Below are 72,089 nucleotides of genomic sequence, written 5' to 3' on the forward strand. Positions count from 1 at the left end.
CTACGGTCGCAGGTTCGAATCCTGCCTCGGGCATGGATGTGTGTGATGTACTTAGGTTAGTTAGGTTTAACTAGTTCTAAGTTCTAGGGGACTAATGACCTCAGCAGTTGAGTCCCATAGTGCTCAGAGCCATTTTGCAACACCGCCTACGCGTCAATAGGATAGAACAAGAAACTTTTAACAGCCAAGGCAACCCCGAATGTCAAATACAGGGAAAACATTATAGTACGGCTCCAAAATATCGGGTCAGCTGGACCCGAGCCTCAATAAGCCTATACCAAAGCACCTTAATTACAGTTATCAATACCAGCGACAGAGAACTCGCCGCACTGCAAGGTAGAATGGCGCGGACGATATACAAATTTCAGGTGAGCCAACGACCAACCGTCTCCTGCACTCTAGTGACATTAGTTAAGTTAAAACCGTGCGAAACAGGAGAACACAGCAAATTACAGTAATTAAGTAATATACAAATAGCAGATTACAGTCACCTCAGGACCCCTAAGTAGAATATAATAAACAAAATGCTGACATCTTAGCACCAAGTATTGACGTCAGTGGACACAATCTTGCAGTACTACATTCACTGCAAGTGCGTCTGAAAGTTAAAAAACTTCGTGCGAACAACAGGTCCATAAATCTAATACAGATCAATGACTTGTGTGTTTTCGGACCAAATTAAACAATCGTCACTTGAAACTTCCAAGCGCAGTTAGATACAGCCACAAAATATTTTAACTCTAAACCGTAATCTACAAACGCCTTCAAAGACAATATTCAATACGACTTATTCAGATACTGGAAATGACTGTTGCTGTGCACGAGTTAACATTTCACTCATCTAGGTTAATGAGTGCTGCTCTGATATGAAGAGGTTGGCACAAGAGAGGAATTCGTGGCGGGCCGCATCAAACCAATCAGATATCCTGAGACACGCTTATATGCTAGTAGTGCTCATTAACTAGCATATAAGCGTGTCTCAGGATATATGACCACACACAGCCAAACAGTAAAGGTACACTCACTCGTCATCTCAGAGTAGCACTTACAACCTACGTCCGCAATTATTTGCTGTATTTATTCCAATCTCTGTCTCCCTCTACAGTTTTTACCCTCTATAGCTCCCTCTAGTACCATGGGCCTATAATCCCGTCCCTTCTCCTTGTCAGTGTTTTTCACATCTTCCTCTCCTCTCCGACCCTGTGCAGAACTTCCTAATTCCTTATCTTATCAGTCCACCTAACTTTCAACATTCGCCTGTAGCACCACATCTCAAATACTTCGATTCTCTTCTGTGCCGGTTTCCCCACGGTCCATGTTTCACTACCATACAATGGTGTACTCCAAACGTTCATTCGCAGAAACTTCTTCCTCAGATTAAGGCCTATTTTTGATACAAGAAGACTTCTCTTGGCCGAAAATGCCTTCTTGCCATTGCTAGTCTGCTTTTGATGTCCTCGTTGCTTCGTCCGTCATTGGTTATTTTGCTGCCCAGGAAGCAGAATTCCTTAATTTCACGTACTTCGCGTCCATCAATCCTAATGCTAAGTTTCTCTCCGTTCTCATTTCAGCTAATTCTCATTATTGTCGTCTTTCTTCGATTTACTCTCAATACATATTCTGTACTCATTAGATTGTTCACTCCATTCAACATACCATGTAATTCTTCTTCACTTTCACTCAGGATAGCAATGCCATCAGCGAATCGAATCATTGATATCCTTCCACCATGGATTTTAATTGCACTTCTAAAGTTTTCTTTTTTTCCATCGTTGCTTCTTCGATGTACAGATTGAACAGTAGGGAGGAAAAACTGCATCCCTGTCTTAAACTGTTTTTAATCCGAGCACTTCGTTCTTGATCGTCCACTCTTATTATTCCTTCTTGGCTCTTGTACAAGTTGTATATTACCCGTCTCTCCCTATAGCTTACCGCTATTTTTCTCAGAAATTTATTATAGAATTCAATTAGTCTTTCTCCTCTCTCATTACTTCTCCCAAGCCCATATTCTCCTGTAACCTTTTCTTCTACTCCTCCCCTACAACTGCATTCCAATCCCCCACGACTATTGGATTTTCGTCTCTCTTTATGTACTGTGTCACCCTTTCAATATCCTCATATACTTTCTCTATCTCTTTATCTTCAGTTCGCGACATGTTCTGACAAAAAACACCCTATCACTGAACTGTTCACTATAACACACTCCCTTGCCTACCTTCCAATTCATAACGAAGCCTACAAACTTTATATCATTTTCTTCTGCTGTTGATATCACACTATACTCATCTTACCAGAAATTCTTCTTCACTGACTCCTAACTATATCTAGACTGAGCCTTTTCCAATTTCCTTTTCAGATTTTCTAGGTTCCCTACCACATTCAAGCTTCTGACATTCCACACCCCGACTCGTAGAACGTTATCCTACTTGACACTTATGCATTTCCATAAGTGAGCTTGCAAATCCACGAGTGCAGTAGCGAGTAGCAAAGACTGGCTCCAGTTTCTGTCTGTACTAATACAACGAGGCCTGCCTCTACCCCGTGCCGACCAAACATCGGCTATCGCAGCCAGTACTCATCAGCCCACATTACTCCAACAGCTAACAGCCAAAGTGTGACTGGCTGGCACCTCCCCACTCCACACTCTTACACTCCTAAAAGCCTATCTGGCATCAGCTGGTCACCAGAGAACTTCATAGCTTGTAACCTCAGGTCTGTCGATAACCAAGAAACCATCGATATACCATGTGCACTGCACAGTGATTATCCGAAATACAGAGAGGGAAACGACGGTGGGGGACCTTAATTTAATCAGGATGAGCCACAACTCCATCGACAAACTCTCAGAAGTGGTTCAGGCATATCTTCTGAGTATTTTAGCAAACGAGACTCCTGATCCCAAGCAGCTCGTCGCACACTGATAGTGTGATTATGGTTTATTACAACAGCTGTCATTGTTTCTATGAAAAATACCTTCACAACAGTGAAAGAAGGGTATAGAATGTTCCTCACCTAAATACACAATATGATACACAGGGTAACGCAACAACCCTCGGGTGCAGAAGTTTTGTAATGTCACAGTCTCTATTTCATTGCACTCAGTGAACCCGTTTACAGGGTGCACGTCAGGCAACTCTTCATCAGTATATCAATGCACAGCGGGGCTGTGTTTCACTCTTAGCACCCAATTAAAACTACCAGGAGACGAAACCGTGAAGCAGTACTGAATGCAAATGAGGCCAACGAGTTAAAAGGCATTACTGTTGTCAACAGCAATAGGTTATCAGTGCTGGTAGAAGGCGAGATAATGATCTTATCTCAAGCTCAGTGATACCGATTTCCAGTGTCAGGTTACACACTTGGGCGACTTAAGTTCAAGAATGCCCCCCCTCCCTCCCCCCTCCCCAAGGAACCACTGGTAATTGATCAAGGTCATACAGGGGAACCCCCACCTCTCCACCTGCTCCTCCCCAACCCTTTCCCCTAGACCAATGAGATTCATCTTTTATAACTAGGACACTCCAATGGGCGGTTTCACTCTGCAGCTACACACCATAGGGAGAGAATCACTATGTATCTATTTTTAATAATAAATTATAATTACTTTAAATCACATCAGTCGAGATCTATTTGTTGATAATAAATTAATATTATGTGACTTTTACCATTCGAGGCACCAGTAGAAACAACACCCATGCAAATATCTAAGTACGCTAATTTTTCCTTGATTTTACTTATTTTCACATCTCCCATTTTCCACAATTTTTTTAAAATAACGTTAGGTTCGTCCCATTGCTCTCGATGTCATCTGAACATTGCGTTGCATCACTTCACGTCAAGGCGATGTCACGTAAATGTCGTATCGATGTCACGATGCTCTCAGCCTACCACAGTGCATCAGCATGTGGCCAAAAGTATCGCAGTTACTAAGCCATTGTTTCTTCACTAGTGTGTGTGTGTGTGTGTGTGTGTGTGTGTGTGTGTGTATGTTTGTGACGTCATAGTGTACGACTGTGTTAGAAACGAACTCACAGGTAGGAATAATAATGCCATATCAATTTCGACAAGCACTGCAGTTTTATCAATTTCGAACCAAAAACACTGTATGTATAAGAAATACCACAATGCTATGGCGTTAGATAAGCACCTGTTAAGCCACCGCTACGTTACTGAATTGCGTGACGTCATAGTTGATGTGTTAAAACTAACGAATTGTTGGAAATAAAGTCGTCGCATTAAATTCATGGTATCGTACAGTACAAAAATTCTGAGATTTACTCATTTCCAGCCTAAGATACTGTATGTATAAGGATTACTGCAGTCATCAAAATAAGCACCTAGGGAGAGCTGTCCAATATCTGCCACCACCCCAGCGGAAAGTATGTCGCCCATACGGTAGATAGCCCCTCCACCACTGACGCGTCGAGTGCTGCGACCGCGAACACCATGCTTGCAACGACCGAGAAATTTGCAGTATTTTAGATGTAATCTAGTCCGACCTGATTGCTTGCACAGAAGAGACTGCTGCTACGTCAAGCGAAGAGGCTCCCAGCCACGATAATAATGGTAAACAGGTTCCAGCGCACCAGTGGAAAGAAGTTCGCTACATCGCAGATAAATGTATCCCCTCCTTTCTTCCTCTCTCTGGATCAATCACAATTAATTTCCCAACCAGCCTGCTTTCAAAACTCCGGCGTTTCCACGTGGAATGAAGATGCTTTGGATGAAAGGGTTACACTTGAGCTGAGCCTTGCTCTCGTGATACTTTCCCCAAGGCCAGGACAGGTGCAAGTTGTGTGTTTCATTCCGAAAGAGGAATACGAACTATTTTTCTCTCGTAAAAGATCAGGGTGACATAACACACTGGCACATTACGCATGTTGCTTTGTCAATATGACTCTGGCCACTTTAGTGGACGCTCTCTACCAACTGGCTGAAAATTTCTTTATTGGCAGTTCGTCATATTTTGGTACGTGATAGATATTTACGAAACTACGATCATTAGTTGTAGTGACAGACGCATCCTTAATATATCACAGAAACATCGTAATTGCACATTAGATGTTGTAAGAGGTTAAGAATCTTCACGTTGAAGATATCATTCCTCGCTTTCTGATTCTTTCTGTAAAAACTCTCAGAGTCTGAATTTGGATTCTGAACGCATGTCATCCGTTTCTCGTACTGTTTTCAGACCCTGAGTTTGATCCCTACATTTGGCTGGTCTTCGACGTCATTTCGTGACATCCTCCGTTTCCATTCTACTTCAAATAATTTTTACTTCAGTCCGATGTCTGAACATTTAAAGATTCCGCTATGTTACAGCCATCTGACACCCAACGACGAATACCATCGTGTCGCGAGATAAAATGTTTTATCCACTCTACCTTACATGCCCAATGTCCAATCATACCTACGCCCAGTCAAACTGACTGTTAGAGTTTTATGACAATGACTTGTGTATAATAATAATGAATTTCTCCTTCTTTTATTAACTTGAATTTATTACATTTTGTTATCCAATGTGAGATCATCCATTCAATTTGCGTTCCATTTCCATTTTACTTATATTTACCACAGGTTTGGCGCCCAGTGTGGAACTATTTGCATTCCATACGATTCCTTTTCCCAAGTACTAAAATTATTTGAATTTGTAGACAATAGTGTGCCTTTTCACAATACCTGCACATAACCGTTTCTGTAAATTTACTTTTATTATTGTTGTCACTTCAGTTACGACAAAATATGGGCAGCAATACCAGTTTTCATGATGCCTGATGAGGACTGAAACCGTCAACATACACTGTTTTTCAGCTCATGGTATTATATAAAAAAGGCCCCATGTAGTGTTTATTCGTTTTAAAATTTTTTCCTTTGAAATCTTTCTTCAACTCGTAATACGAGCTTTCAGTTTCCGATTCTATCAACATCGAGATACAGCTCTAAGGGGGACGTCATATTTCTTCGTGGTCGCCCCATAAAAAAAATATAAATATTCCGTCTATTTTTCACGAAACATTTATGAATTCCTCCTGAAGATTTTTTTTTTATTATCTTGTTTCTGGTTCTGCTAACGTAGCAAAATTATTTTGAAAGGTTTCTGAGATATAAATGGAAATCTCTGTAAGTAGTTATTCAGTTGCGCAGGTGTCAAATATTTTAATCCAGGCTATAATGTTGACTATTTATGTGTATAATACTCTGGAATCATAAATCTTCTCTCCTGTTTACCATCCTTCCACAGCTGTTAGTTACGTCATCTGTCATTTTGTACTGGATTATTTCGTTAATTTTCCCTGTCTGTAGGCTATAAGGAGACTTGTCTCTTCAGTCAAGAGTTGTAGTAGACTGAACTTTTCAATTCTGTCTCTTTTACTGTTTTCAGGTGTCATTTTTTACTGTGACATCTTCCTGCAATACTTGACGACACAACGTTTGGTTTCGACACTTGAATTTTTTTCAATTATTATTTAGTTTTCATCGTTTTGCAACAAATATGTGTCTCTGTGCTTATCTGCCTGACATTGATCAGTATTTGAACAGCTACTGTTGACATATTTGTGTCATTGTAATTCAAAATCAACATAGATCAAAAGTTTTACAGGTGGTCTCTCAGTATGGTGTTGTAATAATTACAATCATTGCGGCATTCGAACCATTTGCATGGCAGCAAGGTTCAGTTATGCATGTGACTGTTCTATTTTTTGCTTTCCATGGAGGCCGAGCGGTTGTAGGCGCTTCAGTCCGAAACCGCCCGACTGCTACGGTCGCAGTCTGAATCCTGCCTCGGACATGGATGTGTGTGATGTCCTTAGGTTAGTTAGGTTTAAGTAGTTCTAAGTTTTAGGGGACTGATGACCTGAGATGTTAAGTCCCATAGTGCTCAGAGCCATTTTTTTTGTTCTGTTTTTTAGCGACAGAAACCGTTACATCATTATGTGAACGAATATCATCGACAACGCACAGTTTAGCACGTGGCCAGCTCGAAAGCTCGTAGTGAATATTTCAGCTGCTCAGTGGTGGAGTGGTGCTGCTCACAGTACTCGCCAAGCGTTTACTGCGTTGGCGTAGCTTTGCAAAGAAGAATGGCGTTCATTTCCTATAGAACTCACCCGACACCGTTATTGAAGGTCACCACGCTACTGTAGGGGCTATATTGCTGCAAAGGAATCTCGCACTTCGAACGAAAAGAAATGAGAAGTTCTCGAACTGTTGCAGATATATCGATTGAATTCTGTGCCGTATTTTGTTACATACTGCACAATGACGTAAGTCAAATGCTAATTCTACATCTACATCTATATGGGTACTCTGCAAATCACATTTAAGTGCCTGGCAGAGGGTTGTGGAATAGTCTTGTTTATACGGAAATTTTAGGAGTAGATCTGCGTCTGTTTCTTTCAAATCTATAGCTTGAAGTTCAGTGCTGTCATTATTTGTTTCCTTTTTTTTTGGGAAAGGGGGGTGGGGGGAAGGGTGCAGATAACACAACTCTTCCAAACGTAGTAAAGGCTCCATTATCATAAAAACTTACGAAAGGGTCCCATTTCTTTTTAATGTGATCCACGCTACGTACCTCCTAAAACTGCAACCCAGCAATAAAATATTGTATAGTCTTGGGCGATCGACTGTTTATTAGACTAGATAGGACACATGAATAACTGAGTATGAGCCTGTGTGTCACTGCAGATCCGATTGAAAGGCTACATCACTTTAAGTCGTGAGGTTAACAGCAGTCAAACCAAGCGGATTTCCACTGAAATGAATGCGAAGTTATGTCTGAGTTTCCTATGATGCAAAAGATATTCTTCCCAAGGACTAATTTTGAAAGGCTCAAACACTGGGAGTTTTTATGACGAAATGACTGAAAAAATTCGGCAGAAAAGTGTAGAATTGAAGAAGAACAATAATTAAAGAGAAATAATACGAAGGCCGTTTTTTTTTTTCCTCAACCTCCAATAGCTTACAAGGGAACCTCCCCATCGCACCCCCCTCAGATTTAGTTATAAATTGACACAGTGGATAGGCCTTGAAAAACTGAACACAGATCAATCGAGAAAACAGGAAGAAGTTGTGTGGAACTATGAAAAAATAAGCAAAATATACAAACTGAGTAGTCCAAGTGTAAGATATGCAACACAAGGACTATGTACGCTGAAGAGCGCCGTGGTCCCGTGGTTAGAGTGAGTAACTGCGGCACGAGAGGTCCTTGGTTCGAGTCCCTCCCTTGAGTAAAAATTTTACTTACTTTATTTTCGCAAAGTTACGATCTGACCGTTCATTCATTGACGTCTCTGTTCACTGTAATAAGTTTAGTGTCTGTGTTTTGCGACCGCACCGCAAATCCGTGCGATTAGTAGACGAAAGGACGTGCCTCTCCCGCTAACTGTGACTTACGAAGCGTAATTCGGTTTCTGCAAGAGAATAGTGAAGCAGAAAATCATCGGGGAATGAGCCGAATGTACAGAGATAACTTCATGACTGATGGTGTTAAGTGTGAATGGTGCCGAAAGTTTAAAGATGGCCGAAATGACGTGCATGATGAAGGGCACCAAGGATGGAAGTCTGTCGTTAGAGCCGACCTTGTTGAACGAGTTGACAGAATGATCAGAGAAAATCGTAGGTTCACCATAACTGCTCTGTCAATGGAAATTCCAGAAGTTTCAAGATCTGTCGTACACTCTATCGTTACCGAACATTTAGGCTACAAAAAACTTTGTGCTCGCTGGGTTCCAAAAATGTTGATGGTCGCCCACAAAAGTTACCGAATGGCGTCAGCTTTCAATTTCATTGACCGTTATCACGATGAAGGAGATAACTATTTGAAGTCAATTGTTACTGGAGATTTAACTTGTAGCGAATAGGACATACCGGAAACAAAACGACAATCACAACAATGAATGCACTCAAATTCACCAAACAAACCAAAAAAATTCAAACCAACATTCATCAGCAGAAAGGTTATGGCTACCATGTTTTAGAGCTTGTTGCTTGTGTGTTGCTTGTAGAGTTTATGTAGTCCGGAACCACTATAAATGCAGCTGCTTATTGTGAAACTTTGTGATGTTTACAAAGACCCATTCAAAACAAACGAAGAGGAATGCTGACTTCAGGTATTGTGTTGATCGATGACAACGCTCGTCCACACACTGCTGGCACAACCCAACAGCTCCTTCAACAATTTCAGTGGGACATTTTCGATCATCCGCCGTACAGTCCTGACCTGGCACCCAGCGACTTTCAGCTTTTCCCTGAACTGAAGACGGGGCTAGGAGGGCAGCAGTTGCAAACCAACGAAGATCTTCAAAACAACGTCAATGCTCATTTGAAGTTATTGGCGGCAACATTTTTCGAAGAGGGTATTGCAAAGCTTGTCCACAACAACGGTAAATGTTTCAACCTTTTCTACGATTATGTTGAAAAGTAACAAGTGTACTATAATTGTTTTCTATAAACTTCTCTTTTATTTATAGCCTACCAGAGGTTGAAAAGTAAACGGCCCTCGTAAATAATGCAGTGGTGCTCAAAACGTAAGTATGAAAGCCGCTTTCGCATGCACTGCCAAGTAAAGAGATCGATGAAAGTTGGTCCGTACACAGAAAGAACTGCTAAGCTATAGCGGTGAAGATATGCGTAATGTGGTGGAGAAGAATGGAATTTTTTCTCAAAGACTATAATCACACTGAAGCCACAGCAATTTATGATTGTCCCCTGGTCATTACGAACGGCGAAACACGATTCTCTACAGCGCATATGATCACCAATGAGGGCAATGCATGGTCTACAAACTGGTCACAAAGTTCCTCCGACTTACGTCCCGACGAGAACTTGTGGGATGCATTGGGGAACGTATTGCAGTATGTAGACATGGACAAATGACTGTCCAGCAGTTGTCAACCACATTGGTAGAGAAATGAAACGCCCTACCATAAGCCCTTATCCCCTTTGTGGTCAGCATGGGAGCACGTTGCAGAGCATGCACTGCCATGCTACGTGATCACACACGCTATTAAGAACCATGACCAGCTTTCTGTAACGGCCGGGATGTTCTGATAATGCTAAACTTCAAGGATTATTTCTACCCATGCCCACATATAAAGTGTTACGTGGCTGGAAAAAGTTTTCCTTCTGGTGCAGGGACTATCGCAGCCTCAGATGTAACTATTCTTCTGGACATGTCAACTACTAAACTATCTAAATTGATGAACTGCCTAAATTGACTTACGACAATTTTTCAGCTTTCCCATGCATTGAGGTACATCAAGCCGACAACTATTTTCTAAATATCTACGTTATAACAGGCCCCTCTTCATTTCTTCTTCTTCTTCTTCTTCTTTTTAATTTCTCGTTTTACCCTGATAACTGCTTGTTACGGTTCCCACGATTTCCTCAATCTTCCAGATATCGACTTCGAGTGATTTGTATTTCTACATTGTTACTGATTATCTTACAGGATACTTTCTCACTACCTCGAGTTATTTCCTTCTAGCTTACCTTTTACACTGCATATGTTCTTTTCTGATATCAACAAATGGTTCAACTGGCTCTAAGCACTATGGGACTTAACATCTGAGGTCATCGGTCCCCTAGACGTATAACTACTTAAACCTAACTAACCTAAGGACATCACACACATCCATGCCCGAGGCAGCGCTCGGCCACAGCGGCCGGCTGATATCAACTTTTCTATTTCTTTACCTCCTGACACTTCTAGAATATGTGTTTCTTGCATATTGTTTACCATCCACTCCATATTATAGTGTTTGTACCGCAACATTTTTAGAAGCCTTTAATCTCGTATGTAGGAGATTTTTCAGACATCTGCTAATTTTTCCGTAAACCCATCTAAATCGTTATCTGTACCACATCTAAGACATCTGTAGTATTTGACTTCCTCTGTTATTTTACTATTAACTACAATTCTAAGTCTTAGTTGGGATTTCACATTTAAAAGCCATGGTTTTTGTCGACTTCTGCGTGGAAGTATTCAGTTTACAATCGTAAAACATTTTATAAGATGAAATCAGTGTAAGTTACTAAACATAACGAAGTATTTTGGTACTGCCAGATCACTCAGCTGTACCTAATTGTTTACTATAAAATTCCATTAACTGTGATGCAACAAATACCTTGTCTAAACCCTTTTTCGTGTGTCATTTACCCCATTTCACGTGTTCTTCACTTTGGCTACATTTCAATGTCGCCGATCCTGTCACAGGAATCGAAAGATAGTATGTTAAAAATACGTACAATGCTGTTTTTAAACCATGCCTGTCAGCTCACATAAATTATAAGCAAAATTCCATCATCTACTTTTTTTGGGAGAGAATAAATAAACTGCTTAATAAAATAGAAAACGCCGAGATCTAGGGAAGGAATGGATAAATATTAAAATTTAAATAGAGCAGGAAGATTCAGAGACTCTACGACGTCGACGTCAAATAAAGAACAAAAATTAATAGAACTACTGGAACGATGCTATGGATTTATAACTAGACAGAAGAAGAGAAAAGAAATGTGGTTATATGTAATGGTTGGAGAACAGGACGGCTGAAAATAGAAATATAAAATACTAGCTAAAGAAAGTAAAGATATATCTCGGAAAACTAATCAAGAAAGCTGGGATTGATCCATTTCGGAACTGTAAAACGATGTCCATGGTAGACAGAAATTTGCTTATAAAACGAAGAACTTGAACAAAAATATGAAATAGAACAGAGGAGAAAAGACACAATGAATGGACTACTGTAAGTAACTTTGGAGAACAGAAGACGATCTAAATAAAAATCTGAACGAAAGTGATATGTGGCGTGGACTGGGCGGTTTTTTAGGTTAGAAGGCCTCGGGAAAGTACGGGGTGGGCTGCAATCTCAAAGGGTGCATGGCAAATACAGGACGTGCTTGGATCAAGGAACAGTCAGAATTGTAGTTGTAAATTGTTGTAGTTGTGCTGGGAAAGTCCCTGAGCTTCAAGCGCTAATAGAAAGCACAGAAGCTGAAATCGTTATAGGTACAGAAAGCTGGCTAAAGCCTGAAATAAGTTCTGCAGAAATTTTTACGAAGTCTCAGACGGTGTTCAGGAAAGATAGATTAGGCAGAATTGGTGGTGGAGTGTTTGTGTCTGTCAGTAGTGGTTTATCTTGTAGTGAAGTCGAAGTAGATACTCCGTGCGAATTGGTATGGGTGGAGGTTATACTTAACAGCCGAACTAAGTTCATAATTGGCTCCTTCTACCGGCCCCCAGACTCCGATGATGTAGTTGCGGAACAGTTCATAGAAAATTTGAGTCTCGTAACAAATAAATACCCCACTCATACGGTTATAGTTGGTGGGGACTTCAACCTTCCCTCGATATGTTGGCAAAAATACTTGTTAAAAACCAATGGTAGGCAGAAAACATCTTCCGAGATTGTCCTAAATGCTTTCTCCGAAAATTATTTCGAGCAGTTAGTCCACGAACCCACGCGAATTGTAAATGGTTGCGAAAACACACTTGACCTCTTAGCCACAAACAATCCAGAGCTGATAGAGACCATCATGACTGACGCAGGGATTAGTGATCACAAGGTCGTTGTAGCTAGGCACAATACCGTTTCTTCCAAATCCACCAGAAACAAACGCAAAATAATTTTATTTAAAAAAGCAGATAAAGTGTCACTAGAAGCCTTCCTAAGAGACAATCTCCATTCCTTCCGAACTGACCATGCAAATGTAGATGAGATGTGGCTCAAATTCAAAGACATAGTAGCAACAGCAATTGAGAGATTCATACCTCATAAATTGGTAAGAGATGGAACTGATCCCCCGTGGTACACAAAACAGGTCCGAACTCTGTTGCAGAGGCAACGGAAAAAGCATGCGAAGTTCAGAAGAACGCGAAATCCCGAAGATTGGCTAAAATTTACAGACGCACGAAATTTGGCACGGACTTCAATGCGAGATGCCTTTAATAGGTTCCACAACGAATCATTGTCTCGAAATTTGGTAGAAAATCCGAAGAAATTCTGGTCGTATGTAAAGTACACAAGCGGCAAGACGCAGTCAATACCTTCGCTGCGCAGTGCCGATGGTACTGTTACCGACAACTGTAGATACCTTAGGGGTTGCGAAGCAACTCAAATCGCTTGATACGGGCAAGTCTTCAGGTCCAGATTGTATACCGATTAGGTTCCTTTCAGATCACGCTGATACAATAGCTCCCTACTTAGCACTCATATACAACCGCTCGCTCGCCGATAGATCTGTACCGACAGATTGGAAAATTGCGCAGGTCGCACCAGTCTTTAAGAAGGGTAGTTGGAGTAATCCATCTAACGACAGACCTATATCATTGACGTCGGTTTGCAGTAGGGTTTTGGAGTATATACTGTATCCAAACATTATGAATCACCTCGAAGGGAACGATCTATTGATACGTAATGAGCATGGTTTCAGAAAACATCGTTCTTGTGCAACGCAGCTAGCTCTTTATTCGCACGAAGTAAGGGCCGCCATCGACTGGGGCTCTCAAGTTGATTCCGTATTTCTAGATTTCCAGAAACCTTTTGACACCGTTCCTCACAAGCGACTTCTAATCAAGCTGCGGGCCTATGGAGTATCGTCTCAGTCGTGCGACTGGATTCGTGATTTCCTGTCAGGAAGGTCGCAGTTCGTAGTAATAGACGGCAAATCATCGAGTAAAACTGAAGTGATATCAGGTGTTCCCCAGGGAAGCGTCCTGGGACCTCTGCTGTTCCTGATCTATATAAATGACCTGGGTGACAATCTGAGCAGTTCTCTTAGGTTGTCCGCAGATGATGCTGCAATTTACCGTCTAGTAAGGTCATCCGAAGACCAGTATCAGTTGCAAAGCGATTTAGAATAAATTGCTGTATGGTGTGGCAGGTGGCAGTTGACGCTAAATAACGACAAGTGTGAGGTTATCCACATGAGTTCCAAACGAAATCCGTTGGAATTCGATTACTCGATAAATAGTACAATTCTCAAGGCTGTCAATTCATTTAAGTACCTGGGTGTTAAAATTACGAACAACTTCAGTTGGAAAGACCACATAGATAATATTGTGGGGAAGGCGAGCCAAAGGTTGCGTTTCATTGGCAGGGCACTTAGAAGATGCAACAAGTCCACTAAAGAGACAGCTTACACTACACTCGTTCGTCCTCTGTTAGCTTATTGCTGCGCGGTGTGGGATCCTTACCAGGTGGGATTGACGGAGGACATCGATAGGGTGCAAAAAAGGGCAGCTCGTTTTGTATTATCACGTAGTAGGGGAGAGAGTGTGGCAGATATGATACGCGAATTGGGATGGAAGTCATTACAGCAAAGACGTTTTTCGCCGCGGCGAGATCTATTTACGAAATTTCAGTCACCAACTTTCTCTTCCGAATGCGAAAATATTTTGTTGAGCCCAACCTACACAGGTAGGAATGATCATCAAAATAAAATAAGAGAAATCAGAGCTCGAACAGAAAGTTTTAGGTGTTCGTTTTTCCCGCGCGCTGTTCGGGAGTGGAATGGTAGAGAGATAGTATGATTGTGGTTCGACGAACTCTCTGCCAAGCACTTAAATGTGAATTGCAGAGTAGTCATGTAGATGTAGAAAAAGAGGAATGACAATAGTAGTACAATAGAAATGAAGGACTTTAAAGATGCAGTGTGTAAAATAAAAAATAGAAAAACAGCGATCGGCGATGGTATTAACAGAGAACCGGTTAAATATGTCCCTCCCACACTGAAACCCACATTTCTCAACTTTATTAACAGATGCTGAACAAATAAGAGTATTCCAGAAGTGTGGAATTTAACTACAATAATACTTAAACACAAGAAAGGAGACCTATACGGCAGCTCTATGGTAAATGAGGGTAAGAAATACATTCTAAAATAGTTACAGAGACAGTAGCAGCAGTATATTCTTGAAAGTATTCTGATAGTAGAGCAAACGGGTCCTTGGAAAGGTAGATCATCCACAGACAAAACGTTTGCTACTAGACAAGTCAGTGTGAAACTTACAGAGTTCAAGAGAGAGACATTTATCATTCACAGACTATTTGAACACTTTCGATAAAGTGATTAGAGGTGAGCTATGATAGATATTGAACAAAAGAGGAATGACTTTGAAGATAATAAATTCACCAGGGATCAGAAATCGCCATTGGAGCAAATGGAAATCTAAGACCGCTTCATATTTAGGAGTAAGACAAGGATGAAGTCTGTCTATGATTCTTTTTAATATTTACTATGACGATATACTGAGGCAATGCATAATTAAACTGAGTTTTTATACTTACGACTTCAACGAAAAGTATTGTTTTATGTCACTACACTTTTTTGATGACCAAATTGTGATTGTTGATGCTGAGAAACTCACTAAAGAGTTGATCATAAACGGGCGCATGCTGAAAAGTAATGCCTCAGAATTGATTATGCGAAAACTCTTAAGGCTTTTTAAATAAAATAAGCTTTATTAACATTCCACATCTTTATTCTTCATCTGTACATATTTATTTCTCAACTCAGTCACCCTAGTGACGAACACTTTTCTCCCAACGACAGACAACTTTGTTGACCCTGTAACTGTAGAATGTTCGAAATTGTTGACGGAGTCCAAACCTCACGTCTTCCTGCACCGCTTCATCACTATCAATGTGAAGTCCTCGATGTTCTCTAAGTTTTAGGAACAGATGAAAATCGGATGGGGCCAAGTCAGGACTGTATGGAACACTATCGATAACGTCTGATTGTCGCACATGTCGTAACGCTCGTGCCTGGTCTGGCATCATCATGCTGAATGAGAGGTTTCTCCATGTGTGGACGAACTCGTAGAAACCGAAACTCGATTACAGCACTCTGTTACTCACATGCCGACATTGTTACGTTACACAAAGCCATGATACGCGCCACGGTTCGGAGCCCTTTAGCGGCAGATGGCTGCTAATACAGCGTGACAATTATTGAACTATATGAAATAAAATCCTCATAACTTCTGAATGGTTTGCGTTGGACGTTCAAACTGCACGATTGGCCGCGGGGCATGATGGGAATTAGTCTGTGAAGATGGTTTAGCGACGAAGCCCACTCTCATTTAGATGGATCCGTCAATAAGCCAAATTGGCGCATTTGGGGGACTGAGAATCCGTATTTTGCTATCAAGAAGTCTATTCACCCTCAACGGGTGACTCTGTGGTATGCAATGTTCAGTCACCATACAACCACCGCGATAGTTCTTGATGGCACGGTAAGTACCGAGCGATATGTGAAGATTTTGGAAGATGATTTCATCTCCATTATCCAAACTGATCCTGGTTTTGACAATGTGTGGTTCATGCAAGACGGAGCTCGGCCCCATCGAAGCAAGAGGGTGTTTGATGTCCTGGAGGAGCACTTTGGGGACAGCATTCTGGCTCTCGGGTACCCAGTGGCCACTAGCATGAGCCTAGATTGGCCGTCATATTCTCCGGATCTGAACACATGCGACTCCTTTTTGTGGGACTATAGTAAAGACAAGGTGTACAGCAATAACTCAAAAGCATTTCTGAGCTGAAAACAGCAATTCAGGAGGTCGTCGACAGCATCGATGTTCCTACACTTCAGCGGGTCAGGCAGAATTTCGCTATTCGTCTGAGCCACATCATTGCCATTGATGTCACAAGCTAAATCCGAATGTCTGTAGTGACGTTTACATGTTGAGTTAAGTATGTGCACGACGTAGTTTGCAACTAACTTACGTTGTTTTTCTCATGTAGTTCAATAATTGTCACCCTGTATGTAGACATGAAGAATAAGGATAAGCCAATTCCTAACAAAATAATATTAACTCATCAGAAAATAGAAACAAGGAAGATTTAATTACGAAACTTCCTGGCAGATTAAAACTGTGTGCCGGACCGAGACAAACTCGGGACCTTTGCCTATCGCGGGCAAGCGCTCTACCGACTGAGCTACCGAAGCACGACTCACGCTCCGTCCTCACAGCTTTAATTCCGCCAGTAAAGCTGTGAGAACGGGGCGTGAGTCGTGCTTGGGTAGCTCAGTCGGTAGAGAGCGCTTGCCCGCGAAAGGCAAAGGTCCCGAGTTCGAGTCTCGGTCCCACAGACCGTTTTAATCTGCCAGGAAGTTTCATATCAGCGCACACTCCGCTGTAGAGTGAAAATTTCATTCAAGATTTAATTACATTAACGAAATAATCTGTAGAAAGGAAACTCTACTTGTATTCTGCAAAACAATGTCAGTACCAACCATGACATATGAAAATGAGTCGTGGACCGTAACAAAAAGAAATGAACAAACATTACAAGCATTGGAGATATGATTCCTGGGAAAAGTAACTGGGTACACAATATCTGGCAGGAGGGATGCGAGCATCATAGAAGCCAGGAAGTGAAATTCTTAAACGAGCAGAGTAAGGAATACAGAAACACCTAAACGCACCACGTCACAAGAATGGAAGACTACAGAGTATCAAAATTAATGACGAATTATTACCCAGTGAGACCGACGGAAAGGTGGAGAGTCAATGGTTTGAAACAAGTGGGCGTAACAAGAAAAGGCCTAATACATGAAGAATGTAGAAGAATATTCGTCCTGTGGACCTAGTGCAGCTACAAGAATTACACACAGCTTCAATAAATACAGCAGCTACAATTTTACTACAATCACTGCTTTACCTAAGATAACGCTAGCTGTGTGTAAAATTACTTAAAGAAATGCGGCAGACGCTCATTATTAATTTAATACAGCTTTGCTTATGCATATTAGTACAGCTTCATATATATATATATATATATATATATATATATATATATATATATATATATATTGGACATGAGTTGAAGATCAGTGAGAATTACAATAGAAACATCTGTAGTTGCATTTCATCCACCAGTATAAGGAACGGACCACTTAGTGGCCTTGTGATTGCCCGTTTCGCAGGAATCCTTCTTAGCTTTCTTAATAGTTTACATCCCTCCGCTTTCCTTGGGCATTAATTAAGAGAAACATGCTTTCACTACATTCTCCATAAATGAGAATATGAATGTAAGGAGTGCGTTGATTACGGCTACAAAGAGAACATCTCTAGAAGTTTTCTTTTCTTAAAGAAAACAACTTTTTTCTTAATTTGCTCTTTCTGCATGTTCAACCTAACTTCACATAAATATATAACATAACTTTACACTTTTTTTCAATTTAACTAAAAATAAACTTCCGTGGCCTAAGCAATGAAAACAAACTTACTAAACCAAATGTTTCTAAAGTTTAAGGAACTTCTACCGAGGCCCTACGGTTCTGTCATTGCAGTGTGAACAACAGCAGTTCTGAAGACACCGGAATTTCTCTATAATATAATGCTGCTTTGAATTCACAGAAGTTGCGAAAAATTAACGAAATACGAAATTTCGTCTCATTCTTCGTCTTTCCAGTGTCTTTCTTAACCACTGCACCATCCACCTATGCAGCATTTTGCTAGGACTGGAGAGATAGCACTCAGTATTATTTTCTCCTAAACCAGCCTGACGATAATACTTGTCTGCTACAGCAGTTTTGACTGAGGAAGATGGTTCTTCACATCCTCAGTAATTCATAAACACAGGAACGCTACGAGCTACCGATTCTGAGAAATGTAGTGTGATTTTTCAATCTAATTATTAGGTAGTTGCCGCTGTCTTATAAACTAATAAAAGAAGTATCACCTATCAAGAACTGTAAGAAGTATTTCCGCTTTGGAATTTTTTTTACTTGGCTTCAAGTGATAGAAATGGTTATGTGCTTAGTAACTAAGTCATTCTCCCTTGATTGAACTCACAAATTTTGCAAGCCAGTACCAGAAATTTTCTGCTTAGGCAAATTTTGCTCTGAAACACTTTGGGTTCACACTTCTATAATACCACAAGTGTTTGTGAAGATGAGTTAGTAAAGAGTATTTCATCCTCTTTCCCAAAACACATCACGTAACTTAATTATGGTATACTGCCAAAACAGTACTAGGGAGTGCTGAAAAAGTCCTAATTCCTTATCTGAGAAATCTTAAAACCTTTTAAATCAAACAAACGTTATTAACATTCTACATCTTTATTCTTGAGGTCTATATATCTGCAGCCCTCTGCAGCCAGAGGCCTCCGAATTCTATGTAACATAGAGATGTGTACCTTAACTATGTTGGTGCGTGAGAAACAGCGTGCTGTAATCGATATCCGAATTCGAAGAGTTCGTTCACATATGGAGCACCCTCTGCTTCAGCATGACAATGCCAGACTACACAGGAATGTTGCAACCTCTGCAACAATCCGTCATCCCCCACACTGTACCGACTTGGTCTCACCCGAGTTTCATCAGTTTCCGAAACTTAAAGAACACTTTTAAGGACTTCAGTTTGTTAGTGATGTAGTGGTGGAAGCAGAGGTGAGGTTGTGGCCGCGTTAACAAAGTCAAACATTCTGCAGTGACTCAAAATATGTGTTCTTCGCTAGGGTGACTATGTTGAGAAATAGCCGGCCGGGGTGGCCGAGAGGTTCTAGGAACTACAGTCTGGAACCGCGTGACCACTACGGTCGCAGGTTCGAATCCTGCCTCAGGCATGGATGTGTGTGGTGTGCTTAGGTTAGTTAAGTAGTTCTAAGTCCTAGGGGACTGATGACCTTAGAAGTTAAGTCCCATAGTGCTCAGAGCCATTTGAGCCATTTTGTTGAGAAATAAATATGTAGACATGAAGAATAAAGATGCAGAATGTTAATAACTTTTGTTTTATTCAAAAAGGTTTAAGAGTCTTCGTGCTAAAAATTCGGAGGCATAGCTTTTCAGTACGCTATCGTATTAATATGCGACGACAACACTGCTCAGTCTGAATTTTTTTCTGGTGTCTATGTGTCTAATTTTCAACTGTTATATTGCTGTTGAAATGTTGGTCAGGAAACCGAAAAGGAATTAGTAAACCTCCTACGATGCAATAACTTCGTTTAAGTTATTCACTGAGTTATGGCATCCCTGCTTATCAGCAACTAAACTTCGGTTTTGGTTACATGAGGAAACACAATATGTATCTGAAATTAAGGAAAAATATTCACGGTATGCCATAAGCGTTTAGGGCTGTAAGGAAAGGACTGTGTAATTTTTTCCACACTAGTACATTAAAAATAGCGAAAACTGTCCAGATTCTCAACGTAGATGATAACTCCCCCCATGATATAAATCTGCCAATAATTAATGCGCACTCGATCTACTCCTGACGATAACGACAGAACAAATCATCGGATACTCGAGTTTACGTACAAATCTTATATGGCACGAAAATCGTGAAACATACATCGTGGAGAATGAGATTTTCACTCTGGAGCGGAGTGTGCGTTGATATGAAAATTCCTGGCAGATTAAAACTGTATGCCGGACCGAGACTCGAACTCGGGACCGTTGCCTTTCGCGGGCAAGTGCTGTACCAACTGAGCTCCCCAAGCACGACTCACGACCCGTCCTCACAGCTCACAGCTGCCAGGAAGTTTCATACATCGTGGAGTTTTGTGAGTCGTATTATTCCACATTTTGTAAATTGAGCCAAAACTCTAACACAAAAATAAACATTCTGTCTGAGTTTAAATTATTAACTACTTAAGAGATATGAATCTTAGAGGGAGAGTTAAAAACTGAAAACATGGAACGGACAGTTTTGTAAACAAGTTGCTGCGAAAAACTTTATCTAGTAAGTAAGGATTACAACTTCCTGGACTCTGCAATAACAATTGTGTTGCACCTTGTATTTGACATTATATTTCTTATGTGAGTCTCTAGTCGGCCGAGGTGGCCGAGCGCTTCTAGGCACTACAGTGTGGAACTGCGCGACCGCTACGGTCGCAGGTTCGAATCCTGCCTCGGGTATGGATGTGTGTGCTGTCCTTACGTTAGTTAGGTTTAAGTAGTTCTCAGAAGCCATTTCTATTTATTTTTTATTTTGTTAGTCTCCAAACACTGCGTCACTAAAAGAAGGAATGAAAGTTTAACTGTAACGTCCTTTTACTAGACGCTGACGTTAAAGGTAGAAATTTCACTGCTTGAAAGACATTCTGTTAGACGTGTAACCGGTTAGTTCAGTAAGAACTAGAGTTCGAGAAATAAAACAGAAATCACTACAAAAAAGTGAAACTTGCAGAAGTTAGCAACTGAAGAATGCTTAAATGCTATGCTGTTGCTTCCAACATATATCTTGCTTAGGACCACACTAATAAAGTAAAGGAGTCTACTTACAGAGGTCTACAGACTGTCACCCTTTCTGCTACTACGGATCAATACTTTTTTCTGTGCACCAGTACAATGGGTTTCAAAGTATTTATGTAGGTACAGGAGCACTTTTCGTGCACGAGTAACAAATGAAATAGCGTTCCACTCAAGTCGAGCAGACTCACGCATGCGTGACGCATTCTAATAGAAATGAGGTGTGTAAATGCCCCAGAGGGTGCTCGCTAATGAGTTTTTCGCCTCAATGCCTACTGCTCTGCTCGGCGCTTTTTTTCTCCCTGACGTTGATTTTCTTGTATTTTTGCCTGTTTCTATTTAAGAACTTGCTGTCATCCTCGTAATTTAGAAAATAGCTGTGGCCAGAACATGGATACATAAATGACTACTATTTCATTCCTTGAACGTCGTACGGAAGGTAGATCATGTCATTAGTAACATGCGTCAGAGATTTGTGTGACGACAGTTTCACAAGGATCCTCCAAAACTGAAATTACATTAGTTGGTTGCCCAAACCCTCGACGTAACACTGTTTATTCAACGTAGCTAATTAGACTGTAACAGCAAATTACTTTAGACAATAAACAGAATTCGAGAACGAGAGGGAACAACAGAATCTTGCTTCTTCGTACAGCATCATGAGAATTCAAACTACATGTTTTAGAACGACGTAAAAAACTGCTGTTGGGGGGACACGGTTGTCGAGCTATGAAAATTATGAGTTACGGAAAAAAATAAAAACCGTACTGACAGGAATGATGGAAAAAAGCCTAACTGCTTTCAACATTACAGCACGGCAAAATCTGTCTTTTATTTGAATGTAATCAAGTTGTCAAATAAATACAATAAAACAAATTTTTTGACGTCCGTTTCCACAACCGCCCAACAGGGAGTGTCCCTGTTCTGCCCTCCTAGGTGGCACACCGCGCCTGGTACACGTCCACAGCGGCGACCGGGGGCCACAGCACAGTTGCGACACCTGAGGATGGGCTCATGAGAACCCGAAACCGGTCGTGATAATAAATTTACAACTGAAGCGGTATTCTCAAACTCTGGTTCTTGTAAATGGATTAATACATAAACGAGACTTGCACAAAACAGTTAACGTTAAACTACAATCTACTTCTTGCCATTTACAAGTCCGCTCAAAATACACCCTAAAACAAAAACAAACAAAAAAAAAAAACGCACCACGAAGAAATTATCCCACTAGGATGGAAATAGATGAATATGATGAACATGTACATACACACAAATTATTACATTATCAGAAAAATTCCATGATTTATTGAAGGGAGAGAGCTTCACGAACTGAGCATTTCAATAACGCGTTGGTCTACCTCTGGCCCTTATGCAAGACGTTATTCGGATTGGTATTGATTCATGGCACTGTTAGATGTCCTCCTAAGCGATATCGTCCCAGATTCCAACTGGCAAGTTAGATCGTCAGAACATCGTGATGACTGAAGGACACTGGCCATAATGCTCCGAACGTTCTAGTTGGGGAGAGATCCTTGCTGGCCAAGGTAGGGTTTGGCAAGCACGAAGACAGCAGCAGAAAGTCACAACGTGTACATTATCTGAAAGATAAGCCCACTATGACTTACCATGGAGGGCAACAAAAGGGGCATAGAATATCGCCGTCGTACCGTTGTGCTGAAAGGGCGCCACGGATGACAACCAAAGGGGTCGTACTATGAGGAGAAAACAAAAGTTGGTATCCCACTGCTGTCCAGGGTATCTCCTGACACGTTTTCGCTGGTTGTCAGTTCTCGGTTCGAAGCGGGACTCGTCACTGGAGTCAATTCCGCTTCAGTAAATGAGATTACACGACGAAGATGTTTCTGGAGACATCCTTAACGGTGGATTCATGTGTTTCAGATGGACACTGAATAACTGTGTCAATCAATGACAAGCCGAATAACATTAGGACCTTGGGTGGAACAGCGCGTTATTGATTTGATCAGTTTGTGAAGCTCTTTTTCTTGAATAAACCAACCAATTTTTCTGAAATTGTAATAATTTGTTCGTCTGTACATGTACATAAAATCTACTGATTTTTCTCTCATCCGGGTGATTCCTTTGTGGTGCTCAGGTACTTTTTCTTTTTTGTTATAGTCTAGTTAGGACTTGAAGTACTAATATTGAATGCTGATCCACATAAAAATCTAAGACAAAATTAACACTCCCTGGAAATGTCGTGTGACTACCAGTCGGGTAGACTGTTCACCGGGTGCAAGTTTGTCGATTTGACGCCACTTTTTTCTGAATTTTATTTTTACTTTTATTTTTATTTTTTTGTTTATTTTTGTTGTGTAATTGATCAGAGACCTTCTGCGCCCCGCTGGTAATATGTTGAGTCACGTCTTCTCGAAATTGATGTGTTCCGTTCAATCGTTCAGGAATGTTCATTGGTTCAAACAGGAAACCTTCTTCTCTCTTGGCTTAACACATTCCAGCTGCGAGGCGGATCGTGGAAAGCACTCCCAAGGAAGTTCGAGAAAAACTGTCTGTATTTTGAGTGACGGACAACGACATAATAACGGTCGTTGAGGTATGTCCATAAATCGAGTTCAGAGTCTACAGTTTCTCCAAATACGTGGTGAATGGCATGTCCGCGAATCCAGTTGACAGCATTGGTCTCTGTCCGAGGAAAATAGTCATGATCCGGAAATCATAATGAAAGGGAAGTAATCCGATCCGGAACTTCCCGCGTTAGAAAAGCCACAATACGACCAATCAATTGCCAAACCTCCGCCGCCGGTCCGCAAACAAACCGATGTTCGTCATTTTCTCGCACTCCACACGTGGAACGTAGAGGTGATTGGGGCAGGTGGATAAGATGAGGGCGAGATTGGTTGATTTGCTTACCATTGACAGTTAGATACCAGACAGATTGAACATTCGTGTCAAGCGAACAGGCGAACACCGCGCGCCATATATGACGTCAGTCAACCAGGGGGAACTTTTGTTCAATCGGGTTAGGTGGACGACCTAATTGGAGGACATTGTATACTGCCTTTGTCTTGAGTAAAAGCCATCTTGGCAAGGTGAGTCGTAGATAACTGAGTTCAAGAAAGAAGTATCGTATATAATGGAACTGGTCCGGAACATCCGAGATCATCACTGGGGCTGACAGTGAGACCGGCGTATATACCGACAGGAGGAGACCAGTATGGCTCGTTGGGCAACGTGTCCATACCGTCATCTGGGAGCTGACAAATAGGGCGCGAGCTCTATCCGGCACGTGAAACAGACCTATCCCACCTCGTTCACGGGGAAGAGTAAGGGTTGCATAGTTAACTTTGAACAACAGCCCAGAGCTGACGAAAAGTGCCATCGCTGCCAACATGCGACGTGCCACAGTAAGCGGGAAAGGTAGAACTTGTGCTACATGGGGAACTCGGGATGCGATATATATATATTGACATATCGAGCTCGTTGGAGAATATCTAGGGATCGAAGGCGATGGTCCATAAGACCTGCTCTGATCATTAAAAGGAGGCGTCGGCAGTTGATGGTGGCTGAACGCCGGAGATCAGATGAAAAATCTATACCCAAACAGCGAATGGTATCAACGGTGGTGAGAGGTGTAACGCACTCCACGGGAAGTCCCGTGCCAATGAATATAACTTGTGACTTACGTACGTTTAAAGAGCTACCCGACTCCTCACCATAAGTCGCTACCCACGTCAAACCAGCTCGAACATCGTCGGCATTACGTAAACAGATGACTACATCGTCAGCATAGGCCGTGCAACAGAATCAGTAGCGATCTATGGACAACCCTACCAAACGTTGTCTTAATCCACATAGCAAGGATTGCAAGGAAAAGGCGTACAAAATCGCTGATAGAGGGCAACCTTGACGTACGGATCGACCTATTGTTATCGGAAGAGTTAGTCTGCCATTGTACATAATCCTGGATGAGGCACCCCGCAGAAGGCGCATCACTACCGTGATAACAGCGACTGGGAAACCCATATGGTGGAGAACTGCCGTAAGGAACGAATGGTCAACCCTATCAAAAGCTTGACTAAAGTCCAAAGACGCAAGTGCCCCAGAGAGGCGTTGTGCCTGGGTAACGGCAATCATATCCCTGTAGCGGCATAAAGCCGTGCGGATATTATTATCCCCTCCCAAAGATGTTTGGTCTGGCGACACATCATATCGGGCAACATTTTTAAGTCGTGCCGCCAAAAGGCGATTGAAGATTTTCATATCACTGTTAAGGAGGGTGATGGGTCGATAATCACTGATATTGTTGCCACCATGCGATTTATGTACAGGAATAATAATTACGTCCATGAAAGCGACCGGCACAGGTACTTCCGAAGACATCAGTTCCCCACAGGTGGAGGTGAAGGTGGACTCTAACGAATCACGGAAGGTGCGATAAAATTCGAGGGGAAGACCGTCGGGTGCTGGGGAGCGATTGATGGTTCCTGCCCGGATCGCATCGCGGACTTCATCATCTCTGACATCAAGTTAATCGCCGCATCTCCTGAGACACCACCGAAGTTGAGCTGTGAGACTTCCTCGATCAACTCTGGGGAATGTGGAATTGCGGCGTAGAGATTCTGGTAGTGGGCGTGATGCACATTCCCTATTACAGTTTGGGTTACGTAGCGACGCCCTTCTTGGTCTGTTAGGACGTGAAACAATTTTCGGCGCCGATTGTGGCGTTCTTGGATGATATGGTACATCGACGGATGTTCATGAGGCATGCTATCAGCAGTACGAGATCGTACTATCGCTCCTTCCAAATGCCGTCGCATGAGATTGGAGATTTGCGCCTTAGCATGGTTCATCTTTGTATGGCTCTCAGGGAAGGCTGGCATCGTGGAGCATTCTCGTAGGATCCTGTAGTAAAAGTCCAGGCGACAACATCTTTGCCATACCGGATCAAAGTTTTTCGAAGAGCAGGTTTTGCAGATCCACCAGGATATGGTAGACGGATACGTGGGACGGCGTCTATTACATGTGATCCAAGTGTCTTCTATTAGAAGTCGACAGTCAGGTGAATTAAGAAGTGCCGTGTTCAGTTTCCATAAACCACGTCAGTGGCATTCTGCCTGTCGTGTGAGAACAACATCACAGAAGTAAGCCTCATGGTCTGAGAAAGCAACAGGCCAGATTTCAGCCTGTCGAGTGTGTTGAATTAGGGATCGCGAGATGTAGATGCGATCCAGTCGGCTATAGGAGTGCGCAGTGTAGTACGTAAAGCCCAAAAGATCACCGTGAACATGTCTCCAAGTGTCGACAAATTGTAGTCGCGTGACGACCGTTTCCACAGCTGCGTATGGTGAGTGACGCGGCAATTGATCCTGAGGTCGCTGGGTGCAGTGGAAGTCTCCACCCATGACCCAGACATCGTGTGGTCCCATAAAAAGGGGTGTAACTTCATTCGCGAAGAAGGCATTGCGTTCACGACGGTAGCTGGAGACCGACGGCGCATAAATGTTGACGACGCGTACACCAAAGAGAGTAAGGGGAGGTATAGGACATCTTCGGCAGGAAGACCTTCTCGTAAGATGATGGCAACACCACTACCGGTGTTGGAGTCCCACAGGCACAGGTGGGGCTCCTTCGTCAGGAGCGAGAGGTCGTCGATCTTGCCGGTCCGCTGAAGAGGCTGCTATTGTGGAGAGTTTGCGGGCACGGGCGCAACCGATGAGGGCGCCCCATCATCAGCACCGTCCACCCCAGTCCCTTCGATCTCCACCTCGTCTGCCCAGGAGACTGATACTGCGGTAGGGCATCGGCTGTGCACATCATCCACGTGGAGAGGAGACGTAGTTTGCGGCTCAGCGGATAGGCTCTCTTCTACGTCGACCTGTGGGGGCGTCGGTGCCAGTAAGGAGGGGTGTTCGTTGCCAGTGGTCGCCTGTGGCAGGTCGTTCGCATCAGACTTTTGATCATCAAAGAGCGGTTTGTTGTCCATCTTCGGATCTGCATCCCTGGTATCCATCCGTAGAATGGGTTCATCAGGGGGTGTACGGCTACATTTCTTTCCCTTTCGTGGCGATCCTTGTTTTCGAACATGTTCAGAGTGCGATTGCGGGTGGCTTTCGTCTGACTCCGGACCAGTCTGAAGGAAACCACTCCCGGATCAACGTCCATCTCAGTAGCATTTTCAGTCACTGTGCTGCGAAGATTCGGCAGGTCAGGATCTGGCTTCTGTGGCACCTCAGAAGGAACCTCAGTAGCGGTTGCATCTGCCTGATCGAACGACGTCAACGGAGCAGGAAGACCCTGTGTAGAGGTGCTACCTTCCTGGGCAGCCTTGGCATATGTGACAGGGATCTAAGTGATCACCGCTGGGGACGCTTCCTCGCCGAACGGCGTCTGGATCAGGCGGCGTCGCATGCAGACGGGTCTGACGTGGCCTTCTTGTCCACAACCCGCACATGTTCGGGGTTGGCCGTCACACATGACAATGGCTCGCACCCCGCCAATTGTCAGGTATGATGGTATATGTTTTTTCAGTTCAATTTTGACCTGACGCACACCATTAAGGACATGGTAGGTCGTGAAGGTTTGCCATTTTTCCTCTACGTAACCGATGACGTTACCGTATGGTTGTAACGCAGAGGCAACTTCATCCTTCGGCACTTCAAAAGGTAGTTCAAACACACTAATCCTGCGTTGACCGTACTCTGCGAGTTCAAGTGTTACAGCTCCGAAGTGACCATCAGAGTATTTGAACTTTCGTCCATTGGCATGGCGGCGAATAACATCTTCACACACCTCGGTGTTTGTCATTTTAATATAAACGGCACTACTCGTGATCAAAAAATGGATTCCGAGAACGTGGTTAGGATCTAAACGAACTTCTTGACGTAGGAACGTTTCAACTTCATGTGCACGCCGTCGCGCATGTTCAGCTGGGAATGAAACTTTATGGGTCGCACGGCGGTAAGCGCTCGACATGTTGTTCACGGTGGACGTACACAAGCCTTAAAGCTACGACGCGGAAGTAAACAACGCCTGCAGCGGAGCACTGGCCGGCGCGCGGGGCCGTCCGCACGCTGCCACGGCTGAGAGTCGACTGGCCACTTCAGCGACTTACGCGTCGATGGGGATGAAATGATGATGATTAGGACAATACAACACCCAGTCCCTGAGAGGAGAAAAATCTCTGACCAAACCGGGAATCGAACCCGGGCCCTTAGGATTGGCATTCTGTCGCTCAGACCACTTTTTTTTTTGTAACTTTTTCAAGTTATGGTTTAATTAGCATGTCGACATGTTCAAAACCTACACTAATTAAAATAACAAAATGCGTACGTAACGCAAATGGGCATTTTTTTAATAGCCAGCTATCCTAGCCACTTTTTTTAACAAAAATGAGAAAAAGGAAAAAGGATTTTGGAAGGTTTGTTTTTCTGCTTTTTTAGTTTTATTTTATTTTATTTTTATACAAATGGATAAAAGGAAGGCCGTTCCTCTTCGGCTACATAAACAGAATAATAGGAAGTCGTCCCGTTACGACAAAGGATGCTCCATACTATAGCCCGCTGCGAATTTTTCGATGACTGTGGTCTCGTTGCTGTGTTGTTTCCGTTGTTTGCTCAATCTCATAAAAAAAGGAACTGGGAAGAGGTGCTATGGTTATCTTCTCATGCCATCGATAATCCAGCTGCGAAGCGGATTTTGGAATGCGCTCCAAAGAAAATTAGAAAAATATTGCCAATGTTTAGGGTTCTTGACGATGGCACAATGTAGTTCGTTGAGGTAATACCAAAAATCGGGCACTGTCTTTTCGCCATTACCGAATAGGTAGTGAACAGCGTGGCCGCTGATCCACGTCACAGAGTTCGTTTTTGCTCTTGGGATATAAATCTTATCGGGGAAAAGAAGTGATCGGGTAATTATCCTGTCGGGAGTCGTGCGTGTGAGAAAAGCCAATATCTGACGCACCAAATACCAAACGTCCTTTGCCGACCCGCATTCGAAACGATGTTCATCCGTGTCAATCACTTGGCATGTGGCACACAAGGGTGAATCAGCGAGGTGGATGTGATGTAGGCGGGACTGGTACAACTGTTTCCCATTAACAGTTACGTACCATGCTGATTGCACGTCAGTATCAAGGGTGGTGGCATTCACTGCCTGCCACACAGCGCGCCACTTTGTAGTGGAGTGTTTGCTTTCAATCACATTCGGCGTCCTGTTCATTTGCATGGCAGCATATATCGTCCTCGTCATCATCAAGCGTGTGGGTAGCTGCGCGGTGCGGATGTAGCTTAATTCAAGGAAGAATTGGCTAATGTAGAAGACAGGTGCTGGGATGTCCGATATAATCACAGGGGGTGCGAGTGAGATTGGTCGTAAGGCTTCCAGTAAGAGACTTGTGAGGCACGTCGGACTTCGTCGCCACAGTTGCAGGTGACAGCTGACGAACAGGGCCTTCGCTCTGTTCTGAACATGACAAATGCCTAAACCCCCTCTGCTCCTCGGGAGGGTTAAGGACTCGTAACGAATCTTAAATAACATGCCCGTATCAACAAAGGATCCCAAAACCGCCAACATGCGGTGAATCAGGGTAGGTGGTATCGGGAGTATCTGTGCAAAATGGGGGATACGTGACGCCAAATAGACGTTAGCATATCGTGTTCATTGCAGGAGGTCTAGATGTCTAAGACGGTGGTCACTTATTCCTGCTTTCATCAGATTCAATAAACGCCTGTAGTTAAGGGCTGTTGAACGCTTCATGTCAGATGTGAAATCAATGCTAAGACAGCGGATTGTGTCACTGATTCGTAGCGGTGCGAAGCTCTCGTCGGGTAGACCTCTGCCTATAGACAGGGCGTGTGATTTGTGGAAACTGAGATGGCTCCCGGATGACGCGCAGTAGGTCGCCATCCACGCCAGTGCTGCACGAACACCGTCATTATTGCGAAGAAGGAGTACCAGATCATCCGCACAGGCAGTGCAGCAAAAAGTGTGTCCACCAAGGGACATCCCAGTCAGGCGTTGTCGGAGGCCGCAGAGGAGTGGTTCCAAGACGAGGGCGTACAATATCGCCGAAAGAGGGCAGCCTTGTCGCACCGATCGCTGGATCTGTATCGGCGGCGTGAGACGGCCATTATATAACACCTTGGACGTCGCGCCGCGTAAGAGACGCATCAGTACATTAACTATGACGTCCGGATACCCCATGTGTCGCGGTACCTCCATCAAAAATGTGTGGTCGACTCTGTCAAAGGCCTGGCTAAAGTCGAGTGAGGCCAAAACTCCTGGCAGTTGGCGAGCTTTGGCTAGCGCGATCATATCTCTATATCGGCACAATGCACTGTGAATATTATGGTTCAAATGGTTCAAATGGCTCTGAGCACTATGGGACTTAACATCTATGGTCATCAGTCCCCTAGAACTTAGAACTACTTAAACCTAACTAACCTAAGGACAGCACACAACACCCAGCCATCACGAGGCAGAGAAAATCCCTGACCCCGCCGGGAATCGAACCCGGGAACCCGGGCGTGGGAAGCGAGAACGCTACCGCACGACCACGAGATGCGGGCGTGAATATTATGGTCACCACCTAACGATGCCTGGTCCTGCGACACAACACATCGTACTGATCGCTTTAGGCGTGCCGCCAGAAGCCGGGTAAAAATCTTCAAGTCGCTGTTGAGTAACGTCAAGGGCCGATAGTCACTGATACTGGATCCGCTTCGTGGTTTGTGTATGGGCACAATCAGTCCTTCTAGGAAAGCCCCAGGGATCTGCGTCATGGGAGACACAAGATCGCGGCAAATATCAGTCCATGCTGGTGCCAGCAATTGTTGATATGTCCGGTAAAATTCCGGAGGAAGACCATCAGGTCCCGGGGACTTATGAGCAGCCCCAGCCTGTATTGCTTCATTGATTTCCTCTTCCGTTACATCTGCAGTCAAATCCGCTGCCACTGTCGGAGAGATCGTGCCATAAGTGTGTTGAGAGACTTCGGCGAACACCTCTAGGGGATGTCGATGTTCCGAGTACAGCCTAGTGTAGTGAGCATGAAGGGCGTTTCCTATGTCGCGCTGGGTATCAAGGCGTCGTCCGTCTTCCGTCGTGATAGCTTGGATCAGTGTCCTGCGTCGGCGCCGTCGTTCTGCAATGACGTTGTACATGGACGGTTCCTTCTGGGCCACTCTGTCTTGAGTGCGCGCTCTGACGATCGCACCCTCAAGGTTAATCTGATGCTCTGTGCCTTGTCACGGTTCACCGTCACTTGCCGTGCAGGTGAGTACGGCAGTGTTGTACATTCCCTTAAGATGCTGTAGTAAAAGTCCATGGTATGTCTCTTCCATGCTGCAACATCTCGTCCGTAGCCTATCAAGGTCTTCCTGAGGGCTGGTTTGGCGCAGAGTAACCACCACGATAGTGTAGACCGGTAGGTGCCACGCCGGCGCCTACAAGAGTCCCACGTGTTCTCTATAAGGCGGCGGCATTCCTGAGAAGCTACGTGGGCGACGTTCGACTTCCAAGGACCACGGCTGTGCCATACCTTCTGGCAGCCGAGGGTAATAGCGCAGATGTAGGCCTCGTGGTCAGAAAAAGCTGTGGGCCAAACTTCGGCAGCTCTTGTCCCCACAGCTATGGAGCGCGAGATGTAAATCCGGTCGATGCGGCTGGAGGAATGGCTGGTGTAGTGAGTAAATTTGGGCCGATCGCCACAAACATGTTCCCACGAGTCCACCAATTGAAGATTATTTATAATTGTAAGTTCTGCGCAGGGAGAATGATGTGGTAACTGATCCTTAGGTGCTTGGCTACAGTTGAAGTCCCCTCCGATTATCAAGGTGTCCTGACGGCCCATAAAGAGGGGCGTGATTGTATGAGCGAAAAAGGTGGATCGTTCGCGACGCCTACCAGATCCTGACGGTGCATAGATGTTAATAAGTTTGACTCCTTGGATAGTAAGAGCCATGCCTCTGGCGTCAGGGAGATACTCGACGTCTTCTGCGGATATACCTTCGCGAAGGAGGATCGCCACACCACTGCCATTGGCAGACGCATGTGAGACCCAAGTCTTGTAGCCATAGGGTTCCTGGAAGTCTGCGACATACACCTCTTGAAGGAGAGCAATGTCTACGTCTGCTGCGTTGAGTAGATCCTGTAGCATCGCTAGTTTATGTCGGGCACGTATGTTGTTGATGTTAATCGTCGCTATACGGTATGTTTGGTCAGTCAGGTCGGCAAATGGGTTGTGTAGGAGGCCAGGTGTGGGCGGCAGGGGCGGCCCCACAGAGGCTGACGATACAGCCGTAGTCTCTGTGGTTGGTTGGTGCTGGGTACAGCCGAGGAAGCATCTCTGCCTTCGGCATCCTCCTGGTGCTGTGGCTCATCCTTGACATCATCCACCCAAGAATCAGATGGAGCAATTGGTAACTGTTGATTAGTGCTGTCAGTAGAGCGCTTGCGCGCATGTTCAGTAGCAGAAGTGATGTTGTCAGACCGTAGCTCAGAAATTGTATCCGCCGTAGCATCGTGGTGGGAAGGGTGAGTTGTGGTGGTAGACTCCTGAGTGTCGTCCAACTCCGGATGTTCGTTCGGGTCACACATCCGAAGGAGGCAATCAGCGGATGGCGTATGGCGCCGTTTCTTGCGTTTTCGAGGGGACCGTTGTTTCCGGACATGTTGTTCTGTGACAGAGTGCGGGCAACTATCATCTGATGCGGTCTCCATTGGTAGGAAGGCAGAGGCCGGGACAATTTCCGTTTCTACTTCCATCTTGGTGGCTCGTCTTGGTGGCACAATTGATCAACGTCTTGAGGCAAGTCTGCCGATGACGTCGTAGAGGGGGATATGCTGTCCGCCACACTGTCATCGACCACTGACTGCAATAAGGTGTTACGATCCTGGGCAGGAACAGCTGTTGCGGTTGCAGCCGCTGCATACGTGATGGGGAGTGAAGGAGACGTCGCCGGGGATGGAATTTCACCAACCGGTGTCTGAGTCAGTCGGCGTTGAATGCAGGCCGATCGGACATGTCCTTCCTGGCCACAGCCGGCGCAAGTACGCGGTTGTCCGTCGTATATGACAATGGCTCTGCAGCAGCCAATTACTAAATAGGATGGCACATGCTTCGTCAGTTCAATCTTAATTTGTCGCACTCCATTTAAGACGGGGTACGTCTCAAACGTTTGCCATTTTTCAGCCAAGTGGCTTAGCACGTTGCCGTACGGTTTGAAAGCTGTCATCACAACATCTGGCGGGACTTCCCGGATGAAACGTTCAATATCAAGTGCTCGAGGTCTTGCGTAGTCCGCTTGAAATGTAATCTTAATTGTGGACTTGCGATACGAGTGCGCCATGGCACTACCGAGACACGGACGCGTGACACTCGCCGCAGCGGAAGGTAAACAGTAAACACTCGCGCGCGCGGTGCGCTAACAGGGGGGCACAGGCACGACGACATTGCCCCACCGCTGCTAACAGTGGACTGACTCAGTTACGGGAGGCGGACAACAGTATCTGAATAAAGGCAAGCGGTATTATATGCGACAACCCAAACTAAATTCCGCACAACGAAGGTGAGTTTTTGCAAATGCAACAGAAGTGCTCACAGTTTTCTAGATACGTCTGTGTTTGGCTTTAAGTTAATCCCGATAGCACAGCATTCCAATTAAGGCAGCAGAAATAAGAAACTTGCCGATTTCGAAGACGCACACCTGCGACCGTAAAGCAAGGGGAGACTAATGATTCTTTACCTGTCGTATGAATACCGTTTCCTTTGTACGCTCATAACGCAAGTAAACACTGGCGCCACGGCATCCATAACAACGGCAGCCTAAATGAGGAACGTGCCGACTCCGAAGATGCAAACCCGCGACCAGCAAGCAGGAAGCAATACTTATTCTACTGTCTTATGCACAGCGTCTCCAAAGCCAGTGACAACACGATGAATCGGACCTCCGTTCGCGGTTAACGACACCAGTTACTAAACCGACAGACAAACATTGAGACCAGCAAGGAGCTTGCATGCAGGTAAGTGATTTCGGCGAAGGTCTCTGTGCCCTCTCGCATGACGACGGCCAACCCATCGCTTGGAAACGAAGAACAGAGACGTCTCACGACCAGAAAAAATCGATTTTAACCCGCGCGTGGCTCAATCCTCCCCCGCACAAGTGAAACGAGAGGGATGTGCAGAGTTTTAAGCAGTGTGCAAACTAGTTAAGGCTTTCGCGGCCACTTGTCGACAGATTTGTCCACGTTTGGATACAGAACACAGTTCCAACACTGATACTTGCAACGTATAGAGAACATTGTGAAGACGCTGTTCGTGGCCAGATATAACAGCGCAACCTGTAGGCTTGCCAAGAATCTGCATTTATGTTCAACCATGCATTTCTTGCGGGGTTTCCATAATTTTGTCCAACCCCTATGGATGTACAGTCGTGCTCAATAGTATCCGAACGACCTGAACTGCATTTTGCCTGATTCGCATGCAACCGGCATAACGCGGCTGTCTAGCAGGTCCTCTAATCGCTCCTTGGTACAGTCGTTTGACAATTGTAAATGGTTCCAACATGTCACCACTAGAAAACACTGCTCTGTATCGCAGTAACTCGAGATGTAAAGTAATACCACGATGCTATAAATATCAGGGAACACTTTATCACAGATAAGACTGTCCTCAAGGCTTGTAAGCTCACATTTATTACAATAAATGACACACCTGAAATGTTACCACTCTCAATATTACGTCAGATAGGTAATGCACGTAGTAAGTTCGTCGTATTCATGATTTCCTCTTCAAAGTAACATACAGTGCTTATTATTTAACACAAAATGACATTAAAATTTTAAGTTATCCACATGCAGCTAGTTGAAAATATGTATGAACTTCAAATGACACAACGAACCGTCTCATTCTGCATATGGATTCAAACCCAGTTCAGGCAGACTAAGCAAAGATTTCGTGACTGACGCAAACTAACAGTCATTCCTGATTAGGCATACAGAGAGTGATATACCTTGATTTTAGACAGTATCAGTTAGCAAATATCAACTTTAAATTACAGAAGGCAAACATTTTTAACGGACGCGAATTCCTACCCAGCATCTATTGTCCCTGTTAACGAACTACGGGGGATGTTAAATATTGCTTCTTCACAAATAACTTACTTGAAAGGCCATGAGGCAAAGCTTTGTGTTGGACAGGGATTCTAACCCAGAACCTAATCGGATTGATATCGAAGCACAACTAACTGTGACATATCGGATTTTCTCGGCAGTAGCTAGATGTTTTAACTGAAATGACGAGATGAAATATTAATTTTTTCCTTCCCAGGACTCCAACCCGGCACCTATCGCTGTTATATTCTAGAGAAAACGAACGTTAAATATGGGTTTGTTGCACCAGCAGTGACATGTGAGCATGTTTGAACTAGAAATAATATGACGAAGAGTTCAGTGCTCACTGGGAATAGAGCCCCACAAATATCGTTCTTGACTACACACACAGGGACGTCAGCTACCGAATATTTCTCCACCAGCAGCTCGGAATAACATCTTGAACTTACAGCGCTCTCGCAAATAGTTCTGTGTCCCACTGGGAGTCAAAAGCATCAGATATCGTTAGTGTTGACAACGAACGAAAAAACATTAAAAATCAAAATTACTATCCACCAGCAGATAAGTGTTCTCATGCTAGAGCTTGATAACACATAATGAAATCTTTAGTGCCGGGCCAGGATTCGAACCCATTCACGTGTAATATGTGGAGATGTTGAGAAATCGGCAGTTTTGAACAAACAACAAATTGTAGCCGAGCTGTATTGTCACGAAGGGATCAAATTCCGCGTTAAGGGGGGTCTGAGTTGCATTCTCAGTTCAGTACCAATTTTATCGACATACAGAAGCTCAGATAAAAGATGGAATAAGTGTCCTGTGACCCTACATAGCTTTTGTTTCGTCACTAGAAATAAATAACTAGTATAAGAAATATTATTGGTGATAGAGTTTCTACATGTCGCCACTCCAGACTTTATTGTGTTTCAACCTGATGTCTACTTGGCAGAGCAGGAATATCATCTTTAATGTGAATTTCAAACCACACTGTTATTATATCTTCTTCACTTGGTGTAGCCAGAAGAGAATGGAATCTTTCTCTCCCTATCTAAAATCATTGACAGAAGTGGGAATCGAACACAGACCACAGATACAATAACCTATCATCAGTCCAACAGACCACCAAGTTTAGATTTGGTTACTGGTATTGGCAAAAATTTCGGTAATTCGTGACTCTTCATGGCTAGTCGTCAATATGATGTTATTAGATTAGATTAATCCTTGTTCCATAGATCATGAATGCGACATTTTGTAATGATGTGGAACGTGTCATTTTAAATGAAAGATTTCTTTACATACCATGATTCAATTTCTTTGCAACAACGGTTTACACACACTCTCTCTCTCATTCTTTTTTATTTCTCTCTCTCTCTCCCCCCCCCTCTCTCCCTCTCTCTCTCTCTCTCTCTCTCTCTCTCTCTCTCTCTGTCACACACACACACACACACACACACACACATTCTTTTTTTTTTTGTTTGTTTGTTGTGCTCGACTATCGGCGAGGCTCGAATACGCCTGTGAATGAGTTTCTTAGTTTTGAGTACATTTACGAAAGAAATATAAAAGCAACTATGAGAGTTACGGATTTATTATGCTTAGTTTGCAGTCAATTCTGAGTATTATTAGTAACTACGCTCCAGTCCCTAAACCTAGTTACAGAAATGCGAATCAGACGCATTACGTATTCCAGGCCTTAGGAGCTGCGACTTGGAGACACCAGCTATGGTCACTTCCCAGCCCGCTGTAGGATCACATCGGTTCGTCTTCTTCCTGCTGGTACTGTAACTGAGATTTGGCAACAAGGCAACGTATATTTGGCAACTCTGTGATCGACGAGTTACTGCCTTGTGTGCACGGAAATAAGCCTCAAAGTTCACTTGATTTTACCTGTCATTTCCATTGAGTATTCTCAGTTATTATCGCTTGAGGTGTAACAGAAGATTGTAAACTTACGGTTTTCAGCCCAGGAAAGTCGTTGCAGGTGGAAATCGTAACTAATCTCGCTCTTTAAATAGAGGTCTATGAGTTCTAGCCACTATTGGCCTCATAAGAGGAAGCTAAAACATATACCTCTTCGCCAGTTCTGTGGTAATGCGCTGACCTGTGAAAAAGCGTCTGGTTTTGTTCCAGTCTCACTGACTTCAACGTTTTTACCCCTTCTGTGAAAGAGCTACAAGCAGTCAGATCAAACATCAATAAGGGAATCGCAAGAAAATACTTACGGCTCATAGTGCAATGGTGAAAAACTTACAATGCTGCACAAGAGGTAACGCCTCTTTCCGCTGCTGACAAGCAAATTTTGGGTTTCTAGAAATACATAACTATGAAATGCCACATTTGCATATCTCTTGAGTGTGACACAGCATACCAATTAAACACAGACCCAATAAAAATCTAAGTGAGTAGTATTTTACTAATTCGTGTCGATAGAGGCATGCTTGTGTACAGATACTCAGTTTTATTAAAATAGACTTTCGTCGTAAGGTTATCTTGGGTAGTTTTATTTCATTTCTTATAATACAGTGCACAATTTTCGTAAGGTTTCCTTTAGTGTTGTTGAAACAATAGTAAACATGGGAGTGAAATTAATCATCAACGATACATGCGAATTCTGTTATGTTATCTATAACAGTCTGACGATTCACATGCAGTTTATTGATTACATGCATGTCGAAAACTTGTTCTGAGTTAAAGCTGTCAAACAATGTTTGAAGAAGAGTAAAGTGCCACTACCACAAGACAGCTAATGTAGAAAATACTCTCCTGACGTATTTGGGCACGATGCTCTCTCCCCATACATAATACAAAAGCTTCGAGATGCATCTGCTGCCTGGCTGTCTATTAAACCTGAAAAGAACAAAATGTCACACAAGTTAGCCCTTTTTCCACATGCGACTATTTTGGGTTGAGAAGTGAAGGGAATTATGTTCAAAGTTCCATTAGATTGGTAACTTCAGCAGACAGCAGAATTGAGTTTTAATAAAATTTAGCAGTAAATGTATTCGAACTCGCGACATATCATCTATGGTGCACGACACATACCATTACGCTACTTGCTGACACATAGCTACAACAGCTCCAGAGCTGAACAACAAGTCCTCCAGAACTTCTGCATACCATAGCGCTGCGAGATAATGCAAATGGCCGGGTCTAGATTTCTGAGAGAAACAGTAAGTGGAAAGGAACACTTCATATTTAAATTTCTGCATCCTACACTGTTGGCAGTTCTGTGAAGGTGGGCCGGCCGGTGTGGCCGTGCGGTTCTAGGGGCTGCAGTCTGGAACCGCGAGAACGCTACGGTCTAAAAAAAAAAAAAAAAAAAAAAAAAACCGCGTCAGTTTGGAACCGCGTGACCGCTACGGTCGCAGGTTCGAATCCTGCCTCGGGCATGGATGTGTGTGATGCCCTTAGGTTAGTTAGGTTTAAGTAGTTCTAAGTTCTAGGGGACTGATGACCTCAGATGTTATGTCCCATAGTGGTCAGAGCCATTTGAACCATTTGTGAAGGTGGCAGTTACGTGATTTTATTTCGGTGGTTACAAAATAGAGTCGAATGTATGCACTGGGTAGCCGAAGCAGCTAGTTCATAGTGATTTGGTCAACCAAGTAAATGAATTTACTGAACATGCTGCAATTTACTACAGGGAGCCTGTGTGTCAGAATTCTCATTCAGAGTGGCGCAACGGTGTTATGATAGAAAAATGAGTCACAGGATAGAGGATTTGGTGGTCTGTTGGACTGATGATAGGTTATTGTATCTGTGGTCTGTGTTCGATTCCCACTTCTGTCAATGATTTTAGATAGGGAGAGAAAGATTCCATTCTCTTCTGGCTACACCAAGTGAAGAAGATATAATAACAGTGTGGTTTGAAATTCACATTAAAGATGATATTCCTGCTCTGCCAAGTAGACATCAGGTTGAAACACAATAAAGTCTGGAGTGGCGACATGTAGAAACTCTATCACCAATAATATTTCTTATACTAGTTATTTATTTCTAGTGACGAAACAAAAGCTATGTAGGGTCACAGGACACTTATTCCATCTTTTATCTGAGCTTCTGTATGTCGATAAAATTGGTACTGAACTGAGAATGCAACTCAGACCCCCCTTAACGCGGAATTTGATCCCTTCGTGACAATACAGCTCGGCTACAATTTGTTGTTTGTTCAAAACTGCCGATTTCTCAACATCTCCACATATTACACGTGAATGGGTTCGAATCCTGGCCCGGCACTAAAGATTTCATTATGTGTTATCAAGCTCTAGCATGAGAACACTTATCTGCTGGTGGATAGTAATTTTGATTTTTAATGTTTTTTCGTTCGTTGTCAACACTAACGATATCTGATGCTTTTGACTCCCAGTGGGACACAGAACTATTTGCGAGAGCGCTGTAAGTTCAAGATGTTATTCCGAGCTGCTGGAGGAGAAATATTCGGTAGCTGACGTCCCTGTGTGTGTAGTCAAGAACGATATTTGTGGGGCTCTATTCCCAGTGAGCACTGAACTCTTCGTCATATTATTTCTAGTTCAAACATGCTCACATGTCACTGCTGGTGCAACAAACCCATATTTAACGTTCGTTTTCTCTAGAATATAACAGCGATAGGTGCCGGGTTGGAGTCCTGGGAAGGAAAAAATTAATGTTTCATCTCGTCATTTCAGTTAAAACATCTAGCTACTGCCGAGAAAATCCGATATTTCACAGTTGGTTGTGCTTCGATAACAATCCGATTAGGTTCTGGGTTAGAATCCCTGTCCAACACAAAGCTTTACCTCATGGCCTTTCAAGTAAGTTACTTGTGAAGAAGCAATATTTAACATCTCTCGTAGTTCGTTGACAGGGACAATAGATGCTAGGTAGGAACTCGCGTCCGTTAAAAATGTTTGCCTTATGTAATTTAAAGTTGATATTTGCTAACTCTTCCCCCCATGAACCATAGACCTTGCCGTTGGTGGGGAGGCTTGCGTGCCTCAGCGATACAGATAGCCATACCGTAGGTGCAACCAAAACGGAGGGGTATCTGTTGAAAGGCCAGACAAACATGTGGATCCTGAAGAGGGGCAGCAGCCTTTTCAGTAGTTGCAGGGGCAACAGTCTGGATGATTGACTGATCTGGCCTTGTAACAATAACCAAAACGGCCTTGCTGTGCTGGTACTGCGAACGGCTGAAAGCAAGGGGAAATTACGGCCGTAATTTTTCCCGAGGGCATGCAGCTTTACTGTATGATTAAATGATGATGGCGTCCTCTTGGGTAAAATATTCCGGAGGTAAAATAGTCCCCCATTCGGATCTCCGGGCGGGGACTACTCAAGAGGATGTCGTTATCAGGAGAAAGAAAACGCGTTCTACGGATCGGAGCGTGGAATGTCAGATCACTTAATCGGGCAGGTAGGTTAGAAAATTTAAAAAGGGAAATGTATAGGTTAAAGTTAGATATAGTGGGAATTAGTGAAGTTCGGTGGCAGGAGGAACAAGACTTCTGGTCAGGTGACTACAGGGTTATAAACACAAAATCAAATAGGGGAAATCCAGGAGTAGGTTTAATAATGAATAGGAAAATAGGAATGCGGGTAAGCTACTACAAACAGCATAGTGAACGCATTATTGTGGCCAAGATAGATACGAAGCCCACACGTACTACAGTAGTACAAGTTTATATGCCAACTAGCTCTGCAAATGACGAAGAAATTGAAGAAATGTATGATGAAATAAAAGAAATTATTCAGATAGTGAAGGGTGACGAAAATTTAATAGTCATGTGTGACTGGAATTCGGTAGTAGGAAAAGGGAGAGAAGGAAACGCAGTAGGTGAATATGGATTGGGGCTAAGAAATGAAAGAGGAAGCCGCCTTGTAGAATTTTGCACAGAGCACAACTTAATCATAGCTAACACTTGGTTTAAGCATCATGAAAGAAGGTTGTATACAAGGAAGAACCCTGGAGATACTAAAAGGTATCAGATACATTATATAATGGTAAGACAGAGATTTAGGAACCAGATTTTAAATTGTAAGACATTTCCAGGGGCAGATGTGGACTCTGACCACAATCTATTGGTTATGACCTGTAGATTGAAACTGAAGAAACTGCAAAAAGGTGGGAACTTAAGGAGATGGGACCTGGATAAACTGAAAGAATCAGAGGTTTTACTGAATTTCAGGGAGAGCATAAGGGAACAATTAACAGAAATGGGGGAAAGAAATACAGTAGAAGAAGAATGTGTAGCTTTGAGGGATGAAGTAGTGAAGGCAGCAGAGGATCAAGTAGGTAAAAAGACGAGGGCTAGTAGAAATCCTTGGGTAACAGAAGAAATATTGAATTTAATTGATGAAAGGAGAAAATATAAAAATGCAGTAAATGAAGCAGGCAAAAAGGAATACAAACGTCTCAAAAATGAGATCGACAGGAAGTGCAAAATGGCTAAGCAGGGATGGCTAGAGGACAAATGTAAAGATGTAGAGGCTTATCTCACTAGGGTTAAGATAGATACCGGCTACAAGAAAATTAAAGAGACCTTTGGAGATAAGAGAACCACTTGTATGAACATCAAGAGCTCAGATGGAAACCCAGTTCTAAGCAAAGAAGGGAAAGCAGAAAGGTGGAAGGACAATATTATGGAAATGGAAGAGGATGTAGATGAAGATGAAATGTGAGATACGACACTGCGTGAAGAGTTTGACAGAGCACTGAAAGACCTGAGTCGAAACAAGGCCCCCGGAGTAGACAACATTCCATTGGAACTACTGACGGCCTTGGGAGAGCCAGTCCTGACAAAACTCTACCATCTGGTGAGCAAGATGTATGAAACAGGCGAAATACCCTCAGACTTCAAGAACAATATAATAATTCCAATCCCAAAGAAAGCAGGTGTTGACAGATGTGAAAATTACCGAACAATCAGTTTAATAAGCCACAGCTGCAAAATACTAACACGAATTATTTACAGACGAATGGAAAAACTGGTAGAAGCCGACCTCGGGGAAGATCAGTTTGGATTCCGTAGAAATACTGGAACACGTGAGGCAATACTGACCTTACGACTTATCTTAGAAGAAAGATTAAGGAAAGGCAAACCTACGTTTCTAGCATTTGTAGACTTAGAGAAAGCTTTTGAAAATGTTGACTGGAATACTCTCTTTCACATTCTGAAGGTGGCAGAGGTAAAATACAGGGAGCGTAAGGCTACTTACAATTTGTACAGAAACCAGATGGCAGTTATAAGAGTCCAAGGACATGAAAGGGAAGCAGTTGTTGGGAAGGGAGTAAGACAGGGTTGTAGCCTCTCCCCGATGTTATTCAATCTGTATATTGAGCAAGCAGTAAAGGAAACAAAAGAAAAATTCGGAGTAGGTATTAAAATCCATGGAGAAGAAATTAAAACTTTGAGGTTCGCCGATGACATTGTAATTCTGTCAGAGACAGCAAAGGACTTGGAAGAGCAGTTGAATGGAATGGATAGCGTCTTGAAAGGAGGATATAAGAAGAACATCACCAAAAGCAAAACGAGGATAATGGAATGTAGTCGAATTAAGTCGGGCGATGCTGAGGGAATTAGATTAGGAAATGAGAAACTTAAAGTAGTAAAGGAGTTTTGCTATTTGGGGAGCAAAATAACTGATGATGGTCGAAGTAGAGAGGATATAAAATGTAGACTGGCAATGGCAAGGAAAGCGTTTCTGAAGAAGAGAAATTTGTTAACATCGAGTATAGATTTAAGTGTCAGGAAGTCATTTCTGAAAGTATTTGTATGGAGTGTAGCCATGTATGGAAATGAAACATCGACGATAACCAGTTTGGACAAGAAGGGAATAGAAGCTTTCGAAATGTGGTGCTATAGAAGAATGCTGAAGATTAGATGGGTAGAGCACATAACTAATGAGGAAGTATTGAATAGAATTGGGGAGAAGAAGTTTGTGGCACAGCTTGACCAGAAGAAGGGATCGGTTGGTAGGACATGTTTTGAGGCATCAAGGGATCACAAATTTAGTATTGGTGGGCAGCGTGGATGGTAAAAATTGTAGAGGGAGACCAAGAGATGAATACACTAAGCAGATTCAGAAGGATGTAGGTTGCAGTAGGTACTGGGAGATGAAGAAGCTGCACAGGATAGAGTAGCATGGAGAGCTGCATCAAACCAGTCTCAGGACTGAAGACCACAGCAACAACAACATTTGCTAACTGATACTGTCTAAAATCGAGGTATATCACTCTCTGTATGCCTAATCAGGAATGACTGTTAGTTTGCGTCAGTCACGAAATCTTTGCTTAGACTACCTGAACTGGGTTTGAATCCGTATGCAGAATGAGACGGTTCGTTGTGTCATTTGAAGTTAATACATATTTTCAACTAGCTGCTTGTGGATAACTTAAATTTTTAATGTCATTTTGTGTTAAATAATAAGTACTGTATGTTACTTTGAAGAGAAAATCATGAATACGACGAACTTACTACGTGCATTACATGTCTGACGTAATAATGATAGTGGTAACATTTCAGGTATGTCATTTATTGTAATAAATGAGCTTACAAGCCTTAAGGACACTCTTATCGGTGATAAAGTGTTCCCTGATATTTAAATCATCGTGGTATTACTTTACATCTCGAGTTACTGCGATACAGAGCAGTGTTTTCTAGTGGTGACTTGTTGGAACCATTTTCAATAATCAAACGCATTGTACCAAGGAGCGATTATAGTACCTGCTAGACAGCTACGTTATGCCGGTTGCATGCGAATCAGGCGAAATGCAATTCAGGTCGTTCGGATACTTTTGAGTATGACTGTACATGTAGATTTTGCCGTCTCCTCGGCGTACATACTAGTCATAATATCAGCTGAATTACTGACTGCTGCCTACTGAGACAGATCTTAAATGTGTTGTGCTTAAAGATAACCAGTTAATGTGGGAATGAAGTCACTACGGCGTACGTCAGTTCAGCGAGCAATGGCCGAGCTCCCGAAACGTCGGGTATTGAAGTAACAAAGGGCGATCGTTCTAAACCCAATATCATTTTTAAAAGCTTGCTGACAGACTGAAAAGTGGCGGCAAGCCACGTTGCCCCGTTCCGTTCACGACTGGAGACACTATTTTTACGACTAAATTACAGTCAGACGGTGCATTTAGTTTTACGTCAATCACGCAGGTCGCAAGAACAAATTATTTTCATTAGCAGTGTGTAGGTAGCTCGCGGCACATGGCTTAGCGTCACTGCTTCTATACTGTGGGGTCTGGGTTCTATGCCCAGGTGCAGTTTTCTTCACTCTGAGGGTTGGTGCCTGTTGTCCTAATCATTTCAGTTCATCTTCATCACAAAGATGCGGAAGACGGCGAAGTGGAGTCGAATAGAAAGATTTACAGCATTCGGCCTAACATCCCAGATGGGGTCCCCTGGCTAACAATACCCTACAACAATTTTTTTTTTTTTGTAATCAGTGTTACGAATATTTTGTTTTCTCGGTATAGATACCTGACATTGTGTGCTAGAGAGCGATTAATGAATTCAGTATAAAGAAAACTTCAGATAAGTAGTTTTCAAAGTCTTGATTGCGTGTAGGTACACTAGATTACAGGCTTCGACGGGACATCTGCAATGCTAAAAAAATTACAAAAATATTTATAGAGTTGTAGCTGAAATCGTAAATTAACGATTTCAGTTAATTTTTTTATGACGTACCCACAATGTACAGGTTATGAAATCCTGTTGCACGATAAGCCGCACTTTTGTTTTGGTACCATCGTCATGGACTGTGAATTTTAATTAACACAGAATTACCCTTACATAAGTTATTACAGTAAATAAACGCATTTCAGTCTATGCCTAAGATAACATATCTTCATAATAAAAAGATAGCAGGACATTAAAAAATATGTGTCCTCAAGGCAAGACAGAACTGTACATGTGTAGCACATCAAGAAGTGCCGCATGTGTCTGGGCTGGCTGCTGGCTACATACTGCCGGGAAACCAGTCCGGCTGTCAGAGTAATATGGAGGCATACTACCAGATGGCAGCAGTCTCATGAATAATAATAAGAGTTTTCTAGGTTTTTTTTATAAATGTACATGTAAGAACATGTGTGAATATGCATTGTGAATCCTTTACAATGGAAAATAATACAATGTCAGTCATATAAAATGGAAAATACACCAGGTAAAAATATTTCGTCAGCTATTTAGGTCTGAAAAATTATTGGCGATTAGACCGTTGACGTTAAACATTTGTTACTGGCTAAATGAATGGCGTAAGTGGGACACAACGTAGATAACAGCATGAAAATCTGTTCACTTAATAAGGACACTATGCTTGGAAATTTCAGTATGATTATTGTGAGACGAAAAGTGTAAGACATGACATTACAGGTTGTATGAGTAAGCTTTCTGCCATACTCCCATTAAGTGAACAATTCTAAAGATTTCTACATATTTTATTTCGGTCGAAAAATGTACTGATGCGCTTATGTCGTCTCCGTCCGCTATCTAATAGGTTATTCTGTGTACAAAATGCTTTGTAGGACAAAAAAATAAAGAATATGTTGTCTTATTCGTTAAGTGATATCCCTTTTGCCCTGTACATTTATCTACCATGTTCACTACTAACTTTTAACCTAGTAAGAATATCCATCCCATCGGTTAAGGTCTCACAGATCTTTTAACTACTTTGTTCATTTTTCCAGTTAGAAGCTTCTCACAAAACCATCTCATTACTTAAACTGACTTCAGGTAACAGTCCTATTACAATGCCATGTTTATTTCAGTCACTCCTAATCCTATACTATGCAGGTACTTCGCAAGGAAACTGAAATACATAAGAAGATTTCGATGGTTTATTCTTGTGGAATAAGGTTGGAGTTTGCTAGGCCTGAGGCAATTTCTTACGCACCCTCATTCATTTCTGTTTGCTTATTGAGTAAACACTTCGGCAGAGAATGATAGCCAGCTGAAGGCTCACAAAGAAATCACGCCTACACTCCGACGCCGGCTCCAGTAAGTGCGTTAAACACTAGGGTGCCGCCTCTCGCAGAGTTCTAGATTTCACAGCAAACACCAACTTAAAATTATTCACCGCGCAGGGCTCACGCTACGTAATCCCTCCATGGCTTATTAATTCCAGCGACGGAGAAAGTCGCAAACAAAGAATCTGTAATCGCGGTGCGCGCCCCTATTCTACGCGAGCTGATTTCGTATTCTCTGTATTTATCACACGGGATGACTTTTAGATGGCTTTTCCTTCTCGGGCTGCATTCGATATGCGCGGCTGACGATCCACTCGCTCGTCCTGCCTGTATCATAAGTATCAGTTCACAGAATTTCACGGCTGCGTTTGCAAGGCAGAAAAATTTCTTTTGTTCTTATATATTTACCAAGCCTGGACATGGTAGAGTTGCCAACCTACAACCACAACCCAGATTATTCCTGAATTCCGAACAAGTTCCGTAAGATAAGCAGCGAATAAACTATCCGTTTACGTGTACAGACATCAGAGCCGAAATATTACCAGCAGAAAATGCTTCTTTCGGAGCACAAAAAAGATGAATATGTTCCTCTTTAAAAGACTCTAATAGAAAAGTAGAAAAATAACTGTCTCTATCCTCATCCCACCTTCCTCGGCCAAAATTTTGGCATGCGAACATATTGGCGCTCTTTTAACACTGAACATACCAAATCCTTTTACTCAGTCTCTCTTTGTAGTTAAGTCATCATACCACCTCCCTCTCACTGCTTCTGTCTGTATATGTCTCTCTTCCACTGTCTCCTTTTATCCCACAGGTGTATAGTATACCCCACTGCCACTGTCTCCTCTCTCACACTGTCTCGTTTTGTCTTTCTTTCCCACTGCCAGTTTCTCCACCGTACCTCATCAGCCAAAAAATTCTCGGATGCCCTCCTATTTTTCACAAATACCCCTGTGGTCTAAGGGTACTGTCTTTGATTATGCGTAATATTACCGGCTGACTCTTTCAGTGACGGTGGATCCACTTTCAGCCACCCCACGAAGAGGGTGCAGAGTGGCCACAGTCAATACCAATATGATTCGCAGCACAGTGAAGACATAATTACTCCGAGACATGACTCGTGCGTCAGACATCTACCGTATCCTACAAGAGGTTCATATTGCGACGATTCACGATATTTACAGATACGACTTGTACCCTCAGTTGATGTTCAGGGCAGTTGTCGCGTGGCTATTCACGTCCGAGAGGGGTTACAAGTCACAGACGTGATAGTACTCTCATTCGCAAGGGGCATGGTCATTACCATGTACGGAATATGTATCATGAATCTATATGCTCCGCCAGGTACATCAAGCCGAAATGAATGTTCTGGTTTTTACTCTCTTGACTTCACTCCCTATTCCTTGGTCGTTCTGACCACACTGCAGTTGGAGGCGACTTTAACTACGTATGGAATCCGAAAGACCAGCACCTCAGCTACTCACCATGACCAGTCCTTAACAGTGGTGGAAGAACTCCCTCTTATTGGCGCATGGGATAAGTTCCATGGCGACGTACACGGCCACACACATCTCACAAGCCATCCTGCAAGTAGGACAGATCGCAGCTACGTCTCCGACACCCTCCAGTGCGGAGTGGTCGCCATTTGTCTTTTCTGACCACTGCGCGATCATCAGCTTCCTTCTACTCTTCCACCGTAGCCGTGGAACAGGGGACCCATAGCGAGTCGCAGCAGTGTGGACTTCCCTGAATGCCGCCTTTTCAGATACCCCTCTGCACTGATGTGTTTGCTCAACTGCACCAGACCAATGACCACGAGGGAGCCGATCCAATGCGGGAAGAATCGGCTGCATGGCACCGCCACGCCATGAATTATTACTACACCGTGTGCGGAAACTCGACGACCAACCAGCTTCACCTGAAACGCGCAGGGAACAATAAAGCATTAAGGCTAAGGCCAAGCTCCTTTAATTGGTGATGATATCATGCAGATAGGATATCGCCCCCGAGGAAACACTATCTATCCCCCACACCACGTCCGATCATCGTCGTCGTCATCAACAGCTTATCACCAACCTGCTCACGCAAGACGATAGCCGTGTTAGTACACAAACGGCTATTGTCTCCACCTCTGCTGACCACTACCGACAATTTTACGACGACAGTACGCAGACGATGTGACATCTGAGGACGTTCCCAACACGTCGCACGTACTCTCGACGCTACAGAGGCAACATCCTTGGTGCCGGCCATTACTACGGACTTTGTAACGGACGCTATATCCAAAGGCGCGACGAACAAATCCCCAGGCCCAGACGGCCTTCCGGTTGAATTCTGCAGGGCATTCCGTGATCAGATGATCCAGCAGTGGATCGAAATGTTCCAGAAGCTGATCACTCTCAGCTTCCGAGTGCCAATGGCCTTTGTGGCCGGAATTTTAATTTCTGTCCACAAACCGTCCCGAGGTCCGATCACAAACTTTCGTCCGCTTTTTCTTCTCCACGCGGACTATAAGATATACGTCCGCCTGCCTGCGGCAGGCGTGCACACGGTACTGCCCTCAATCCTCTCCCCGGAGCAAGCTTCGCACAGCAGTGCTGCCAGTCTACAAACTGCCACTGGTCAATTTCGGTATCTCGTTGCACTTGCCGCCTTCGTTAAGCACTGGCATTGGATGACTTCAATAGTGCCTTTGATAGGGCGCAGCACCACTTCCTTCTACCCGTGGCGATACGTATGTTTTTCCACCGAGACTCGTCGACACCTTGAGACGCCTGCTTACAAGTGCTACATCAAGTGTTCAAATCAACAGACAACAGGCGGTACCGATACCAATATGTCGTTCCATCAGAGAGCGCTGTCCCCTGTCCACAGTGCTATTCTTCATCGCCCTCTAACGCCTTATCGGAGACCTCATACCGCGCCTTAGGAGACTCGCTCTCCGCAGCCATACCTTACGTTGCCGGGCTCATGCGGTCGACCTCCTGCTCCTGCCACATACACCTACGTAAATACATAACGCCACCGCATGGATCCAACAGTAAGGAGAACCTCGCGAAGCCTCCTCAGAGTGGCCACATCAGCGATTATGAACATCGGTCGTGGCCTCCAAGACAACAGGGCACTGCTGCTCCCTACACCTGGGTATCACATTTATCGGACACATCCACCGTACAGCAGAGTACGACTACCTACGACCGTTTGCTTCAGACGACAAGAGCCCACATCCAACCTCCACCGGAGCCTAAATCCAATCCAGCGATTGGTCTACAATAACACCTATATCGCACCCAAGATGGTACACGTTGCCCAAATCGTCTCTCTCCTAATGGCCCTAGTAAGACAATGCCAGGCGGCTTTTGGGTACTTCGTATCAGCCGGAACCGTCTTTAAGAGGTCCAAAATGACGTCCTCAACCACCTAACTTCAGCGGGAGGACTCGGTCTCGTCATGTTAGAGACCGGATATCTGCTTAACTACTATGACAAAGCGTTGGCGCGGGAGTACCAAATGTCTTACAAGCAGCCCCTTAGAGGTTCTTATGCCGACCTGTCCTGTCTTACGGTCAATGTGGCTCCTTCTGCCCCAACACATTCCCACATATCGACCTTCTTTGTCGAACTCAGATACGTACGAGTACGTGATACCCTTCCGACCATGCGCTCATCACAAGCGAAACAGTCCCCCAAATAGCTTGAGAAACCACACCCAGATGCCCGTTGAAACATAGTGTGGAAGGACGTTCATTTGACCTTCCTTACAACTGATGCACGAACCATGTGGTACCGCGCCATTACATCTACATCATATTCCGCAAGCTACTTAATGGTGTGTGGCCGAAGGTACTTTCGGTACCGCTATCTGACCCCTCCATGTTCCACTCGCGAATAGTGCGAGGGAATAATAATCGTCGGTAAGCCTCTGCCGTGGCTCTAATTTCTCGAATTTTCTCCTCGTGGTCAATATGCGAGATGTATGAGGGGGGAAGTACACTACTGGCCATTAAAATTGCTACACCAAGAAGAAATTCAGATGTTAAACGGGTATTCATTGGACAAATATATTATACTAGAACAGAAATGTGATTACAATTTGGGTGCATAGATCCTGAGAAATCAGTACCCAGAACAACCACCTCTGGCCATAATAACGGCCTTGATACGCCTGGGAATTGAGTCAAACAGAGCTTGGATGGCGTGTACAGGTACAGCTGCCCATGCAGCTTCAACACGATACCACACTTCATCAAGAGTAATGACTGGCGTATTGTGACGAGCCAGTTGCTCGGCCACCATTGACCACACGTTTTCATTTGGTGAGAGATCTGGAGAATGTGCTGGCCAGGGCAGCAGTCGAACAGTTCCTGTATCCAGAAATGCCCGTACAGGACCTGCAATATGCGGTCGTGCATTATCCTGCTGAAATATAGGGTTTCGCACGGATCGAATGAAGGGTAGAGCCACGGGTCGCAAAACATCTGAAATGCAACGTCCACTGTTCATAGTGCCGTCAATGCGAACAAGAGGTGACCGAGACGTGTAACCAATGGCACCCCATACCATCACGCCGAGTGATACGAAAGTATGGCGATGACGAATACACGCTTCCAATGTGCGTTCACCGCGATGTCGCCAAACTCAGATGCCACCATCATGATGCTGTAAACAGAACCTGGATTCATCCGAAAAAATGACGTTCTGCCATTCGTGCACCCAGGTTCGTCGTTGAGTACACCATCGCAGGCGCTCCTGTCTGTGATGCAGAGTCAAGGGTAACCGCAGCCATGGTGTCCGAGCTGATAGTCCATGCTGCTGCAAACGTCGTTGAACTGTTCGTGCAGATGATTGTTGTCTTGCAAACGTCCCCATCTGTTGACTCAGGGATCGAGACGTGGCTGCACGATCCATTACAGCCATGCGGATAAGATGCCTGTCTTCTCGAATGCTAGTGACACGAGGCCGATGGGATTCAGCACGGCATTCCGTAGTACCCTCATGAAGCCACCGATTCCATATTCTGCTAATAGTCATTGGATCTCGACCAACGCGAGCAGCAGTGTCGCGATACAATAAATTGCAATCGCGACAGGCAACAATCCGACCTTTATCAAAGTCGGAAACGTGATGTTACGCATTTCTCCTCCTTACACAAGGCATTACAACAACGTTTCAACAGGCAACTCTGGTCAACTGCTATTTGTATATGAGAAATCGGTCGGAAACTTTCGTCATGTCAGCACGTTGTAGGTGTCGCCACCGGCGCCAACCTTGTGTGAATGCTCTGAAAAGCTAATCATTTGCATATCACAGCATCTTCTTACTGTCGGTTAAATTTCGCGTCTGTAGCACGTCATCTTCGTGGTGTAGCAATTTTAATGGCCAGTAGTGTAATATGTTGTCCGAATGCTCCTCAAAATTGATGTCTCGAAGTTTACATAGTAAATCTCTCCGTGATGCACTACGCCTCTCTTGTAACGTCAGCCATTGGAGTTCATTTAGCATCTCCGTGACGCTCTCTCGCCAGCTAGAAGATCCCGTGACCAAACGCGCAGCTCTACCTTGGATCTTCTCTATCTCCTCTATCAGTCCTACCTGATAGGGTTCCTAGATAAATGAACAATACTCAAGAATCGGGTGTACAAGCGCCTTATAAGCCACTTCTTTCGTGGATGAGTCACATTTCCTTAAGATTCTGTCGATGAATCTGAGTCAGGTGTCTGCTTTTCCCACGATCTGTTTTATATGGTCATTCCACTTAAGGTCGCTATTGATAGTTACACATAGATATTTTACAGCGGACGCTGTCTCCGGCTGTTCGTCAACAATTCTTACTACCTTATGGTGTTGTTGCTTTGGTATACACAACTGTATCATCTGCGAATAGCCTTAAAGAGCATCAGACATGTCCTACTGGATCATTTATATATATTGTAAACAGCAACGGTCATATCACACTTCCCTTTGGTAATCCAGATATTACCTTTACATCTGCCGATTTAGTTCAGTAAGAGTGACGTGTTGAGTTCTATCTGTAAGAAAGTCTTGAATCGAATCCCAGGTCTGCTCAGATACTCCGTAAACCCGTATTTTTTTTCATTATATGGCAATGCGAACGGTGTGAAATGCCTTACTGAAATCAAGGAACACGGCATCAACCTGAGCGCCGTTGTCAATTGCGCTGTGGATCTCATGGAGGAACAGAGCGAGCTGAGTCTCGCAGGATCTCTGTTTGCGTAATCCATATTGATTTTTATAGAGGAGATGTTCATTTTCCAATAATGTCATAATTCTTGAGCATATAACATGTTCCATACTTCTACAACAGATTGACGTCAACAATATAGGTCTATAATTGTGGATCTGTCTTATGACCTTTCTTAAAAATGGGAATTACCTGAGCTTTACTCCAACCGTTAGGTACCTTTCCTTGCTACGATAAATTACTACTAGAAGGGGAGCAAGTTCCTTCGATTAATCTTTATAGAATCTTATCTGGTCCTGACGCTTCTTCATTACTTAGCAAGTGTAGCTGCTTTTCAGCTCAGCGACCGGTCGTCTCAATATCTGCCATTTCGACGTTCGCGCGACGATGGAAAGGAGCGACAGTGTAACGATCCTCCACAGTGAAACAACTTCGGAAGACCGAATTCAGTATTTCGGCCCTCTCTCTGTTATCTTTCGTTTCGGTGCCGGTGTGGTCGCTGAGAGAATGAACAGACGATTTTGACCCACTTGCTGATTTTACATACGACCAAAAACTCTTAGAGTTTTTACTCACGTCGGTTGAGAACGTCATACTTTCAAAATCATTTAACGCTTCTCTCATTGCTCTCCTTACGTTCTTTTTCGCTTCGTTCAGATTTTGTTTGTCAGCTAGGTTTTTACGTCTCTTGGATCTGAGGTGAAGTGCTGTTTGTTCGCGTAGCGCTTTTCTAACACAGCTATTTAACCGTGACGGATCTCTCCCATCCCGTAAAACCTTACTCGGAACGTACTTGTCTAGGGCATATTGAACGATGCCTTTGAACTTTTTCTATTTGTTCTCCACAGCAGCAACCGAGCCGAGAGGACGCGCAGCAGAGCAGCAGCATCTCTTGTGTGATAAGCTGTAAATTAATTTAGTCTTTGTTTTTTGTCTCCGTGCTTCTGCAGATAAGTGAACTGTACTTGTGTATTTTACTGTGTAAACTGGTGGTTAGCAAATTAATTGCAATTTTTGTTTTTGCGTAAGTCTTATGAATACCGTTGTCTAGGGCAGCTTCCTAGTGTAAATTTTCCGTGTGGAGGAATTTATTTCGTTTAATAACTTGCGGTCTCTGAGTATAGTGAGGAATCTGCACACCAACTTTTAGTGTTACTTTATTCTCCTTTAGTATATTTTCACACTCTGTAGCGCCATCTGAGACCTGATATCTATTTTACACGCAGTACGATATGGCTAGGGATTGTGCTTGTTGTGAACGGACACAAGGAGAGTTTGCTGCAGTCTGTAAACAGCTGACCGAGCGCGGTGGCGCAGTGGTTAGACACTGGACTCGCATTCGGGAGGACGACGGTTCAATCCCGCGTCCGGCCATCCTGATTTAGGTTTTCCGTGATTGCCCTAAATCACTCCAGGCAAATTCCGGAATGGTTCCTCTGAAAGGGCACGGCCGACTTCCTTCCCCATCCTTCCCTAATCCGATGAGACCGGTGACCTCGCTGTCTGGTCTCCTTCCCCAAACAACCCAACCCTGTAAACAGCTGGAAGCTGCGTTGGCTACCGTCGACAAACTTCTAGCTAATTCTCGAAGCTGCGGTAACGTCGGGGCGACTATGACGAGACCTGTGACACCTTTGGTGCCACTGGAATCCCCTGGTGACCCGGACGTCGCTGCGGCTTCCGATACGCAACATCTGACCGGTCCCTCCTCACTCCGGAGTGGGTGGCAGTGGTGCGTTCGCGTGTCACTGGGCGGAAGGCGAAAGAGGGAGCAGGCCGTACAGTTGGCTCCCCACGTCTTAGCAACAGGTGCGAAGTGCTTCCCAGTGTTGATGATAAATCTGAGCCACCACGGGATGCCTCTCCTGTTTGGCCAGCTCTCGATTTCCCTGCCCAGTCCGGACAAGTGTAGAGGGTGGATATGCTAGTCATGGGCAGGTCAAATGTTAGGCGGAGCCCCTCGGGGAGATAGCAGGCAAGGCGGGAAAGACTTCCAGTGTGCATTCGGTAGGTTTGCCAGGATGTGTCACCGTGATGTGGAGGATGTCCTGCCGGCGGCTATCGAGCGCAATGGGTGCAACCGGCTGCATGTAGTGGCACATGTCGGCAAGAACGACGACTGCCGCTTGGATTCTGAGGCCATCCTTGGCTCCTTTCGAAGGCTGGGTGATTTGGTGAAGGCAAATAGCAACGCTCGCGGGGTTCAGGCTAAGCTGTCTAATTGCAGCATCGTACCCATAGTTGATCGCGGTCCTCTGGTTTAAACCAGAGGCTCAAACGGCTCTCCGACGGTATCGGATGCGAATTTCTCGACCTCCGCTGTCGGGTGCGGAATTTTAGCGTTCCCCTTAATAGGTCAGGCTTGCACTACACTCAAGAAGCGGCTACTAGGGTATCTGAGTACGTGTGGCGTGCACATGGGGATTTTTATGTTAGAAGACCCCTCCCTTAGGAGCAAAGACGATTTGCCTGTTAAATCAGCCACAGCGGCCTTAGAGAATCTTGGTCCTCGCAGATCAGATATAGAAAAGGTTAATATGATTTTAGTAAACTGCAGGAGCATCCACGGAAAGGTCCCAGTATTAGAATCGCTTACTGAAGGGTATAATGCACAGATAGTATTAGGAACAGAAAGCTGGTTGAAGCCAGAAGTCAATGACAACGAAAGCGTAAGTTCAGACTGAATTGTTTATCGTAAGGATAACTTAGTCGCCAATGGTGGCGGCGTGTTTATCGCAGTAAAATATTTGATAAAATCTAACGAGGTTATCACGAATTCCGAATGTGTATTAATCTGGGTGAAACTGAGTGTCAAAGAACGGTGCTTTTATGGGCCACCTGGGTAAGGATCTATAGTTGTAGAGCGCTTCGGACCGAACGTAAAGAATATCATTTCTAATTTTCCTGATCAAACTATTGTAATAGGGGTTGACTTCAACTAGTCAGTTATGCATTGGGAGAGTTATGCCAGCAAAACTGGTGCCAGAGAGAGAGAATCGTGTGGCACTGTTCTGGATGTCTTGTCCGAAAATTACCTTGAGCATACAGTTAGAGAACTGCCGGTGTAACGTAGAGAAAGGTATCTCTGATCATAAGTCAGAATCAAATATTAGGTGATGAGGACGAACATGTGGACAACAATTGGAAAAATGAAACTTCCTGGCAGATTAAAACTGTGTGCCCGACCGAGACTCGAAATCGGGACCTTTGCCTTTCGCGGGCAAGTGCTCTACCATCTGAGCTACCGAAGCACGACTCACGCCCGGTTTAACAGCTTTACTTCTGCCAGTATCTCGACTCCTACCTTCCAAACTTTACAGAAGCTCTCCTGCGAACCTTGCAGAACTAGCACTCCTGAAAGAAAGGATATTGCGGAGACATGGCTTAGCCACAGCCTGGGAGATGTTTCCAGAATAAGATTTTCACTCTGCAGCGGAGTGTGCGCTGATATGAAACTTCCAGGTAGATTAAAATTGTGTGCCCGACCGAGACTCGAACTCGGGACCTTTGCCTTTTGCGGGCAAGTGCTCTACCATCTGAGCTACCGAAGCACGACTCACGCCCGGTCTCACAGCTTTACTTCTGCCAGTGTAAAGTTTGGAAGGTAGGAGACGAGATACTGGCAGAAGTAAAGCTGTGCGACCGGGCGTGAGTCGTGCTTCGGTAGCTCTGATGGTAGAACACTTGCCCGCGAAAGGCAAAGGTCCCGAGTTCGAGTCTCGGTCGGGCACACAGTTTTAATCTGCCAGGAAGTTTCATATCAGCGCACACTCCGCTGCAGAGTGAAAATCTCACTCTGGAAACATCCCCCAGGCTGTGGCTAAGCCATGTCTCCGCAATATCCTTTCTTTCAGGAGTGCTAGTTCTACAAGGTTCGCAGGAGAGCTTCTGTAAAGTTTGGAAGGTAGGAAACGAGATACTGGCAGAAGTAAAGCTGTTAAACCGGGCGTGAGTCGTGCTTCGGTAGCTCAGATGGTAGAGCACTTGCCCGCGAAAGGCAAAGGTCCCGAATTCGAGTCTCGGTCGGGCACACAGTTTTAATCTGCCAGGAAGTTTCATATCAGCGCACACTCCGCTGCAGAGTGAAAATCTCATTCTGGAATTGGAAAAATGTTCAAAGGCGTCGTTCAATATGCCCTAGACAAGTACGATCCGAATAAGGTTTTGCTGGATGGTTTAATAAACGTGTTAGAAAAGTGCTACGTAAACAAAGAGCACTTCATCTCAGATTCAAGGGACGTAAAAAGCTAGCTGACAAACAAAAGCTGAACGAAGCGAAAATGATCATAAGGAGAGCAATGAGAGAAGCGTTCAATGATTTTGAAAGTATAACGTTGTCAAACGACCTGAGTAAAATCCCTAAGAGATTTTGGTCGTATGTAAAATCAGTAATTGGGTCAAAATCATCAGTTCATTCTCTCAGCGACCACAGCGGCACCGAAACGAAAGATAACAGAGAGAACGCCGAAATATTTAATTCGGTCTTCCGAAGTTGTTTCACCGCGGGAGATTGTAACACTGTCCCACCTTTCCATCGTAGTGCGAAGATCGAAATAGCAGATATTGAGATAACCGATGGCGGAAATGAAAAGCAGCTACACTCGCTTAGTAGTGGAAATGCGTCAGGACCATATGAGATACCCATGAGATTCCATAGAGATTAAGCGAAGGAACTTGCTCTCCTTCTAGCAGTAATTTATGTTAGATCGGTTTATATCCAAACAATTATAGACCTATGACGTTGACGGCCATCTGTTGTAGAATTATGGAACATGTTATATGCTCAAGAATTATGACGTTCTTGGAAAATGAACATTTATATAAAAATCAACATGGATTACGCAAACAGAGATCCTGCGAAACTCAGCTCGCTCTGTTCCTCCATGACATCCACAGTGCAGTGGCCAACGGCGCTCAGGTAGATGTCGTGTTCCTTGATTTCAGTAAAGCATTTGACACCGTCCCGCATTACCGTTTAATGAAAAAAATACGAGTTTATGCAGTATCGGAGCAGACCCGCGATTCGATTCAAGACTTTCTTGCAGATAGAACTCAACACGTCTCTCTTAACGGAACTAAATCGGCAGGTGTAAAGGTCATATCCGGATTAATACAGGGAAATGTGATAGGACCGTTTCTGTTTACAATATATATACATGATCTAGTAGAACGTGTCGGATGCTCTTTAAGGCTATTCGCAGATGATGGAGTTGTGTATACCAAAGCAGCAACGACAGAAGATAGTAAGAATTTGCAGAGAATTGGTGAATGGTGGAGGCTCTGGCAGTTTACCCTGAACGCAAATAAATGTAAAATATTGCTCATACATAGGAAAAAATCTACTAATGTACAGCTACACTACTGATGACAAACACCTGGAGAGAGCGTCTGCCATAAAATATCTATGCGTAACTGTCCACAGAGACCTTAAATGGAATGACCATATAAAACAGATAGTGAGAAAAGCAGACACCAGACTCGGATTTATTCGAAGAATCTTAAGGAAATGTAACTCATCCACGAAAGAAGTGGCTTATAAGGCGCTTGTTCACCCGATTCTTGAATATTGTTCATGTATCTAGGAACCCTATCAGGTAGGACTGATAGAAGAGATAGAGAAGATCCAAGGTAGAGCGGCGCGTTTCGTCACGGGATCTTCTAGCTGGCGAGAGTGCGTCACGGAGATGCTAAATGAACTCCAATGGCAGACGTTAGATGAGAGGCGTAGTGCATCACGGAGAGATTTACTATTGAAATTTCGGGTCAGCACTTTTGAGGAGGAGTCGGACAACATATTACTTCCCCCCCAGATACATCTCGTGTATTGACCACGAGGAGAAAATTCGAGAAATTAGAGCCAATAGAGAGACTTATCGACAATTATTCTTCCCACGCACTATTCGCGAGTGGAATAGGGTTGGAGGGATCAGATAGTGGTACCGAAAGTACCCTCTGCCACAAATTGTTAGGTGGCTAGCGGACATCCTCCTCCTCATCACCGAATATTTTATTCTGACTGCTGAGATATTCTAAAATTTGTATCCTGTCACCCTTGCTGAGCAAATACAGGGTGAGTCAACTAACGTTACCGCTGGATATGTTTCGTAAACCACATCAAATACTGACGAACCGATTAAACAGACCGAACGTGAGGAGAGGGGCTAGTGTAATTGGTTAATACAAACCATACAAAAATGCACAGAAGTATGTTTTTAACACAAACCTACGTTTTTTTAATGGAACCACGTTCGTTTTGTTAGCACATCTGAACATATAAACAAGTACGTAATCAGTTCCGTTTGTTGCATTGTAAAATGTTAATTACATCCGGAGATATTGTAACCTAAAATTGACGCTTGAGTACCACTCCTCCGCTGTTCGATCGTGTGTATCGGAGAGCACCGAATTACGTAGGGATCCAAAGGAAACGGTGATGGAGCTTTGGTACAGAAGAGATTGGAACAGCACATTACGTCCACATGCTAACACCTTTTTATTGGTCTTTTTCACTGACGCACATGTACATTACCATGAGGGGTGAGGTACACGTACACACGTGGTTTCCGTTTTCAATTACGGAGTGGCATAGAGTGTGTCCCGACATGTCAGGCCAATAGATGTTCAATGTGGTGGCCATCATTTGCTGCACATAATTGCAATCTCTGGCGTAATGAATGTCGTACACGCCGCAGTACATCTGGTGTAATGTCGCCGCAGGCTGCCACAATACGTTGTTTCATATCTTCTGGGGTTGTAGGCACATCACGGTACACATTCTCCTTTAACGTACCCCACAGAAAGAAGTCCAGAGGTGTAAGATCAGGAGAACGGGCTGGCCAATTTATGCGTCCCCCACGTCCTATGAAACGCCCGTCGAACATCCTGTCAAGGATCAGCCTAGTGTTAATTGCGGAATGTGCAGGTGCACCATCATGCTGATACCACATACGTCGACGCGTTTCCAGTGGGACATTTTCGAGCAACGTTGGCAGATCATTCTGTAGAAACGCGATGTATGTTGCAGCTGTTTGGGCCCCTGCAATGAAGTGAGGACCGATGAGGTGGTCGCCAATGATTCCGCACCATACATTTACAGTCCACGGTCGCTGTCGCTCTACCTGTCTGAGCCAGCGAGGATTGTCCACGGACCAGTAATGCATGTTCCGTAGATTCACTGCCCCGTGGTTTGTGAAACCCGCTTTATCGGTAAACAGGTAGAACTGCAACGCATTCTCTGTTAATGCCCATTGACAGAATTGCACTCGATGATTAAAGTCATCACCATGTAATTTGCTGATGTAGCGACACATGAAACGGGTGAAAGCGGTGACGATGCAGTATGCGTATGACACTACTTTGACTCAGTCCACTGGCTCTCGCAATGTCCCGTGTACTCATGTGTGGGTTCATGGCAACAGCAGCTAACACACCAACTGCTCCCGCTTCTCCTGTGACGGGCCTGTTACAGACCCGTTTGCGTGCTACGACCATACCTGTTGCATACAGTTGGCGGTAGATGTTTTGCAATGTGCGGCACGTTGGATGCTCTCTGTCCGGGTACCGTTCTGCATGCACCCTGCAGGCTTCAGCTGCATTTCGTCGACACTCGCCGTAGATGAGTATCATCTCCGCCTTTTCGAATACACCATGGTCACAGTTCCTACAACACTACATTATCCCAGACGTCTGGTAACACGGTGTACTACAGTTGGTCTGCGTGCGGAGACGAATGCCGAATAACAATAGCAGCAAGCGCTACATGCGGACACTGCGACAGCTAGACCAAACCACAAAAGTGCACTACAGCCACACTCGTAAACACGGTCGTCATCGTAAACATGTCCCTGCAGATGGTGCTCGCCGACCGAGGCCCGTGTTTGTTACAACACGCAACTGAACGTCGGAGGTTTCAAGCGTCAACTTTAGGTTACAATATCTCCGGATGTAATTAACATTTTACAATGCAACAAACGGCACTGATTACGTATTTGTTTATATGTTCAGATGTGCTTACAAAACTAACGTGGTTCCATTTAAAAAACGTAGGTTTGTGTTAAAAATCATACTTCCGTGCATTTTTGTATGGTTTGTATTAAACAATTACACTAGCCCCTCTCCTCACGTTCGGTCTGTGGAATCGGTTCGTCAGTATTTGATGTGGTTTACGAAATATATCCAGCAGTAACGTTAGGTGACTCACCCTGTATATCTTCCTACCTTTCTTAACATTCTTTGTTTGACCCGTCGTCATAGATGCTGTCACAGCCTTATTGATCACAGAGACCTTCCTCTACGTTAACTGAATCGAAAAATTAAGGCCTGTTTGTTGCCAGGAGGTCTAAGACGTTACCCTCACGAGTTGGTTCTCTATCTGCTCAAGCTAATTTTCGGACAAGACAAAATAACGCCCCACGAATTCTTGTCTCTGGCCCCAGTTTAGATGGCATAGCACTCCCAATCTATACCTGGCAAGTTGAAGTGACCCCCATACATGGCAGCTAGTGCAACGAATACTGGCATGTTACCTCCGTCCAACAATTACTCTCAGCCCGCAATTCCTTTTCTTTACGGAAGATACACATTTCCCACCCCCAAACACCACGCCCTATAACATGATTCATGTGCCTGACGAGTGCATAACTCTTCAGCGACAGGATACACTCCTACCTCGAGTTTTGGTACCGTGAGGTGGAGGTCCCCTGCTGTTTTGAGGTGACATTATATGGGGCCAACGTAGGCCGCTGGTGGTCATGGAAGGCGCTCCAACAGCTGTACGATACGTGATTGCCATCCTCCGACCGATAGTGCAACCATACCGGCAGCATATTGGCGAGGCATTCGTCTTCATGAACGACAATTCGCGCCCCCATCGTGCACATCTTGTGAATGACTTCCTTCAGGATAACGACATCGCTCGACTAGAGTGGCCAGCATCGTCTCCAGACATTAACCCTAGCCGGCCGAAGTGGCCGTGCGGTTAAAGGCGCTGCAGTCTGGAACCGCAAGACCGCTACGGTCGCAGGTTCGAATCCTGCCTCGGGCATGGGTGTTTGTGATGTCCTTAGGTTAGTTAGGTTTAACTAGTTCTAAGTTCTAGGGGACTAATGACCTCAGCAGTTGAGTCCCATAGTGCTCAGAGCCATTTGAACCATTTGAACCCATTAACCCTATCGGACATGCCTGTGATAGATTGAAAAGGGCTGTTTAGGGACGACGTGACCCACCAACCACTCTAAAGAATCTACAACGAATCGCCGTTTATTTGGTATGTAACACAGCACTGGAGGCCTAATCATTGTAATTAACTAATATACAACGTAACAATTATTTGAATGAATGTGGAGTTGTTACATTGCTACTAAACCATTGTAAAGTATACATTTTTCCCGTTTAGTGTTTTAGGGTTAAGACCCATTTTTTGTTACTGCAGTACTGCTTCGGACATATTTATCTAGGCGTGAAGTGCCCGTTATGCAGAGAACAGCGTATCATAAATCTTATTTTGTGGAATATTGCTGATTAAAAACATATTTTGGTGACCTAGAATCCTTGCTATGATCCTAGAACTCTTGTCATGTATTCACTATGTCAGTTAAAACTACATTCAGGTCTCAGATGTATTATTCTGAGCATATCTTACGTGCATAAGTAGGGTAAATTTGAATCTGTGGAACTTGGAAACGAATAACAACATCGAAAAAAGTTGCAGTGTTCCCCAAGAACATCATCTTAAGCAAATGCGGTACAAATTTCGACGATTTGCCATGGAAAGAAATTATAGAAGTGGCAATTCCCACAACTGGTACTTTTGGTGCCCAAAAGTCATGGTTTTTCGGGGTTTTCTCAGGAACCACCAATGATCAAATGTTATTTCTATAAGGCGTCTAAGATCCACTCTACACCACACCTAACGCAAAATAAGAACCGATTTTCTTAATTTGCCTTATTGGACTAAGTGTCAAATGTTTTAATTTTGATGGTGTCCTTTATTACAGCTACAATACTCCCAATCTTCCGATAGGTATTCAAATGGTCGTTAGGCCAAGGTCTATTCAAAATACTTCACTCATTATCTCTCTGATCAATAGAACCCGAGAAACGACGTCCTAGAAAATCGCATTTTCAGGCACAGATTTTTGAAACATAGTGGTACTGGACACTATCGTGCATGGCTCGATGACCACTTGTTAACAGCGTGTCAGCCCATTTTTCGACCGCAGCACAGCAAACCTGGCTTGTATTTGACAATTCCTTGGTAGGTTTACGGAGGTAGGTGGCATCTAATGTCAAAGCTCAGGTAGCAAGATTCTTATAAAGGCCGGTGGTTTGAATGTTTTGAGTTGGCGCCTGATAGTATTCCATATGTGCGTCATCGGGTTGACTAAAGCGAACTGGTGGTCGAGGCCAGCAGCTTGACTTACTATAATGCTCATCAAACCATAGTAGCATAATTTTGGCGTTGTAACATAGACTGTTATCCTGCTGGAAGATTCCACTGCAATCTTTCTACTCTCACATAACTTTGGCAATCATTTGGTTGTATTTAGGCAGGTTAACCCTAGATTACTAAACCCGCGTAAAATTTACGATTGCAAGGCATTTTAACATAATTTGGTATGTAACATACCACTGAAGGGTGCACAAAGAGCTTCAGGTGCTTCCCAATACCGTTCATATAGACTACAGCTGTCATGATGCCTTCATCGATTAGCACTACAAGCACTATGGAAGTCCAGATGAATATCCCCCATGGCGTAACACTACCACCCCCCTCCCCCCTCACCGCAGGTCTGCATTCGTAGTTTAGTGTATGTTGCGTGGAGCCATTCCATTGGAACCTTCCGTGCAACTGTGATTGTGTATTTATGGCTCTTACACATTTGTGAAAATATTTTCACAGGGACAAAGGTAAGTGGTTCACAAATAATAATTATAGTTCAGTCGCCAAGGTATTTCAGACATTGGCTGCCAGTGGACACTGATTTAAATCAGTGGAGAAAGTTGAAAGTTTCTGAGACACTGGGTTTCACATCCGGGACCCCTGCTTACTAGGCAGATATGCTGACTAATGCGCCATTCTGATACAGTGGTCATCGCAACTGCACGTACTACACTCCTGGAAATGGAAAAAAGAACAGACACCGGTGTGTCAGACCCACCATACTTACTCCGGACAATGCGAGAGGGCTGTACAAGCAATGATCACACGCACGGCACAGCGGACACACCAGGAACCGCGGTGTTGGCCGTCGAATGGCGCTAGCTGCGCAGCATTTGTGCACCGCCGCCGTCAGTGTCAGCCAGTTTGCCGTGGCATACGGAGCTCCATCGCAGTCTTTAACACTGGTAGCATGCCGCGACAGCGTGGACGTGAACCGTATGTGCAGTTGACGGACTTTGAGCGAGGGCGTATAGTGGGCCTGCGGGAGGCCGGGTGGACGTACCGCCGAATTGCTCAACACGTGGGGCGTGAGGTCTCCACAGTACATCGATATTGTCGCCAGTAGTCGGCGGAAGGTGCACGTGCCCGTCGACCTAGGACCGGACCGCAGCGACGCACGGATGCACGCCAAGGCAGTAGGATCCTACGCAGTGCCGTAGGGGACCGCACCGCCACTTCCCAGCAAATTAGGGACACTGTTGCTCCTGGGGTATCGGCGAGGACCATTCGCAACCGTCTCCATGAAGCTGGGCTACGGTCCCGCACACCGTTAGGCCGTCTTCCGCTCACGCCCCAACATCGTGCAGCCCGCCTCCAGTGGTGTCGCGACAGGCATGAATGGAGGGACGAATGGAGACGTGTCGTCTTCAGCGATGAGAGTCGCTTCTGCCTTGGTGCCAATGATGGTCGTATGCGTGTTTGGCGCCGTGCAGGTGAGCGCCACAATCAGGACTGCATACGACCGAGGCACACAGGGCCAACACCCGGCATCATGGTGTGGGGAGCGATCTCCTACACTGGCCGTACACCACTGGTGATCGTCGAGGGGACACTGAATAGTGCACGGTGTTCTTATTTCAATTTCCAGGAGTGTATCCTAGCACGCAGATCCAAATTCTCAACTTACCCAAACACTATTGATGTAATGTCCCTTGCACATTATACTCATTATTCGCGGCGTTTCGACGATTCCCGTAAGAACACACACAACGTATCTAATTAAGGTGAGGACAACCAGTGATCCCTTCAGTGTGGATGCATACCAAGATCGAATTCTTTCTGGAAATGCCGCAAGTAATGAGAATAATGGGCAAGAGACATTAGATCACTAGTGTGTGGGTGAGTTGAGAATTTGGGTCTGGCAGGAGGGTACTAGGATAGTCCATGCTGTTGCGATGACCCCTCTGTCCTGACGGCCCACTGGCTGGCGCTACTGCCTTGTAAGTAGAAGACCTGGTACCGCTTACTCCACTGATTCAAATCAATGCCCACTGGCAGCTATTGTCGTTGATGTCTTTGCATCATGATTCATAAGAGTTGCAGTATCAAAAATGGTGTCTGTTCTTTCAGATATTAACTTATACAGATAATTACGATATCAGTCTTTAACCAGAAACTGGAGACCGTGGATCTCTATAAGAAAATACTAGACATATGTCAGTGAACAAATTTGTTGAGTTCAGGCCTATCAAATATATAGTGTTTTCGTAAACGTTCACTCTTTGCTCTGTATATGCCTTCTATGTTCAGTTGCTAAATTGACAATGAAGAACCAGTATCACAAACTTGAGGGTCTTGAGCAAGACCTCTTCAAGCACCTTTCCTCAGCAGTCTCTGTCTGTGAAGTCGTTTAAGGAAGTTCAGTGTCATCTTAATAGTTGTTGCTAGCTTAACACCACCCAGAGGATCAAAAAAATTGTCTAATAGCTCTCAGCACTATGGGAGTAACATCTGAGGTCATCAGTCCCTTAGAACTTAGAACTACTTAAACCTAACTAACCCAAGGACGTCACACACATCCATGCCCGAGGCAGGATTCGAACCTGCAACCGTAGCAGTCGCGCGGCTCCGGACTGAAGCGCCTAGAACCACTCGGCCACTTAGGCCGGCGAACCATGATACCCCAAAACGAAACATGTATATTACTATTATTTGCACGACGATTCTGATGGTGTAATCAGATTTTCAATATGTTGATTGGTTTAAAGTTTAGTATCTGACTGTAAATTAAACAAGTAACACCCAGCAACGAATTTCCAAAATATAAACGCTTCATCCGATTTTGTCAATCACCATGTCTCAAGAAAGCTATTCGTGTAAACCTAAATTGGTGTGAATTACAGGCATGTAACTTAAATAGTACATGAGTTATTGGAGGTCAAAGATGCCAATTACTATCGATCGCGCCAGGCCATAAGTACTCCACAGTTACACGAGAAAACGATAGCAGCCTGCTTACAAATATTTTTATTCATCTATGTCTTTGTTTATATCCGATATATACTATTCACGAAAAAATTGGTTAAATATTTATTGTGTTTTAGAAAGCACAGGGACGTCAGGGTATTGGCTACCTTTTGTTCTATTCCTTTGATATACACTCCTGGAAATTGAAATAAGAACACCGTGAATTCATTGTCCCAGGAAGGGGAAACTTTATTGACACATTCCTGGGGTCGGATACATCACATGATCACACTGACAGAACCACAGGCACATAGACACAGGCAACAGAGCATGCACAATGTCGGCACTAGTACAGTGTATATCCACCTTTCGCAGCAATGCAGGCTGCTATTCTCCCATGGAGACGATCGTAGAGATGCTGGATGTAGTCCTGTGGAACGGCTTGCCATGCCATTTCCACCTGGCGCCTCAGTTGGACCAGCGTTCGTGCTGGACGTGCAGACCGCGTGAGACGACGCTTCATCCAGTCCCAAACATGCTCAATGGGGGACAGATCCGGAGATCTTGCTGGCCAGGGTAGTTGACTTACACCTTCTAGAGCACGTTGGGTGGCACGGGATACATGCGGACGTGCATTGTCCTGTTGGAACAGCAAGTTCCCTTGCCGGTCTAGAAATGGTACAACGATGGGTTCGATGACGGTTTGGATGTACCGTGCACTATTCAGTGTCCCCTCGACGATCACCAGTGGTGTACGGCCAGTGTAGGAGATCGCTCCCCACACCATGATGCCGGGTGTTGGCCCTGTGTGCCTCGGTCGTATGCAGTCCTGATTGTGGCGCTCACCAGCACGGCGCCAAACACGCATACGACCATCATTGGCACCAAGGCTGAAGCGACTCTCATCGCTGAAGACGACACGCCTCCATTCGTCCCTCCATTCACGCCTGTCGCGACACCACTGGAGGCGGGCTGCACGATGTTGGGGCGTGAGCGGAAGACGGCCTAACGGTGTGCGGGACCGTAGCCCAGCTTCATGGAGACGGTTGCGAATGGTCCTCGCCAATACCCCAGGAGCAACAGTGTCCCTAATTTGCTGGGAAGTGGCGGTGCGGTCCCCTACGGCACTGCGTAGGATCCTACGGTCTTGGCGTGCATCCGTGCGTCGCTGCGGTCCGGTCCCAGGTCGACGGGCACGTGCACCTTCCGCCGACCACTGGCGACAACATCGATGTACTGTGGAGACCTCACGCCCCACGTGTTGAGCAATTCGGCGGTACGTCCACCCGGCCTCCCACATGCCCACTATACGCCCTCGCTCAAAGTCCGTCAACTGCACATACGGTTCACGTCCACGCTGTCGCGGCATGCTACCAGTGTTAAAGACTGCGATGGAGCTCCGTATGCCACGGCAAACTGGCTGACACTGACGGCGGCGGTGCACAAATGCTGCGCAGCTAGCGCCATTCGACGGCCAACACCGCGGTTCCTGGTGTGTCCGCTGTGCCGTGCGTGTGATCATTGCTTGTACAGCCCTCTCGCAGTGTCCGGAGCAAGTATGGTGGGTCTGACACACCGGTGTCAATGTGTTCTTTTTTCCATTTCCAGGAGTGTATGTTTATTTAATTTGTTTATGTATCTAATATGTGTGTTAGAGCGTGTTTATTGTCCAGCCGTTGGGATATTTATTTAATTTCAATTTATTTAAATGTAAATCCAGTATTTCGAACGTGTTTAAATATGTTTGTGAGTGTACGTTGGCTTGGAGACACGGAGGGAGCGCTCTAGCCAATCACAGCGCTCGTTAATAGTGAGACTGTTGGGGGGTTGAGGAGAGTGCTGGACGGTACGGCACAGGACAGCGGACAGCCTCGGGAAAGACTTGGAGTGGTGCGGTGTGCGTGTAGTCGCGGGAGACAGAAACATTTCGTAGTGCCGACTTATGTACTTGTGAGATTTCTGTGGCTTCTGCAGTGAAGACGTAGTACGTATTTGGAAGTGAATATCTCGCGAGCTGTGTTGTTCATTACTAATTACGTGAAGTAGGAATCTATTGTTTCCCTGTTATTCAACTTGTATTTTATTTAATTGCTGGACCATCGACACCAATAAGTGTTTTGCAGATATATATCGCATTCTCAAAAATACTTCCACTGTCATACTCATCATTTAAAGTCGTTAAGAAAGTACCTGCAGATTTTAGTTAATTGCAATATTTCATTTATAAACGTCTTTGTTACTTTCTAAAGTCGCAATTGCTGAGTGATAGGAACCTTCGACCATTCGATTCATGTGTGTATTGTATACTGTAGACTCAGCAGTATGTGGCCTGTAATGTGGCAACTACGTATTCCAGCCCCTAGACAACGAAACCATCCAAAACTTTTAATATTTCAACTTTGAGTCTGAGGGTACGTAGTTGAGGGCCACCGCACCAACCATCACCTCACTTCATTCATTTTGTTGTTTGAAAGCCCTCATGATGAATATATCAGTGTCCGGGTTTTCAACTTGCCGCCAGAAGTAGAACATCAGTAACTTAACGATGTGTTCGGCGAGAAACTGGTAAACAATTTTAAGAGGAGGAGGAGGAGGAGGATGTTAGTGTTTAACGTCCCGTCGACAACGAGGTCATTAGAGACGGAGCACAAGCTCGGGTGAGGGAAGGATGGGGAAGGAAATCGGCCTTGCCCTTTCAAAGGAACCATCCCGGCATTTGCCTGAAGCGATTTAGGGAAATCACGGAAAACCTAAATCAGGATGGCCGGAGACGGGATGGAACCGTCGTCCTCCCGAATGCGAGTCCAGTGTGCTAACCACTGCGCCACCTCGCTCGGTGTAACAATTTTAAGAATCTCAACTTGTGTTTGAGGAGTACGTCTAGTCCCTGGATGACCTCTATCTGTTATTTGTGGACAAAGTTTACCGGTTTCCCCAAGGCATTGCTCCAGGCGACCGAAAAGCAGCCATACTGGGATGGCGCCTTTGAGGGTACCGTGTAGCATAAGCACGAGCAGCAGCAGCAGCAGCAGCAGCTTGGTTACCTGATGCGCCAAGCACCAAAAGCATATCGGCCTGCTCACCACGTTAGTTCTCCATCGGGAAGCCGCACTACACGAACTAATGGTTATGCGCTGCGCTGTTAGTGATACATGCAGGCAATTAAATTGATCCCACTGTCATTTGATAGGCTACTGTCATGTGACAAAATGATGTACTGCTTATAAACGACGAAAACTAGGGAACGGACGTCTAAAAAATTTAAAAAAAGACCCTTGATGAGGATTGGAGCCATAGCTCCATGGTGGATGTGAGCCTGATGTCCCAGCCGTCTACTCAGTGAGCTACGACATCTGGTATGAGAGTGTGATGTTATAAATGTTTCTCTGCACATTGAGATGCGCTGCAAGATGTGACAGTGTTGCCAGCTCGTCGATCTCATACACGTGGTTTCAAAGCACCAGATCTGAATTTTCTAGACAAACTTTTGTCTTTAATGTGGATGAGGAATCGCATGCCGACCACCAAGTGTGGAACTTTTTTCTTCACGCTGTACAATCGTCGGGGCTCGTAGTTTAGAGGTTCGAGTTTCGCATGTGACGCTGTACTGGTAAGAAGTGTTTACTCATTCGCTCCGTCGTAACGATTGAAGTCGTAGCAGTTCGTTCTTTAGGTGGTGTGTTGTGACTTCTGTGAATGATTAGTCGTCGTCAAATAGTCTTTGGTGTTAATTTAAGTGTGTTTTTGGTAGTGGTTCCGACCATTTCGTTGTCAACATATCGTCCAAGTTGATCCCACGCCAAGGTACACTTAGTGGTGCTTTTGACAGGTCCACCTGTAATGTACAGCCAAGTTCTCCAGAAATTTACCATTTGTTAGTGGAAATGTTTGCATTGTATGTACGTATGATTTGAACTGGGGACCTAGAAAGGACGGAGAGGCTTCGTCCCCGCCGTGGCCCTCAATGGTACAAAACGCGACAACAGGCTACAGCAATCCAATCACTCCACGCCTCCCCACACGGAACCCAGGGTTATCGTGCGGTTCAGGCCCCAGTGGATTTTCTAGTACCTTCTCTTGACATTATATGATAAATTAAGTTCTCTGAGATATTTCTATTTTACTATAAATGGTTAGAGCGCCAAGCAAAGTAATAACACAAGCAAATTGAAAAACTGTATATAAAATATTTTCACTGCAAGACAAGTCCCTTCGTCTGGAAGATTATGTGATTCCTCTTCCTCACATTCCTCACATGAAAAGAAACCGAAAATATATAAAAATACCTTGGGACTACATGTGTTTTCAGCAATTTGGAAGTTGTGCGTTAAAGTTATCACCAAACGTGTAGAATGAAAGTAAGGCCATCAGATACTTTAGAACTGAAAATAGTACAATGAACCATTTGCAAGTCATAACCGAAATCACAGAACCGAGCAAAGAATGCGAACTACCACTTTGTTTGATATTCGTAGATTTTCAGAAATATCTTTGGCTATTTTCAACAAAATCCATGATGACAGTAAACGAAAAAAAGACACTGGTGTAATCGATGGCAGTGCACGTATGGGAGGTGGCCAAAAACATGGAAACATCACAGACGCAACGGTATAGCATGCTTAATATGGTGTAGGAAAACAATTGGCGTTAAAAACACCTTAGAGTTGTCACGAAATGGATAGATACAGATTCTGTACGGCCTTCAGGGAAACCTTACACCATTCACTCTACAAAACAGTGGTGAGCTCAGGTAACAACGACGGTGGCGGATAGCGATCACACATCCTTCTCTCCGAATTTCACCACAAAGGCTCAGCGATACTGAGATCTAGTGACTCTGGTGGTCAGAGGTTCTTCCTTGTGCTCACAAAAGCTGTCCTGGACAATAAGAGCTATATGAACTTGGACCCTGACGTCTTGGAACACAGTATCACCACTGGGGAACAAAACATTTTACTGTTCGATGGACTTGGTCAGCTAAAATGACCACATAATCCTTTGCAGCAATACGACCTTGCTGACTGCCCATAGGACCCACGCAATACTACGATATGACTGCCCAAATCACAACCGAACGCCGTCATATTTCACTCTTGGGACGTAAACTCGCCCAGATGCAGAAAATAGTGTGAAACGTATTCGAGCAAATTACATCCATTGTTCCACAGACCAGGTTTTATGGCTTCGGCACCATGTTTTACCAGCTTATGGGCCTCCCTTCACATTGTTTTGGTAATGACAGAGTTCCCGAGTGCAGCTTTCTTTCAGTTCTTCAATGGCCTTTGCAGCCTTCCGCCTCATTTTTGTCACAGTTCTCTTCAATGGCCGCCCTGCACAATCATTCAACACACACTTTGGTTCCCGTTGTGGATAGGCGGACGACGTTTTTCTGCTTTCCTGTATGGTGTATAATTTTTCGCCTCTTGAAACACTACCTTAGCTACGGAAGCACATACCATAGAAGCGACAACAGTTTTTTCAGGTTCGAATTCACTTAGGTCCCATATAATGCTGTCACACCTACACAGAACACTGTTCTGACCACAACCGACACTTACGACGTATTGAGGACGCTGCAGAGATGCCGTTCGCGGTCTAATACAACATGGAAACCTGCAGGCTCGACTAGCGTCTGCATTTATATTCAAGCATGCTTTTCTCGCAGCGTCTCCACATTTTTGTCCTACTCATGCACATCAATGCTGCAGCTTGTTTTGACTTCATCGTGAAATCACAATCGACAGAATAGTGGCGCAAGGAGATCAAATATTATGAAACTATGAAATTATTCTCTGAAATTCTAGAGGATATCTCAAAATACATAAACTAGAGAAAAGTTTCGCCCGAGCGAGGTGACGCAGTGGTTAGCACACTGGACTCGCATCCGGGAGGACGACGGGTTCAAACCCGCGTCCGGCCATCCCGAATTATGTTTTCCGTGATTTCCCTAAATTGCTTCAGGCAAATGCCAGGATGGTTCCTTTGAAAGGGCACTGAGGATTTCCTTTCCCATCCTTCCCTATTCCGAGCTTCTGCTCCGTCCCTAATCACCTCGTTGTCGACGAAACATTAAACTCTAATCTCCTTCTCCTCCTCCTCTGCACAGTTTCGATTCGTTGATCGCATAGTTCTATTTGTCTCTCTTGGTGATGATGCTGATGGAAGAATGTAATATAATACATTGGAAGATAAGCCGGAAAAACTGTGTGTGTGTGTGTGTGTGTGTGTGTGTGTGTGTGTGTGGTTTGGGATGTTACGGGCGCCCAACGGCGAGGTTGGCTCTGAGCACTATGGGAC

This window comes from Schistocerca nitens, chromosome 2 (assembly GCF_023898315.1).
Source record: "Schistocerca nitens isolate TAMUIC-IGC-003100 chromosome 2, iqSchNite1.1, whole genome shotgun sequence".
NCBI classification, from domain to species: Eukaryota; Metazoa; Arthropoda; class Insecta; order Orthoptera; family Acrididae; genus Schistocerca; species Schistocerca nitens.